At 45.3% G+C, this 71387-nt stretch overlaps 1 protein-coding gene across 1 annotated transcript; it reads left to right on the forward strand.

Moving 5' to 3' along the window:
- The first annotated feature begins 478 nt into the window (after positions 1–478).
- On the forward strand, positions 479–44364 carry IFT43 (intraflagellar transport 43). Its single transcript, XM_058026718.1, has 9 exons — positions 479–541; positions 898–987; positions 17060–17127; positions 29479–29511; positions 30003–30049; positions 41380–41452; positions 42871–42946; positions 43288–43350; positions 44120–44364. Exons 1-9 carry the CDS (start codon positions 488–490, stop codon positions 44228–44230), a joined length of 615 nt encoding a protein of 204 aa, XP_057882701.1. The 5' UTR covers positions 479–487; the 3' UTR covers positions 44231–44364.
- The last annotated feature ends 27023 nt before the right edge of the window (positions 44365–71387 follow it).

Raw genomic sequence — 71387 nt, forward strand, 5'->3', positions numbered from 1 at the left:
GCACCGCCTCCACCGTGGGCTCTGGGGACCGGCTGCCCCATCTGGAAAGCTGTGTTAGAGAGCCAGGGAGAATTGGGAAGAGCATCAGAAGCCATCAGGAGACTTTGGCTAAAGCCTCTATCATGAGACAGATGTGTAAGGCTAGGATTTATCTGCCTTAGTGGGAACTTAAAAAGTGTCTTCGGCAACAAGCTGGAGAAGGCAGAGCGTCAGACTGTTCCTGGCCTGCCGCACCGCAAGTGGAACTAGAAAGGGCTGGCAGAGTACCCGCATGAGGTGCTGCAGCACAGGTGTGCCCCTCAGTCAGGCCAAGGTGTTAAGAGTGCGCGGGGGTGGATGTCTCGGTGGCTGCCAGGTGCCGGGTGCTCGGCCCAGCTCGCGGGGCTCGGTGGCCGGGCGGCGCGGGGCAGCCGGCGGGGCCGTGCCCGCGGTTGCCGGGGCGGCGGGGCGGGCTGTCCGCCGGAAGCACCGGCGGCCGCGGCGGCGGATGGAGGCTGAGCCGGAGCGAGTGGAGGCGCCGCGGAGAGGCGGCGTCGCCGGGGTGAGCGGGGCCGGGGCGGGCCCAGCCTCTACGAGCGGGGCCCCGGGGCCTCGGACCGCGGCCTGGAGGGGGCGCGGGGCCGGCGGCACGGCTGCCGTGGGGCACCATGCAGCGGAAGAGCCGGGCCGGGCCGAGCGGCCGGCGGTGGGGCCGAGCAGCGCGGCTGGCGGGCTGGGAGGGGCGGGAGGGCTCACACCTGCGGCGGGCGAAGCCTCTGCGTTGGGAGGGCACCGCGCTTCGCTGCGGGGCGGGGCGTGGCGGCAGGGCCGTGCCTGGCGTTCCGCTCCCTTCCCTCAAACAGCTCTTGTCAGTAACTGTGTATCCTCTGCTCCTTCGTGTTTCCCCCTGCACTACAGGTACTAAAGATGGGCCGTCGAGCCCGCCAGGACCTCTTTTCAGGTGAAAAACTCAGCACGAAGAATTCCCCGTCTGCTTCTCTTGGAGAGGTGGGTGTCCTGTCAGAAGGGCTTATCTGTTGTCCTGCTGTTGTCTCCAATGGAGAATTATTAATTTCTTCTGAATTTCCTTCCTGCATGGTGTGCTTTGCCCTTTGAATTTTGTCCTTAATTTGGGACTCATGTCACTGCCCTGTCCCTTTCCTGGTGTTGCCCTTTGTATAATAGTTTCCACACAGGAAACTATTGGACTATGGTTTCTTACATGTCAACTACAGAGAGTAGTATCATACAGGACTTGGGGCCCCTCCGTTCTGTGCATACATATCTTCCTGATATTTTAATTTCTAGATTTAAAATGTGGGCAGGCACATACTTTTGTGACCAGTTTTGCCACCACCTACAGTAGCAAGGCAGATAAATAGATGCCTTACTTTTGTGCTTTGTTTGCTAGAGCCAGAGTACATCTGACATGGTCTCTATCAAGTTTGTGTAGTAATGCTCTTTTTCATTTTCTCTGTGCACGGCTACAAAGGTCGTGCTAGGAGCCAGCTTTGCAGCATCTGAGACTTTTCCTTGGGTAATAATGTGCAAACTCAGCTCCCACTTGTCTTTGGAGGAAAACTTTGGTTCAGAGACTGTTCTATTAGTACATCTTCAAATGGTAGAAGGGGGTCAGGAACTCCTCTTTCTCAGGAGAGTGAGGCAACATCCTCAAGTATTCAGAAATAGATCTGAACTGTTTCAATTGATTTTTTTGCTTAGTGTTGCAGAATGCTGAAATCCTTCCTGGAAGCTTGCTGTTGGATGTTAGCACAGCACCTCCACAGACATCTCCTGCTAGAAGGTGCAGCTTTCAAGAAATGACATACCAGTTTTGCTCCCTGACACATACCAGATGGAAAAAATGTCATCTGACTTCCACCTTGTTGACAGTGATATTTGTTTAAATGAGGTGATGCTTACTGTTTTGCAATGCCAGTCAATGGTCTCCAGCATACCATATTCCTGGCTTCTTTAAACTGGAAATCATTTTGCGTTGCTGGCCACCCTGGCACCACCTCTGCTTCAGGCTACTCTGCTCAGAGCCTTAGGACCTTCTGTCTTGGAGTGACTACTCCCTGATTCCCTGTGCAGTGACAAAACTTTCCTATTACACTGAGTAGCTGTGTTCCAGACATCTGTGCCAAAATGATTGTGGAGGGGGGATTTTTCCTTTGAGACCCTATGATGCTGTTGAAAATAGCACTATTACAGCTTAGTTTACAGTAACACCTCATAGAGCAGACTTTTTTTCCTGGAGAAAGTATGCTCTTTTCTTTTGGTAGGCATAATGGAGATTCATCTTCCACCTAGGGAATCTCCCCTTGGATATGCTGTAGGCATTCAGGATGGATTCTTTGAGGGAATGTGCAGAAGATGCAATTTAAGAAAGAGATGTAACCATCGACCTCATAGGTAAAGAAAGTCTTAGAGGAAACAACTGATGGTTTAAGGGGGTGTAATCATTAGCTGGCCTCCACATTAGGGTGGCTCACTGTCAGATTGTTCTCTTGGGGTTCTCTTGCTGGAACTGGCCATCCTAGTTCATGATCTGATTCTCTGGTTTTAGAGAGACCAGGGCACTATGTAGAGGTACAGCTGATGGACTGTAACTTACTGCAGTTTGCTTGGGCTTACTGCTCACATCACAACCATTTCAATAGCTGGGAAGAGGTCATAGGGGCTCCAGGACTTGGGCCAGTCCTGAGGAAGACTAAGAAATATTTACAGTGTTCTGTTTGAGAGTAGTGAGCTTTTCAGCGGCAGAAGGGTGAGGACTTACATGTCTTACAACATTCAAATATGTTAGTACTGGATCTTAACCACCAGGAAGGATAGTTTGTGTCAGTAGTCTCCTTCAGACAGGTCTTTGTTGCTAAATGTTTGTGTTAATCAAGAACCTCGGAGGTACTGGAAGAAAGACAAAATCCACTGTAAATAATCCTCAGCCTTTTCCCTTGCTCCAAAATTGGAGGCTTTTTATATGTGACCACGTTTGTTACCAAAGTGAGTATTTAACAGAACTAATATTGTTTTTTCCTTCACCCTAGATTGGCAATCCCCTTTTACTTTTCTGGAAGCTTGGCCTTGGCTTGCTTTTAAGTGGTGGGGTTACAATGGATGTCTCATTCAGCCCATTTTGAAACCTCTATAAGAAATCTTCTCAAAAGAAATGCAAGATTAAAAAAAAACAAACACAGTCCTTTTAGTTTTTTTCTGGAACTGGCAGTAGTGGATTAGGCACTATGTAATTAATTTTAGCATAGAAGGTTTTATTCTTATTACTGATTTTGAAGGCAAAGGGGTTTGTCTTAAACCTTTGCCATATTCATACCCTCATATGCATTTCACATTCAGGTTAGTGATTTTGCCTTCAGAGCTTTCTCAGAGTTTTAAAACTGATTTAATTCACCTTGACTCTTTTTAAATTTTTTTTTCTCAATTCCTTGCCAATCCAACCAGTTTCCACCCATCTCAAATTTCTGGTATGAACATACCAATTGTGCTATTGTTTGGTCTTTTCATGACACTGAGAATCATCCAGGAAGTGTTTTCCAGTCACAGCAGCTTGCTTGAAGGAAGCAAAAGGTACCTGTCTATCCATGTTTCAACATCTGGGCTTATTACAAGGAAATTCACTTAGAGGGTGGACAATTATTGTAATTAAAAAGATCTTTGTTTTGAAGTCAATAGGCAAATCATCTGACTTGGAGCATAGATCTTATCAGGTTACTGCTGATCTCTGCTTGGCCTGGGCTCTCTCTCCCAAAAGACAGTGCAAATTGTGTGTTGTTCTATACAACAAATGTGTGTTAAAACCTCCTTCCCCAGGGTGCAGCTGCAATCTCTTATGCCTTGTAGCCTGATCTACTTCCCCCAAGCTCTATGAAAACACTATGATATCTTAGTATTTTTTCAGAACCTGCTGTGTGTATGTCTCTCCCACAAGAATATTCTTAACTACAGCAGCAAATCTCTAATTCCTCTGCCCAAATCTCTACTTCATAATTCCCATTCTGTGTGGAAGTACCTGCATTATCATCAAACGTAGACCTCCTCAAGGGGCTCATGAAAGGTCACAAAGCTCACACTCTGCCCATGTGACATGCAGAGCATTCCTGCCTTTTCAGAAGTACAAGTACTAACAAACAACACTGCAGCTATGTGTTATTTCACCAGGCAAGATGGAACATGATTATTTGCTGTAATTGGTGCAGTTGGCAGCCTCCTGCAGCAAAGGCTGTGTGCGTTCCTGCCCTCAGAGCTCCTTGGCAATTCAGCAGGCACTTCTTGGGCACCCAGGGGAATATGCTGTAAGTGGGAATTCCTAGAGATAAATCTGCTTGCTGCATGCCAGAACACCACATTTCAAACATTCATTTCAGAGGGGTAATGTATCTCTTTTTCCATTAAGAGGCCTTTCCCATCCCCTGGCTTTATGTAGTACATTTACTCATCTTGATGCTATCAGGTTTCTGACAGTATGGGAGAAAGTCAAGCTAGTTGTTTTATTTGTATAATGAGACGGACAGATCATGCAATGAGATCTGTTGAAGATCTTTGCTATCCCATCCTAACAGGACTTCTGGACACTTTTACAGAATTAAAGTCAAACCTTTTTCCTGGCTCTAATATCACTGCATCCAACAGCCTGAATGCTGGCTTGATGACATCCATCAGAAGTTTTTTGGCCAGGTTTGGAGCTCTTGATGAGATTGATTTGGAAAGCTGAGTGGAAAAGCCTTTTAAAAAATGTATCAGCAGATTTTTCCTTTCCTGTTTCTTCTCTCAACAAGAGTGAGCTATTTGTTGTCCTGTAAGAAATCTGTACGGAAAAATATTTTAATGTTATCCTACTTCCATGGTCTATTTTTCTTTATCCTACAGTGATGTGATTCCCATGGGACCTTGTTCAAGAGTTCCCTGGTTTCTGCCTCTTGCAGTCTCAGTATGATTTTGCCAGCATGTCTCTGGCAGCACTCTGTAGATCCTTTGAATGGAGACTGCTTTACTAGGCAATGGTCAGCCTAAAGGATGAAGGTTTTCCCTATTTTCAAAATATTTCCACACAGGTAGGACAAAATTACTTTATATCAGAGTTTGCCCAATAATCAAGTTCCCTGCTGGTTGTCTCTGTCACATTTCACCACAGCCTGGGGAAAGGCTCTGTACTTTCTCTTCTGAAAATATGTTCTTTTGTTGTCCTAGCTGGTATTTGTAAGCTTGCTTATTTAGTTGTGGTCCTTGGGTGGTAGTAAGAAAGCAAATAAGAATTCCTGAAGGTGAAACACACGTGAAAAATTGCTCCAAGAAGAGATTATTTAAATACTTTTCCAACATGTGTTGCGCAGCTGGATTTTCTTCCATGCTAGTGCAAGTCTTGTGCCACTTGGGCTCTGTACATCCGGAGAAGCTTAGGTCATGTTGGACCCCACAGAAGCCTTTCTGCTTTTGGCTGTGGGAAGAAGCAGGCTGACAGATACATGCTTCCAACAGATTTTTACCAGTTGGGCAAACCTGATTTCACTTGTGCTGCTTATTGGTAAGGACACCTTTGTACCCCAGCTGCTCTAACCTGCATGTAGCCCCCCTCTGCTCTTACTGCAGTAAGATGATAAGACCAGATGACAGCAAAGACACAAAATGAACTCAGATACCAAACCACTTCCATGAGAGATATATGCAATTTATTAATCACATGGATTCCATGTTCCACAGGAGAGATGTTTTAATCCAGAACAAAAGTCAGGTGGGTTAGTGGAGTGTTTCCAGCTATCCTATGCATACTCCTGGTGGAGGGTCATAGATCAATTTAGGATATTGTAAATTCTCCTCCTGAGTGCTTCTGAACACTGTGATTTCTAGAATAAAAGTGGATTCTTAATTACCTCCTTGCATTTGGTGCCTAATAGCTCTGGTTTCTGCAACTGCTGGTGCTGAGTCTGCACATCTAAAAGGTTCTCAACCAGTTTGCTACTTTCAGAGTGATTAACAGGCTGATTTTTTTGAGTTCCTTATCTATATAACCAAGCTACTCCCTTACAGTGTTAGCTTTAGATCATCTGGTGAAGCTAACACATGTAGGGGGACAGAATATAAGAAAATAAAGGCAGTATAGAAAGTAATCTTACCCCTAAGGAGTTGCAGCTGAGCCAATTACTAGTGATTAGGAGCAGGCCTGACTTTAACAGGCCACAGCTGTAGCCAATGAGAAGAAGAGTGCTATAAAAGAATGGGTAAAGAGGGGAACTGGAGTCAGTTGGCTGCTGTGAGAAGGGAGAGTCGGTGCTTAGAGGAGTTGACTACGAGAAATATCAAGGAGGTGTGAAACTCTTGCAATAAGGAGACAACAATATGGAACCTTTGCAATATAATGATAACAAATGGTGACCCCAACGCGATTTAGGAAAAAGGACTTAAGTATCAACCAACATGATCCCGTGGTGATTTAGGAAAGAAGAATTAAACATTAAGCAATGTGATTCCATGGTGATGTGGGTAGAGAACTGTATGAGGAAAAGCAACAAAACTGAGAGAGGAGTGGGAGGATTTACTAAAGTAACTGTAAGAACTGGAAAAAGAATAGTTCTATTATTCAGTACAATGTGTTTATTGATTGGTGAAATATATCAATTGCAGCTATTAATGTTTGTTAAACAGGAGTATAAAAGATTTTGAAGATAAGTACTTTGTAAACTGAGAAAAGCTGCAAAATGGAACCAACACTCAGAAATATATACATATTTGTACTATAATATGTTGTCTGAACATTTGTATAACTATTAGTTCTGAATGAAATATATGAATGTGTGATAATGTTAATTTATTTGAACATGTCCTTCTATAAATGCTGCAACTCTGTAATTAAAAGAAAAAAGGGGAATTGTAGGGGGATAGAATATAAGAAAATAAAGGTAGTATAAAAAGTAGTCTTAGCCCTAAGGAGTTGTAGCTGAGCCAATTATTAGTGATTAGAAACAGGCCTGACTTTAACAGGCCACAGCTGTAGCCAATGAGAAGAGTGTTATAAAAGAGTAGGTTGGTTGGTTGAAAGGGAAACTGGAGTCAGCTGGCTACTATGAGAAGAAGGAAAAGTCAGTGCTTAGAGGAGCTGCCCATGAGGAACATTGAGGAGGTATGAAACTCTTGCAATGAGGAGACAACAATATGGGACACTTGTAATGTAATGACAACAAACATGGATGGTAGCTATGCCTATTTTACACTAATTGCTGCAGCCTGTGCTCTCAGGGGAGAATCTGAGGTTGCCTTGAGAAACAGTAGCTTCTGAAAAAAGGGCTGTAGCCTGCTACAGTGTATAGCTCCTAGTATGACTGGTCCACCATCAATACTGGTTCCTGGCATGGCTGCAGTGACTCTCCATATGAGTCTTTCTAGGATCTTACACAACTGAATAATTTGAGTTTTATCATGCTATAGGGCGAATGAACTAAGTCTGTTCTCTTCTTGCTCATGTTTGGAATTTGGTTTTTTTTCTTTAAGTATCACAGTTGGCATCTGCATAAATGGCTAGATATAAAATGTTATAATGTAGGATCAACTTTGTGGTTTGCTCAAGTGAATAAGGTTGCAAAGCACATGCTGCAGGACAGTCATAAATGTCAATCTTCAAGCTGTTTTGTGCAGGCTTCCATAGTGCTTCCTTTTAACTTCTTTCTCTCTTTTTCCCTTCTGACCCTTCAAGGATGAAGATCATCAGGAAAAGGTTGACCACGTAAGACTAGAGGCTTTCTAGGTAGATGCTGGCTCCTCTGAAGGGGACTAGTAGGATTAACCTATTATCTGTCTGGAGGCTACCTTAAGAGGGTACTCTAGTACTGGAGAATAATATAAAGTTTGCTTTGGATGCAGTGCCTTTCCTGCATCCTCTGTTTCTGTTGCTGACAGATTTTTAATTATCTTTGAAACAGCTGCTCTTATCAGCTGCTGCATCTTGTTTTGAGGTTACAGATGTATATGTGGCCACTGAAAAGATACTCTGTTTTCATTTAAAAGTCAGGACAGCAATTAGCTAATAGAGTACAAAGCCTGACTTAACCTAGATTGCTGTCCAGTATGGTTAGTTTGCTCTTATAGCATGAAAACTTCTCCTTATGGATGATGAAGTCTTGCTAGTGCCCCAGAGGAGAGGGCCAGGCAGGAGTAACAAGGACATGTGCCTTTAGATTTTCTATGTGTCTTTTCTTTTTATTTCACCAGCACTGAATGCCAGAATCAATAATAATGTCATAGTGCTTCTTCCCAGGCTCCTGTTACACACAGAGAAGGAATACACATATCCTTTTTTTATCCTGCACTAAAGATAAAATACACCTTAGCATTAATTTAGCATTAGGAGCCAGGATAATGCCATTCAGAACAACCTGAGAAGTTCTACCTGTTTCTGTTGAAGTCTTTGGGGTAATTGCCTTGCACTCTTCCTAACCATGGAATTGGTGTTGCCCAATTTTTCCTGTCTAGAGTTGCTCTGTTAGATAATTAAAACACCCTCTCCTGTGCTCTTAATTCCTTCTGCTGAAGGACCACTCCAGTACTGGTAGCACAGTAGATTCATCTGTGAAATTTAAAGCCCAGAAAAGAAACCCCTATCACCCATCTCATTAATTCTGGCTCAGAAGGGTATGCTCATCACAAGGAGTCAAGACTATTCAGATTAGCTCAGTTTTCTCTTGGTAGTGCAAGAGATGATATTGTAAAAAAGATCCACTGGGTTTATTTGGCAGTGATGGATGGTTCAGGACTATGCCCAGAGCACTTTTCCATTTATCAGGCAAAGAGACCTCCCACTGATGAGTATAGTTTTGGGGACTGGTTGCCTAATAGAAATTTTTACTGATAATTGATCTAATCTTCCCCCCCACCCCAGCCCCCCCGAAACCAGTCCTTACAGTCATTTCACTGGAACTAATTCCACCTCCATACAGTGCCCTAAATCATTGATTCCCAAGGTCTGCTGTTGAGTGCTGACTGGTCACATGCCACAGGCGCCTTCTTGCTTCTGGCTGCTAAATTTCATTAAAATAACTTTACTGATGTGACTCTTCCACATGAGCAATTGTTGCTTCAGGGATGTTATGCAATGGTGCCTGGCAAGGAGATTTTACTTAGTATGAGGGGTCCCTGCTTTGAAAACCATTTTGTTTGGCTAATTCCCGTGTCCTTTATTCAAGCTTGTGCTCTTAAGTATGACAGTCACACTTTATAGTATTTTTCCATTTGTAAAAGGTATAAAGTGGTTAACTGAGTTCAGAAATCTGACTGATCAGTAAGCTGCTTGTAACTTATACTGCAGTATGCTTACAAACTTCTGTTAATTGTATCATAAGTCTCTTCCAAATCAACTGCTAGTGGAACTTTGTTATAAAGTGTGATTCAAATCTTGTTGCAGTATATCCCTCCCTTAGTCATTGCCTGGCCAATCTGAAATACTTGGCTTCTTGAATCATTTGTCCGAAGTTGGCTCCTTCGTCCCCCGGATGGCTCATATAACCCTTCTCTGAACTCCCTTTGGGCTTTGCTGAGTGTTACAATCTGAACTCTTCCTGGATTTGGTCCCTCTCCTCTTGCTGTGCTGAAGATAACTTTGTAGCTGCTTGAATACTAACAAGCAACCTCTTCGGGGTTGTGGATGTGAACATACCTGCTGAAGTCCTGCCCTCCAGACATCTGCCTGCTCTGAAACTTGTTTTGCATCCTTTGGCAAACCACTCGTCTTGCATCTGAATTTTTGCCAGTTGAATCACTCATTTGGCATCACCTTCCAAGACTGCCTGGGATATTTAGCCAAAGGCTGTGAGGCTAATCAATGGTATAATAAAGGGTGTATCCTAATATTTCAGTTAATTTGCAGAGGCAGAATAAGCAGGAGTACGAATGTGGTTGTTAGCCAAGATTTTGCTGGTTTCTTTTTGTGGCTTTGCCATAGGTTTTCTTTGGGACCTTGAAGAAGTCCTTCCACTAGTTTTCTTTAGTCCCTATCTAAAAGCAAAGCTAGAGCTTTATGCAAAAGCACTGTGACTATTCCCTGAATAGACCCACAGGGGGATTTAAATGCCTTATCCTCATAACAAAATCTATATCCTGCTCTGGATGCCTGCATAGTATGTAGATAATCTCAGGATAGACTGGTGGATCTGTTGGGATGATAAAGAGTAGCTGGGAATGGCAGTGTGTCTGAAACACTGTCCTTCTGTGGAGTTCTGGCCCCATTCTGTGAGCTCTGGGGGTGCATGTCCTTGCACTATCAGTGGGGGACCCTGATCCCCATCCTGTGTTTTCTAGTCTTCAGAAGTAGAGCAGGGCATTTCCTTGCCTTCAGGGACCTCCAATTCCTGATAAGCAGATGTTCATTTCAGTGTTGGAACCTCATGCTTTAGATGTAGAGATTAAACTGGCCATCTCCTTTCTAAGCTGGAAAACACTGATTTTATTGTCCTCTTTCTTCTCTGAGAAAGATGTAGCAAGTAATGTTTACCACCTCCATAGGGAATATTATATGTCATGACAAGTCTATGAGCTGTTCTGTGTCTGAGAAGGCTCTCAGTCCTTTCTCCTGAAGCTGCTCTGCTTTGCAAATGGAATCAAAAGAATTTTGGTACCATAGGGAAAGACTTTCTAACTGAAGGCAACAACATTTGAGTGGGAAGACATCAGTTCCAATGGGTCCCTTGGGGACCTCATCCTCTAGTTGTGCTTTGGTAGACGTGCCATAGGTAGTCTCAACGTCCTTCACAGACTAAAAACAGGGACAGCACCTGATTTCTGACCCTTATGCAGGTGAATGCTGGCCTCTGTGGCTCTATATCACTCAGTGTTTGAGTGACAGCATGCTTTAAGGTGACAACTGGAAAGAGGATTTGAAGATCTGACCTTTCCAGAGGGGGCATCAAAGTCCTTTTGTAGTTCTAGTTGCCAATGCTTCTGAAACATTTGGGTGGAAAAATAGGCTGTTGCTTTTTAGGTTAAGTCAACATGCCAGCAGCAATTGTTTTCATTAAATGTTTGTTGGGAGAACAACTATAAAAAGAAGGTAAGTACCTGAAATATAAAGCCAGTTATGTTCTTAAATTGCTAGGTCACCCAATTGGGTGAGGTCGAGTGAGTGTATTTGCATTCTAAAATACAGTGCAGAATGATGTGGAGATCCCCTGGTGAGAAGCAACCTGCACTCTACTTGGGGAGGTACTAGCTTTGTTACCAGAAGTACCTAAAACAAGACAATTTCCAGACTTGGGCTGACTCATGAGGATCCTTGTGGATGCTTGCAGGTGTGTCTGCACCTGTGGTGTAGACATGGCCTGGGGCTTGATATGATCAGGGCCTTTAATCAGAGAAGTATTTTCCTGACCCAGTTCTTACCCTTGCACAGTGGTTGGCACCCAGTTCCAAACTCTCATTCCATTGTCTGGTCTGGATCTGTGCAGCAGCCACCCCCCAAGTGCTCTCCCCTACATTCCCTGAAACTAAAACATCCAAGTGAGGAACCCAGCACCAGCTGTACTCAGCTGAGTGTTGATCAGGGGACCTTATTTGTGTAAAAATAATCACAATGGTTTGGGCACTGTCCTTCCACTCTGGTTTAGAGAGTTCATGACCTAGGAAGTCATAATTGTAAAGCAGTCGCTTACAGTCATTTCTATATCTACAATTTGCACTGCAATAAATCTAGAGAGTGTTGGTATATGGCTGGAACAAAAATTTCCTATTCCCAAAGACCTTACAGTCTTACTGCCATGTTTTTCTCTAGCATCCTGTTCTCCCCTGTTATCCTCAGCTTGCAGAGGAGCCTTTAGCAGGGGTAGCAGCATTTTGTATACGGCATGTTGCCAGGGTTTTGCTTTCTTAGGCATGCAGTTGGGAGTAGGGTGAACTGGCAGTAGATAGCTCTTGGAGCAATTGGCATTTCTGAGAACCTGGGAGGGTTCTCTGAGGCAGAATTTCCCATAGCTATTGCACGCTGTGAATGCCCTCCCATTTACGTGGCCATCCTGGGCTGAGCTGCATTTGTCCCTCCATGTCTCAGAGTTTGTCATGTGTTTTGATTTTTGCATTATTCTAGTAAATACCCTCCACTGAAAGGATCCAGCATCCAAGGAAGCACTGGGTTTTTTACCTGCTTCCATTTTACAGGATTTGCATCTTTTTTTTTTTTTTTCCCAGAGGTTTTCTGGTTGCTTGTAGAAATGCTGGACTCCCAGACTGTTCCTGGGGACCTCTCGTCTGGAAGTTGGCCAGATTCTCCAGGAGGAATCTCAAAAATGCAGCTGAACTTTTGTTCCCTAATTAGGCCAACTTCCCCAGTGTGAGCCCTTGCACTGCACGGCCTGGAGCTCCCCAAGGCCTTGTGCAGCCTCTGTCCCGTGCACCCCGACTGGCTGACCGGCAGGGCAGTTATTTTCAGCTTTCTGAGCTTATCTCCTTGCCTTTTGATGACATCTTCTGAAATAGCATTTCTAGTCAGCCATGTTTCCCAGCCTTTCCAGTAGGACCCTGCCTGCTTGTCTGCCTTGAAGTGGATTAGGGACAATCTCATTGAAAATAATTTTATTAGAAGCTTTTCCTTTTCCACACATTTATTTCATACTTTGAGTGCTTCTGGACCTACATCAAGGCAACAAAAGAACTGTAGGAGGTGGGAAGGTGGATGGGAAAATGTCTGACCATAAGTAGCATAAAGTGATAGCAAACTGAGAAATGTTCATGCTTAGGAAGACTGGAGAGGCACTTCCCTATGACTATGGATTGTGAGAGGATTCTACCTGGTGACCCCTTGTTCAGAGAATCAGATTGTTGTGTGCTGATTCACTGTTTTCCTGCAGGGGAGAGCAGTAATTCCTTAGACAGGTTAAGGTGCCAAATGCTGCAAAGGTGACAGCTTTCCTCATGGGTGCGTGTCAGCTGACAAATAGCTGGCCACTGTTTTGGGAAGGCAATTCCTGATAGTTGGTAAACAATATGAACTGCTCCTTTACCTGCGATAGGTGGCAGAGAATATTTGAAGGCCCTCAAGAGCTTCTGTTTCAGTAACACTTTCCCTAGTACAGGAAAGCCAGTGACTGTGAAAAGGGCAGTTTGTGGATGAAATCCAGCAAATCCAGTATTTTCTGCCCAGTATTTAAGACATGCAGAAGTTATTGGAGGGTATTCATTAAAATCAGAGGCACTATTTGAACCATCCATGGACATGATAAACAGAGCCAGCAGAGATGGGTTGTTCTTTGCAAAAAAGCCCAGGCTTGCATGGATCTTGGAATTGATGTGGTTTTGATATCATACATGCTCTGAGATCAGTATAGATGATTTTATGTGGCTGTTTAGGAGCAGTGGGGCTATTTGACTTATAGCTCCTTAAATGGCAGCAATCAAAACTAATTCATCAGGCCTGGTTGTGTAGACTTGCTTTTCTTCAGTCAAGGGAGCCTCTGGCATCTTGCTGGAGAGGAGAATCCTTGAGACTGCCTGTACTCGTTTCTTTCCACTTCTCGGTCAATGTTGGATAAAAACAAGACACCTACGTACTGTTTAAAAATCTCACAGTGTTTGTATATTGGAAAAACATAGATCTACATATTTTAGGGGAAATATGACATAATAGAAGAATTGTGTCCTCTGTTGCTTGCTCTCAATGTCATTTGAGTCCCTGCATCCCTGCACAGAGTGCTCAGTGTTCCAAAGGAGTTGTCATGTTGATGAAGGTAAATTAATCCATATTTCCAGACCCACCTGAGAATCTGAGGGACTGAACATGCCCATAGTCTGCCTCTGTTGTGGTTGGTCCTAAAATAAACTTTGTTGGACCTTCAGGATTCAGAGACACACAGGATAGTTTCTTCCATGAGGGAAGCAGCATCCAACTGGCACCTTCAGAACTGTAGACGTGATCTGACAAGTAGCCTGGAAATTTCTGCTTTAATGGGGAAGTCAGATTAGAATTCTGCATCTGTCTGATAAGAAAGGGCCTGAAAAACAATAAAAAAGAAGGTAGAGTTTCTACTTTGATGCAGGAGAGATGGAATTCAGGCCAGTCAGTTTTTCCAAGGGAGAGATAAAATACTGATTATGGATGTATCAAAGTATCAAAGTGTTGGTATGGAAGGTGGCCTAAGAAATACTGGAAAAATGCCTGAGCTGAATTTCTGAGGAAAAAAAAAAACAAACCACAAACAACAAAACAAAAAACCATGGCAGTTTTACTTGGGAAAGGGACAATCTGCAGAAACTCGAGTAGAGGAGATCCTCTGGAGATAAATAATGGACAAAACTGAAGTGGAAAGGAAAATTCCAGCAAGTAAGTGATTAGCTGATGCTGTGAAAGAGACTGCGCAGCAAGGGCTGAGAGACAACACCGTTGTCAGGAGCTGGTGGAATCTGTTTTGAGCGCTAGATTGTTTGGATGTATGTATGGCTTTGCATTTGGGAACATACATATAAATCTTGCCTAAGATATAACAGTAGGTACCAACAAGTTCTGATCATTTAAATCCCCCAGTCTTTTTCACCAAAAAGGTATGTTTAAAAGCACATTTGCTGCATTATAGAAGGACAGTGTACTCTATTTCTGCTCTCGTCCCTCTGGGGTTGACATTTGTCCCACTTTCTGTCTCAAGCTCTTGCTTGCAGCTGCAAAATCCCTACCTGTCACCATATTATGGTAAAGCACAGCATTGCATTCTCAATTGTAAATCATGCTAAGATTTTGGAACTGTGAAAGTATATGAAGGTAAGTTTATTTACTTACAGAAGTGTAAGTGTGGCATTTGACCTTATTGCAGCACTTTCCAGGCAGCTAACAAAGAAAAGCTATTTCTCCTCAGCTGACGGTTACATTGCCTTTCCTGTTGCTAGTGTTCCTGTAGGCAATTCAGAAAGAATTACCTGATTTTTTGCAAGAGGAATAAATGACCTGTAGGTGTATGTGAGGTGTTTTTCAGGATCTGACAGACATTCAGCCTTGCCTGGTGTGTATGATCAATGAGAACATGGTATAACATTGGTAAGACATTGGAATCAAACCCCTAGATGCCCTGGAGTCATGCCTTGTGCAAAGACTGGGCCAGACATTGTCATCACCCTCTGATGTGGTGTGCCCCACTTGAGTTATCTTTGATCTGAAGGCTAGTTTTGATGATGACTAAATTAAATTGCAGGGACATTGATATGCCCTGGACATGCTGCATTTTCCCTCAGCCTTATGGCCCAAGTTCTTTGGTGTCATTTTTGTATCCCCATGCACCTTTGTGAGGAGTTGTGAGGCTGTCTGTTGGAAAGAGGCTTGCTGGCTATCAGAGGGATAGTGTAAGGGGAAAGGGGGTTATTGCATGGGAAGCATCTGTGTGGGAATGAGTGTGGTTTTGGGTTAGGGGTGTATGTAATGGGAATAAGGATGTTTATGTGGGCATGCACGCCCATATGTGGTGTGTGTTCCCACTTTTTCTTGGGCTCTGGGTGTGTCCAGATCAACTGAATTCAAAATGCTCCTTTTTTGGCACTGTAGCCTCTTCTCTGGTTTGGCATCTTAAGAATCTGGGGGAATCATTTAAAGATCAGAAAACTCCATTCACTTGGGCCCCTGAAGGCTTCACATTCTGTGACATGGTCATTCCAGTCGGCTGAGCTCTGTCCCCCACGGATGAGCCCATATAAGGAGGCTGTTTCCTGCGTTTCACGCTCCCTGCCTGTCCCTCTGCCCTCCTGTGCTCCCTTTGCCGAAGAAAGTTGGTATTTTGGGACTGCAGCTCCTGCCTCATTCCTGCTCCCTGTTTATTTTTGGAGGATGACTATTTTTGCTCCTATCAGAGAGCTATGCAGGGTCATACCCCCTCTCTGCAGCAGGCAGAGGCTGCCCCTGGCAGGGTCTCTTCCCACACTCACAAACAATGCTTCTACTTCAAGAAATAAACATGTGAGACCCCTACCATCAGGGGTCAGCGCGGCCCTGTCCTCATCTGTGGCAAGAGGCGATTTGGCTTTGGCTCAGGGTTGACCCCACTACACATGCAAGGTCCTCTCTGAAGTCAAAACTCCTCAGGAGTCATCCCACTCATTCACTTCCTTAATAAAAGCTGTGGGAGCCACCTGTGCCCCCACCATTCCTTTGCACTGAGCAGTTTTTCTCTGTTTTGGGATGTGTTTCATGCAATCACTCTTTCCCACAGTGGTCCATTCACGGGTCCCTGTAGTCCATCTTCCCTCACTGGGCACCATCAGTTGGGAGCTATGGAAGCTGGGTTCACCTTGCCTCTGCCATCATCATTGCCTGCCATGTAGAACACTGAAGGCAGTGTGTACAGAGTGCCTCAGGCTGGGGGAACCAAGCCCAAATCTGTAAATGGCAATGGGCAGCTTCCAGATGGTGGGGATTCATGGCCCCATTTGACAATTCCATCATAAGCCCCAAGCTGAATTCCCATTTTCTCTTGCCATATGGCAGAGTGCCACACAAGACAATGCAAGAAAATAGTAGGGAATGTCTTTAGCTCCAGATGATCTTCCCCTTTGGATTTCAGTGGTGGCAGTGGTGGGATTCATCCCAACTAACTTTGGAAGAGTTTGGGTATGGATCACTGTGTCTGAATTTGCCATCTATCCTCCTATTCTAAGCAGTGGACAAAACCAGACTTTTTAGGAACAATTCCTCATCTAAAACAAGATGTCTAAAACATGCTGTCTTGTACCCTAGGAAAGGCATAATGTGATACCTCCCACTGCTAGGTGGGCAACAGTGATGAGCAAGTTCCCAGTGAACCCTATTTTGCCAGGAGAGCACACCCTGTGTGGATCAGTCAGCTACTGTATTGTTTGTCCTCAAAATGTCAAAGGCACACACACCTGAAACTTAACAAGATACTGATTAGGGTGATGCATCTTTTGTTTACAGACAAGCTTAAAACCCTGTCCTGTAGTTTGTCTTCCTTTTATTTTATGATTAAAGAGCATTTTAAATGCTACCTCTCCATTATTTGGTAAAGCATTACATTAGTAATTACATTAGTGTGTGTGGAGCTGGTGTCTCAATTGGCTTGACCAGAGCTGTCTGTAACATCTCTTCTCTTTATTGAAGGTTCCACCACCTAAACCCCCACGCCGGCAAGGAGGCTGGGCAGATGATCCTGTGCAGGCATCTACCAAGTGAGTCCTCATCTCTTTCCTTATTGAGAGGGATTTAGATGTGGAATAAAGGAACATCACTAGTTGGACCTTCCTCTCACAGATATTGGAACAGTTTTCCTGGGTTTTTCAGGTGGTCTTTCTTTCCAAAATCAATGTAACTTGTTCAAGCCATTTGAAGTATTGCTTTTGCTTGGTTCCATTGGCTAATTGGCTTGGCAAGGTTTAGAACAGTGTACGTGTCCCTGTTTGCCAGAGGCAGCATATTCCTTACCTGGTACAGTGCCTGGAAGGAGTCAAGAGCATAATAAGCATGCTAAATGCAGGAGCTGGGATGGGGGATTTGACTGGTTCTGTCCTTTCTGGGAGAGTGACACATGACAGCACCACACTGACAAGAGTGCAATGAATACATCAGGATTTAGTGATCAGCCTCGACAGTAAAGGTGAAATTTGTCAATGTTTATGTGTGTATGGGGTTATGGTATAATGGAGATGGATGGAGATGGTCAGCAAGAAGAGATGGGAGGAAAAAGTATACAAATTGTAGAATGTGTGTTGAGAAGCCCAATGCTTACATGAAGGACACATAAGACAAAGTATCTGGACATGGTATTAGAATAGGTATGAAAACTAGAGGACAGTTCAGACTGGGAGGAGATTACTTGCTTTAAAATAGTTGTGGTTTTCTAAGCTTAGAAGTTATGCTGGTGTTGTATTTCGTATTCAGAGAGCTGAAGGGCTGAGCTGGGAAGTGATGTGAGATTGTTTGTGTACTTAAAGGCCTATAGTAAAAGTCTTAGTATATACTTCGGAGGCACTCTGAGTTATGAAAAGTTATGTATTTTCTTGTCTGAAACTGAGAATGGATGAGGACATCCAGAAACCTGTTATACAGTCAGTGTTTTTTGGGAGGGGAGAAAGATGGTCTGTATTCTGGGGTAGCCTTTCCAAAAAACCGTACTTTTCTGGGAAAATTATCACTCCATTTGTCTCTGAAAAATAAATAGTCTGGAAATCTGGAGACTAGAATAAAGCAAGGGAATAAAGATCTCAGCCTGAACTCCTGTTGCTCTCCAGTTTAACCCTGATAATGGTTATTTTTCATAGGCTGGCTGCACCTAGAAGTTGCCATTGCAAAGATGTATCCACCTCAGGGTATTAAAAAAGTGCCATCAAAGATCCTGGATCTTTGTAGGACCAAGCAGAAGCTTTATGGAAATGTGACAGCAGACAAAAAGGTTCAATTTCATTGTTTAGTTAAGTAAGTTATGCAATTGTTGGTTAGGTGAGGGACTGGGTTGGAGGTAATACATATGCAATATATCTGTGCCTAATGTGCCCTGAAGGACAGTGAACAGGTTCCTAATGTAACAGCACTGTGCCATGTGCTATTTTACCATGTTTTCCATTGTTTGACATTACCCTATAGATTTGCAGCAGCTGTAGGTGGTGCTCCCCCAGCGTCTCAGCTGCGTGGGTTACAATGCATTGAAGGCGTCTGGAGTAAAGGCTTCTGTGACACTGGATGTGGGTGAGCTGGAGAAGCAGAACAGGACACAGGGTTGCAGACCCTTCTGTCTCTGAGAATCTGCACACTGGGACGTGAGACCAAGATGTGTCCCTTGCTCAGTCGTGCATGTGAAATGTCATATCTGACAGTGTTCATTTGTAGTAAGGGTTTTTATTGAGTAAATTTTAGGAAGAAGTTTGTTCTGACTTTCTCCAGTCATATGAGGTACAAGGGTTTTGTACAACTAATTCCCCTGTCTTTCCTTTCCTCTGTATTATCCCCAAGCTGATTTCTCTTCTTCTCTCCCTTAAAAAAGTCTGAGCTGCTGGCCTGTAGGGCTTGCTTTCTGACATATCCCAGGGTAAAGCCTTCATGTGAAAAGTCTGAGTCATCGGCTGATGTCATACCCATGTTGCTGTAGCTTTGTTGTTTCTGTTTTCTCAGGCTCTATCTCCCCACAGCTTTTCTACCAATTTGACTCAGTTTGGAAGCCCATCAAGTTAACTTGCTCTAAGTTCACTAGTGTAGATGTAGTTATAATAACATGCTTCTGTTGTTATATCTGATTTAGGTTTAAGCCCTTTTTTGACAGTGTAACTGAACCTACACTTGGGAATCGTTCTGTTAGAAGTAATTTGATTTTCAGAACTGACAATGCTAAAATCTGATTTTTTTTTTTCTTTCACTTAGAAAGGAAGGATGAGCAGAGTGGATACAGTTAGATTTTCTGTGTTGTGTAAATATATTGTGGGTCAGATGGAATACTGCGGCCACTTGTGCAACGATCTTGTAGCTATTTATGTTATTCTTTCTCCATTTGAAGTCTTATATTTTAGCTCTGTTTCTGACAGATTCAGTCAGTTATGACTGTATATGTATTGCTTTTCCTGCAAGGATGCTTTTCTGCTATATTTCTAGTTCAGAGTCTTATCAGTATGAAACAATCACTTGAAATTGTTCTTTTAATTTCCATTTGGCACATGTTAGAGTAGAATTTAGTTTGTGACCTGTTTTTCTACCTTTGTGCTCTCTTTTAGTCCCTTAACTACCCAGCTCATGTCATGCTTATGTAGATTTGTAAATATTTTCACCATCTTGCTGATTATTTCCATCAGACTGCTGCTCTCCCAGATTGTTGCAAGATAGAAAGAGGAGGAGGATTCTTAAAGTTTTCCCACCTAAATTATTTTTTAAATTGATTGGCACAGATGATGTGTGAAACATAGTGTTTTATCATGAGTTCCCATAGCATTTGCAAGTGTCAGATTTTTAAATTGCTGAGAACTATCAAAATGATATATTTTACTCATGTTTTCAAATGCCAAATGTGGGAAGATTACTTTGCACTCCCAGTACTCTTATAGAACAGTTGTCATTGCTGGGAGTCCCATTTTGTAAATCTGGGGAATGATGAGGACCGCTGGTAAGTGTCTGAGCAAACCCCCAGGTCCTTTGCAAACAGCAATGAAATGGTTCAAAGTAGTGTCAGAAAATTAATTCTTCCATGCTGCCTGGGCCATCTGTACCTGAATCTGCTGTATCTAGTTAAATCTGTACTGAGAAGAATCATTCTCTATGAGAAGAGGTGCTCTCATTGCCGCCCCAATAATGTTCTAGCCCCAGTACTAGCAGAAAGGGTACCAGCCAAGAACCTGGGCAGCCACTTGGGGCCTAGTAACCTGCTGAGACAAATAACAGTAATTACAGCTGGGTTTTCCTACAGAAGCAGCTCTCCAGCCACTGGATGGAGCCCAAGTGCCATTCTGAAAGCTGTGCTGATGTTCCTAATGACATCAGTGCTGACACTTGTGACAAGCAAAGCAAGCTCTATTGTCAGGTTATCTCATGCATCAAAAGGAAGAAACACAAAGTGCCTGCCAGTGGGGGAAGGAAAAGGGAACTCAGTTTTGCATACTGGTGAGGATTTGATAAAGGAGAGGCACTTCCATGATTCATTTAATTCCAGCTTCTTTTGATCTTGTCTCTCTGACTTTCCTCATAGAATTTCTTCCATTTTTTTCTTTAGCAGTACTGTAATTTCTTTGCTTCTTGGGTCTCTTTCAGTTTACTCAGGTGCTTGATCCCTTTGGTCTTGCAATGAGCCCCCTAAAATTCCTACAGCTCTGCAGGCAGCAGCTAGGGCTGTTAAGGAAATAAACACAGCTTGGTTCAGGTAGCCCTGCAAGCAAACACAAGTGCTGCTTTCAGTAGGAAGTCCCTTCCAGTGCCTGCACGTGTACCTCATTTCTTTTACGTGGTTGATGGCAGGTTAGCAACAGGTGCTTCAGCTACAAGTGAAATTTCCCCTTTCTCACTGACAGGCCACACAGAGTTGGAATAATCAAGGCTTATTTAGGAAAATGACCGTGCTGAAGTTTTTTGGAACAGAAGTGGTACAGTGTCCAGCAATGTATTTGTCAAGAAGGTGAATTTTAAGTGCCTGTAGGAAGGAAGAGGATGCAGTTGGGGTGACCTTTAGAGGAGGGTAACCCAGCCCCTCTAATAGCATAGATATCATTTAAGGCTCTGAACGGTGGGCAGTGGTGAGATTGCACCCTGGAGCTAGTGGAAAGTTATTTAAGAGATTAAGGGGTTTTATGATTCAAGGTCTCTAGAGATAAGTAAAGTTAAAAACCTCCTGTTTCAAGAATATGGGCTTAAACTATCCTGTATTCTCTCTATAAGAAATGACCCCTGAGAGTGCCTGGTTTTAGAACCTCTAGCAATCCCTGTCTTGCAGATGGGAGTAGTAAAGTGCTCATGAATTTCTTGGTCTGGGACAGTGGGGGAAAGATGTCATTGCTTCTGTTCTCTACTCCCAATCCAGCAGTGTTGTGGTGAGTCTCAGTCTGGACTTCTCTGTGACACTGCCACATTAGGAGCAGAGCCAGACTCCTGGCTGCATGGGAGATATCAGCCTTGCTCTGCAGCTTGCAGCCATCTGTGGATGTCCTCAGTGAAGTGAGGAGGATAGGCAGAGAGGATCAAGGCTGCCAAGTGAGGAGGCACAACTTAGAAGGAGAAGAAAGAAAAGGAAGTCTGATTAAGTTTTGTCTTGAAGTGTCTGTTTTTGGGTTTGTCCCTGCATTGATCTGCAAGGGAATGAGGCAAGTAATGGCCCCTTGGGGACCTTCAGGACTTTCCTCTCAATGTCAGCCGTCATTTTCAATCACCCTCTCCCTCCCAGCCATTAATTTTGGCCCAGGATCATGGGGACTTGTCCATCTATCACTCCTAATTGACACTAAATGATCTGTCAGTTTATTGATGAACGGCAGGAGTGGAATTGTCACAATATATTTTACTTTCTAACAACTCCTCCTGACAATTTTACCTTGTCCATCTCACTCTCCTCACATAAATCTCCATTGGCCTCTCATTCCTTCTCTTGGGCTGATGTGGTGCCAGCCACCTCCATGCCATCGGCACGCATCAAGGACATCAAGATGGCGGTAAGCTGCACTGTGCAGGCCCAGGGGTGGGTTTTTTCCTCTCTCTCTCCCTGCCCCCTCCTTTTTTTTTTTTTTTTAATAGGCTGGATGTTCCAGGAATGCTAACAAGCTCCTGTCCTCTTGTCCCTTCATGTCATTGCTGGGGTGAGCTCTCCTTGGTGTTTCTGTTTAGACTCAGTAAAGATAACTGGCAGAAAAAGAAAAGTCCCTAAAAGACAGAAGAGTCACCTGAGAATATCTCAGTGCCCTGGCTGTCACAGGGGATTTTTATTCCTTTTAAACCTGCTTAGTGTTACTTGCAAGAATTTCCTGCAAGGGGAAAGTGTTAGACTCATGTCCATTTATGTCTTTGCAGTGCTCATAGCAGCATGGAAAAAGAGTTTTGCTTATTCTTTTTCCTTTTTTCTCCCTTTTTTTTTCTTTCAAGGTTTTTTTTTACCATTTTATCTTTTTTCCTTTTCCTTTTTCTCTCTCTTATTTTAACCTAGATTTGTTAAATTTTTCCCAGTTAGTGATGTTTTCTTTTTTCTGGAAAGGTACTGGGCAATGGAGGGTCTAGTAGGATTGCAGCCTCTTGCTCTCCTAGAAATGAAACTTGAACAACAAAAACAGAACAGAAGTGTGGCATTTTTGGTAATGGTCCATGTAAGCTGCTGAAGTGGCAGAGTATTCTCAGGGTGAAGTCTCTTTGACTTTTTTTTTTATGATTGAGGACAAAGCATCTTCCTTCCTTATTTCTCTTCTTATCCAAGAAATTTCCCAGCAAATTTAGGGGATGCTATTATTGCCGTTCCAAATATTTCTATTTTAAAATAGCAAAACCTTCTTGAAGAACACATGCAACTTCCAACCCTTTTGTATCTGTCATGGCCAAGGCTAAAAGCTTGTCTGGCCATTGTAGGTCACCTGTATGTTGGCTGTGGAGTCTAGCTTAGTGCACTTTACCTGTTGAAAGGGACCTGAGATGACTTGATGTATTTGCTTGGCCCTATTTCCCCCTCTCCCAGACCCCTTCCCCATAAAACCCCTCTACTATTCTCAAATTCTTAATCCAAGTTCTTAAATTATCTTCATCCAGAAGCTGTTGCTCTCAGGTGACAGAACAAGATACCATTCAGTTATAAACACCTAATTCTTCCTACTGTTTCTCATATAAATGTTTTCACTGAGGCCAGTCATAAGTGAAAGGTCTTTGAACCTGATAATCATGGGTTTGTTCTCTAATGTGAGATTTTGAAAAAACTCAAACAATCTTAAATACATTTTCTGTCTCTTTTAGCAGTCAGTTCTTTCCTATAACCATGAGGATCCAGAAGTGTGCTTTTTTCCTTTAAAAGGAAGCTAAAATGCTCCTGTAACCTCAAGAGTAATTTTTTGTGCAAGTTGGGCTTTGTGCTTACTGGAGGCCAAGAACATGATCACTTGGATAGGAGCCCCTGTTCTCAGGGACCAAAGATATGTGGTGAATACCTCTAGAAACTGCAGCACTGCTTTCTGTTTTCCCACACAGCAGGAATTTGTATTGAGTGTTGTTGTTTTTTCTGTTGCTCAGTGGGAGCTCTGAACAGCTCTGCTGGTCAATTCTCTACCTGAGAGCGAGAGGGGGAACCCTGGGAACATCTGCTTCAGGGATGATGCAGTCAGTGGGCTGAGGTTCAGGGATCCTTGGGAGCACTCTCTGGCAGCTTGTTCTTCTGTGCCAGTTCCTAAAGTCCTGCTTGCCAGTGCCTTCCTCCTTTGTTGTTTCTGTTAAGCTCACATATTAGGACATGAGGAGAAACAAAAACACTTCATCTGGAGATTAAGCACCTCACAAGTCCATTTCAGCTGGAGCTGACTAGCAGCAGTGTCAGATCCCATCTCACAGAGCATGCCTGCTCATTGCTGCAACCATCCTCTTCCAGAGCCATGCTCTGGGGCAGTGTGTTCAGCATGCACTCTGGCCTGCACAGGCAGCTTGGGAGGGGCCAGGAGGTGGATGGTAGGGCCATGACAGCTTTAAAATATGTGTCTGCCCAAAACCCCGTTACAGTGATACAGATAGCCGTGCATTCCAGGCCTAGGAAGGAGGTGGAGGGCTGTGAGGTGACATCCTATGATGAAAATAAAGGCTCATAAGCATGCTGAAATCAATGGCAAAACTTGCCTCGATTGTAGAGGATGTGAAGATTAAACTCCTTACTTTTGTAAAGGAAAACTTGGCTTTTCCAGGCTGCCACAGGCCAGGAAGAGAGGGTGGAAACTTAACAGATCAGAGCTCCAGAGAAGGCGCAGTGGAATAGCTGAGAAGGCACCTCTGGTGCTTTCCAGCACCGGCAGCAGTTCTAATTTACAGACAGCCTTGGTGAATGTGTCTTTTCCTGTGCCACAGCAAACAAGCATTGACTGAGACCCACCCTTGGAGGGCCCGGAGAACTATCAGTTAGCACTTGTGTGTCATATTGGATGTGGAACTTAGTTGTGCCTTAGGCTATTGAACAAGCTGCAACTCCTAGCTCACCACCCACTCACTGTGGTGATGGGCAGTTAAGGAACATTTGAGCAAGAAAATACAACGTCTTTTTAAAAATATTTTTCCCCTCCTCCCTCAGGCCTAGACCTGAATTAGAGTCTTTGCCCGAGAGGCAAAAGGCTTTATGCCTCCCTGTGGGCTGAGCCAAGCCTTCGGTGTTGAGGTGGGTCATGGTTTTGGATGGAAGGCAGAACGCCGGCTGCTGCCTTGCTTCCAGGGCACCCAGCCTGTCTCTGCCCACCCTTTGATTACCCTAATGTCTCCAAACAAAATGCATTTCTGAACATCACGACCTTCTCCCTTCCCCCCCCCCCCCCCTTCCCGTTTCATTCTTTTAGCAAGAGGGATGCTTGGAGCGGCTTTCTGGTTCCACATGATTCGTAGCAGTGGTTGAGGCATGCCAGGAAACAGGCCAGCACACACACAGAGATGAGTTTCTCCCCGTTGCCCTGTAAGATGGGAGCAGCCCTCGGTGCGCGCTGCCGGCGGGGCCCGGGCCAGCCGCGCTGGGTTACAGGCCGGCCCGGGCCCGCAGCGCCGCGCTTGCCCGGCAGGGGGCGGCCGCGGCCCGGCGATGCTGCGGCTGTGGCGGCGGCGCGGCCCGGAGCGGGGCGGGCACTGCGGCCGGCCCGGCCGGGACAGGCTGCCCGCGCTCCCGGCCCTTTCTCCTCCTCCGCCGCGCCATACTGGGCGTTCCCGTCCCGCCGCCTCCCAATGCGTTTTAGCAAGCTGCGGTAATTCCTTCCCTTCTCCTTAGCTGTGTTGCCCGCCCTCACACCTCCCCGGGCCGCATGAGAGAACCTCGGCTCCTGCACAGAGAACTCCTCGGAGCCTGGCTGTGGCACGGTGCAGGACGCAAGTGTGTCTGGAGCTCTCATGAGCTGTGGACATTAAAAGGTTTCAAGGACGTTTTTCTCCATTCATCCCAGTTATGTCCTCTGCTAAAATAGGTTAACGGTGTCTAATTAGCCACTGCACATTGTCATGCTGCATAAAGATAGCATCCTGGCTGTTCTCTGAGCCCTGCCACTTTATCTCCATTTAGATCTCCGTGGTGGTCCATTTAATGAGAAAGAAACAGTTTTAACAGAGATGATGTCTACATTGGAACTGCCTTTCACCCTTTCAGCACAGAAGTTGCAGGCAGCTCAGCTGTACATCAGGGCACTGTAAGAGTGGGAGTAAGGTCTCGGGTTTAACCCGTTCTCATTGATGTGGACGAAGGATTCGTTGTGGGCAGAACCGAGCAAAGACAACACTCACGAGGGAGATCAGATCTATATCCTCTGCCGCAGGGCAGAGCTAGGAGACAATAGGTATTCTGTACTGGGAGTGACATACCATGGGGTTACACAAGGACTGTCACGGTCTTTCACCCAGTTTCACAGCTATTCAATACTCTGAAATAGAGAGGGGATAAGCAGCTGTCCAAAGCCAGAGGGAATACTCTGAGCTTATGATTATGTTTAGGAGTGCTGATGGCCTCTCAGGGAAAGGGAGTTTAAAGGGAACTGTCCAGCGGATGGAGTGAGTCCATGTTCTTTGCCCCTCCAGATGTAATGGACTTGGGAACGTAAGTGAAAAAACCAGATGTATCCCTGTCTCACAAAAATGGGGAGTGGCTGGTGTATAATACAGCAGATTGAGTGTATTTCTGAGCTCTGCTCCTGGGATGGTATTCCTTTGTTTATCCTTACTTTAGTGACTGTATCTGTAGTTCATATTCAATTGCTCATTTTATAGGTCCTTGTTGCTGCCCTCCCTGGGCTGTGCCTGCTGCTGCAGCAGACAAAGCAGGGCAGTGCACTTCGTGTTGCTGAGAACATGAAGAAGGGGTAGGAAAGCTGTGTGTGCTGGCTTGTCAGCTTCGTTCCATGCCTGCTTTCACTCACCACTAGAAAGCTCATGAGATAAATGAAGAGGGTGCTATTTACCTAGACCTGATATTCCTGAAGGAGGAAACATTGGTCTCAATGTGTAGCAATTGGCATTGGTAAGATGAGACTATTCTTAGGAAAGGATACTCCACAATCCTTAAAGCAATGTGATAACATCATGAAGAAATGCTGTATGCTGCCCATAGTACTTGGAGAGCAAAGAGACAAGCAGTTGATTGTTTCTGCAGGAATACTATCTCTGTGCAGCCTTCAGCTGAGTTTATGGAATGGACAGTATTGAAGGGGGGCACCTTTTGAAGATCTATTAATGATTTCTCTTGCTGCCTTGGAGGTTTTTAACCTTAGTACACAAGACAGAGCTTGTCTTTCCTCTGAGTCAGTTTGTTATGTAGATTTAGGTACTGCAGTTTTGCCAAAAAAGCAAAAGACTAGTTAAACCAAAAGTGTTTTGTGATTTTTTTTTCCCCCCAATCTGAAACAAGAACTCAAAAAGTAATTTGGCACCAAACAAAATGAAAGGAAGACTTAATAAAAAAAAAATAGAGGAAATAGCAGGTTGTGTGATATCTTCTTTGCTCGATCGTTAGGGCCACGGAGAGAGTAAAACATACAATTCCTTCCTGTGCTACAGAAGCTTCATACTATATTTTTGGGATAGTTTCTACATGTGAGTTCATGAGCTGACTTGAAATGCTAGTTTCATCAAATATAATGCTGTGCCAAATCATATATTAACAAAGATATGCAGTACAGGTGACTGGAAGCAGATTTATCTCTCCTAAACAGAAGAGCAGTCATTTCTAGCTCCTGCTCCAGTGCTGTTAGTATATGAATGCTCTGTATAAACTGCTGTACTGTCAGCGTGACAGACTTGCCTCACCCAGTGCCACCATTGGCACTGGTGGCACAGGGACCAAGGTGTTCTGGGGGCACTGACCATGGGGCTGTAACTTGCCCTGGGAAGAGGAAGGAATGGTCTTGTTTGATGTGGGAGTTCTAACACTTGGGCCAGTACTATTCCTCCCTCCCTGCTGATGAGTTTGTTCCCCAGATTACTTTGTTTTCCAATATATAGTGCAGCTGTTTCATAATGAGGTATTTGCTTATTGTCCTGAATAAGTCCTTTCCTAACAACACAGAAAAGTTGAGAAAGCCTAAGTCTCACAACATAAGCAAAGCAGTCTCTGCCTCTAAGATTAACATGACTGCCTTCCCTGTGAGCCACCTGGATATCAGTCATGACAGGGAGCTTAGGAAGAAGAAACAGAAATTGCTTACAGGGATAGTACTAGTGACCTTTTCTCCTGGGAAGTATGAACATGTGGAGTGTCTCATTCCTGCCTGGAGACAGGAGCAAAGATGTAAGGAGTGTGAGTACTGAGGAAGAGAGTGTTACTTGGGGTTGGCCAATCATCAAGAGTAACGGGATTATGCCAAGAAGATGGTAAATTGAACCCCCAGGAAATCATCTGTGTGTGGCTGTGCAATGCCATCATTTGGGATGTTTCAGCATGGAAAAGGCAAGGCTATATGGAAACCAGTTCTGTGAAGGCATCAAGGAGGAATAAAATAGGAGAAATCTTGCATCATCTTTCTATCTCTATCTTCTCAGAGACTAAATGGCACTGGGTGCTGGTGGAGGGCTCTCTGAAGCCATCTATTTCTTTCTCCATAGTATCAGGAGGTTCACAAAAAGTGCTTTGTACTACCACTGGGAGAAGGATGGAGCTGGACAGTTCATCCTCACTGGAAGAGCTCTTTTCCCAATTATGCTCCATTTTTGCCTTTGAACAGAGGGTGCAGATATAGCTGAAAGCCCAGGTGCAGATGTCACCACACAGCTGCAGTTCTGATTACAGCAGTTGATATTACTGGGCTCAAATCACTGATTCAGACTGCAAGCTCCAGTGAGAGCAGTAGAGATAAAGGGCTTTCTTCTCCTTATACCTCTTCTCTGTATAGCTAGTCATCCTCTCTGCCCCACTCCTTGCTCTTAGAAGAGTAGATTATTCTCAAATGAGGACTGTGACTTGCTAGAACAGAAAGCAGATGAGGAGAGGCCTCTGCCATGTAATGAAGTGCTTTGAAAAGAGCAATGCAAGGCAGTGAAGCAAGTTCTCTTACATCTTGGTGCGTCCTGGGACAATGCATGTGACAGGGGAGAGCCCCATGTATTCTTTGTCATGGCACCCTGGCTTAGGGGATGGGAGAATATTTATTCCCAACACATAGACATGAAACTTCACTCTGCAAAATGGCCAAAGCAATCAGCGAGTGATGGAGTATCTGCTAAAAAGAAACCTGGCATTTAATTAACTTTTCAAAGTGCTGGTTCAGCAATCTCCATGTTTTACATTTTGAATATTGAACAAGCGTCCCTAATCGGGACTGAATTACTTCTGGGCTCACTGGGGTGGAGAGCAAGGGAGCTGCCAGTGCCTCCCCACCATGTTATTGTTATGAACTCCTGTTAACTCAGCCTGATCAACCCTGGTTTTTTGCCACAACTGCATGTCTGACCTGAGCTTGGCCAGCTCATGTGGACTCCTAACTTGAAAGGCAACGAGAAAGTCTTTATGCTCAACCATGGGGAGGAGGAAACTGTTGATCTCTCAGGAGTAGGTAGACAAAGTATAGCACCTTCTTCACTCCTTAATGCACCAACCTCTCTACCCAGGTACGGCCAGCTTTACCTGCAGCTAATGGCAAAGGGGATAAAAAAGTATCTGAGAAACTAAAGAACCAGCAAGTATGGTTCTTGCCATATCTGGGCATGGCCCCATGTCTTTTGGGCCCCAAGTGGTTTTGTTTCAGTCTGTTGCACTCAGGGACTTTTTGATACACTGGTTTAATAGTCACTCAGAACTCTTTAAGGTGTGATGTGTTGTATTAGACCTGATGCAGGAACTGTTTTGCACAATAGAAATCATATGGGGAAAGGTGAAGTTTTTCATTTTCTCTAGCCTTTTCTAAACATAAGCCATCCTTGTCTTGCAGGTCAGGAAGAAAGCATGCAGAAGAAGTAGAAGAGTAAGTTCCCATTGTTGCTGAGACTTCTTCCACAACTTTCACATCTGATCTGATCATCTAACAAGTACACCAAGATCTGAAAGTTGGGAAGGATGCAGAGCCTGTCAGGAATTCATATCATGTGCCCTAGAATGGAGCAGGGCTGGTCATTCTATAGTTCCCTGGATATGGAGTAGATGATGGCTTTGTCACTCCCTAAACAGAAAGAAGGAAAATGAGAAAGCCACAGCTTTCCTCCCACCCCAGGCCCTACTGTCTTCAGCCTAGGGGTTTGTCTTAGGTACATCTTGCTTAAGCTGAGATTTTTGCTGAGCCCAGCATTGAAGGGTATAGAAGATCAGTCTTCCATGCAGGCTAAACATACTTGGAAACTCCCTCTTTGACAGCATACTTGGAAACTCTTCTCCTTTGAAGTTTGTGGGGAGGAAGGGGGCACAAGAAGATGTTTTTCTGGGCTTGCAATTGAAATTCTTTCTTGTGCTTTGCTGCAGCCATCGTCTCAGACAGCAGAGCCTGGAGGCATCAGATGATGGAGGAGGTAAGGTACTGGACCACAAAAAGTGCCCTCATGCATGTCTAGGGGGTCTCCAGTAAAGTGAGCAGAGGCATCTTGTAAGAAATTGCAAGGAAATTAACCACTCTGGGGACAAACAGATGTAAGAGCTGCTTAGGTCTCCCCAGATGAATGAGGGAAAAAGGGTAAAGGAGAGGGAGGATGAGGAAGTGAACTTGTAGTCTAACTCTGGCTCTTCATGAACATAGAATTATAGAGGACCTTGGAAAGCAGGAAAGTGGCAAGGATGCACTTTTCTCTGTAATTACCTCCATGGAGAATATTGGAGTGGGCAAAATGAGAGCTAAAAGCACAATAAAAGTTTAAGAATGGAGAAAGAGGTCCCTGCTCTGCTCTGACTTAGGTGGTAGTAGGCTCTGCTAGAAGCATCTGTTTTCTTTTGTAACAATATCCTTGTTGCCTGGGGTTTCTGTCATGATGGAATTCTTAATTTAAAAAATCTGTTTGCCCTAATCCAAGATCATAAATCATAAATTAAACATAAACACTGGTGGGTAATCCCATTTCATCCCTTTACAGGCTGCTATGAAATCTATTGGACTCCTGACTTAGCACTAGTTTTCTTTATAGTGTATATTACCTGCTCTTGTAGGACTGGATGAGTCAAGAGAAATCTCAGGAAAAATCCAGAGGATTAATTTCAAGACAAGCACTAGACAACTGTGGGGAGCACAGAAATTCATTAAAACCTCTAGGAGGTACCTCAGTTTTCAAGGACTAAGAATTTTATACAGTGTATAAAAATCTGCATCTGTAAAATACCACCAAGCATCAGAAGAATTATCTGGAGTCACAAAGGATCAGACATCAGTATGGTTAATGAGATTAAATGAAGACTTATTTGGGTCTTCCAGACAGATTAAGCATTGCAACATATGACTGCCACAAGTGGCACCTTTATAGCATTGGCATCTTCAGAACAGACTAAATTTTCCCCCTGGGAAGTTCATTGGGCTTCTTAAATTTCAGTGTATGTCACTGAGGCTGGTAGTCTGTTCTGAACAGCTCTGTTTGCATATGTGCTGTCCTTTTTGTTGAACCTTGGTCATGCACTTGGAGGATGCCTATCTTTGCTAACCAGGCATAAAAATGCTTGCCACATGTTTGTTTGCAGCATGTGACTTTCAGCACTCCAAGACCTTGGGTAATAAATATAGAATAGAATTGATGCAGAGTGTGGTATGAGGACATATTGAATCCTAATAGACTTCACTTATTTATCTGTGTCTAACCTGTGGTTAGCAGCTGAATTTGGATTGTTTGCAAACTGGCATTTGGCTTTGGATTAAATGTATGCATTACAAGAAAGATATAGTATGGTTCCTAGCCAGGCAGCCTCTGGTACAAATATGCTGGGTTGTGGATCTACTTTGTATATAGAAAAATCTCTAAATGGATGGTGCATTGCATTGTTGTGTTGCTATTTTGACAGGGAGATTAGGCAGACTGTTCTGGGAGAGGAATTTTCCATGTGGGCTCAGCAATTGGAGTGAAGAAAAGTGACATATAAACAAACTCCAGAACATGAATAAAATTACTTTTTGGAATAAGCAGAGAGATACAAATAACTGCCTAGTGTAGAAGGCAGGGCATGCTGTGGCTGTGCAGTAAATTGAGCTGCTTCAACCTCCCCTTTGCATAGAACTGTACTTGAGTTTGTGTCCTTAACTGGAACAGTAAAGCTCAGATTCTAAACAAACAAAAACCAAGACATTGGTGTATGGATCCCCAAGGATGGGTCACGGTTATTTTGTGCTGCATAATGTCTTAGCTTGTACACCTTAATATGAACAGGCGCGGTTGCGTAATGATTGCTGCTGTCAACCAATACATTTGGATCGCCTTCCTTTAACCTATTAAAAAGCTGAGCTGTACCATTCCATTAACATTGTTTGTCCCCCATCCAACCTTTTCATTAGAAGAATGAAGGACAAAACTATATGCCCTTAAAAAGGTGTTCTTGTGAATTTGAAATGTGCTTGTTTGTTGTGATTGTTTATACATCACTAACAGCCAAGGGCTCTGAGTTTGGAGTCCATTTGAGAATGTGTTAAAAAAGTACAGGGGCTGTAGAGAACCCAGTTTGGCAGGTGGAAGGTGGAGGGAAGTTTGCACAGCCAAGTAGAGACTTCTGGGCTTGACAGGCCTTGTAGTTTCAGAAATAAAAGTAGAATTCTTTCACTGCTCCTGGTCTGTGTATTAAATAGCATCTGATTCCTTATCTCTGTGGGAGTTAGGGGGAGAAGGACGGCCACTTCTCAGGCTGTATGGAATGAGTGAAACCATATGGGAGGTGGTAAGTGGGTGGACCAGACAGGGACACGCATAGAATGATCTGCAGTTTCAGCCATTTGTTATGGTTGCACAGGGAAACCCAGAAGGTGGAAGACAGTTTTGAAAAAGTGCAGTGTCTCTCCAAAAGTAGCTCTGGATTATCTAGTTGATAGCTAGGTTGATTTCCTACAGCAGCCACCGTGCTCTTAGTGCCAACTCTCCTGAGCACATGCTGGTACTCGCGAGAACTGGGACACAGCAAAGGGATAATGCCTCTGTTCGTGGGTGTGTGCCCACTGGACCTTGTCATGGGGGACCAGGTCCTCTGCGTGGTGAGAAACCTGCTTTAGCAGGATTTAATGCATCACACTTGAGGAATAATAAACCTTCACAAGCAACACAAAAGTGTTTAATTCCTAAAGGACAGGCCTAGTTAAGTCACTTTTGGCCAGGGGCAATTGGGGGCTTAATGCTTTGTATGTAGCAATCTGTGCAATCTGAGAGAGAGGAGTTTGAGGGTAATTGCTCAATTTTCTGTCCATGTCAACAGGGAAAATAAGCAGCAGTGACTGAGCTCTGTATGGCAGGGAAACTGCTTGAGATGGGACATGTGAGACCCTCTGTGGAATGTAAAAGGTGCTATCTGCAGCACACTGCTTCCTTTTCTGTAGCAGCTAAGAGCTTGTGCCACGTGCAGACTATCCTTTGTCATGAGGTGGGAGGGAAGATGGGACAACCAAGCTAAAGTTGAAGGGCTTTATCCTCCCTTTCCTCCTTTTCCCCAGCAGGGCATAGAGGGCTTTGCTCATGTGTGTCTTTCTGGCACAGAACTAGATAGGGCTATTTCCTGTCAGGGAGAGAAATGCTGACATTGCTCCCCCACCTCAGCAATCTGATTTGTCCTTTGGTTAGAAGTTTCTTTGTTTTTCCTTTCTTGCCCACCAGCTCGGCACTGCTGTGTTGTATTCCGTCTGATGTCTTTCTCCTTACTACTTTGCCCTTGGATTTTTCTCCTCAGCACTTTATGAGAACTTATTAGCTAAGGTTGTTATCCCTCTCCCAGGTATTCCCACATTGCCCCACCATCAGAAGTCCCTGTCTTCTTTCTCTCTGTTACTCTTGGGATGCATAGCTCCTAGAAAATGGCTTTTCTTGGAAGACTGGGATGTAATGTGTGATTTTCTGTCTGCAGGAACAACAGCTTGTTATTTTAAAGCAGATAGTGTGTGTGAATGAGACAGCTGATTGAAATGAAAGCCTGACTATGCTACACAGACAACTGGAACCTGACCTGCAGGTGAGGAAAGCTGCCAGGAGACAGTCACTAGATCTGTGCCCTCAAGGCAAAACCCTTTCCTGCCTGCTGGGAAGCCTTCTCAAGGAAGCAGAGCTGATGATTAGACCTTTCTATGCAATGTCAAACCTCTAGGAGGACTTACCTTTCTGGCGTGTGCCAGCAGCTCCTTTGCATTTGAACAGGATGAGAGTCCAGACTTTGAGTAACAGAGGGGAAGTGCGCGGATGCCATGGTCCCCAATCCTTCTGGGTAGTGATATCTGTCAGGTGGGAGGTCTAGAATTCACAGCCATAAAATATCCAACACTTCTTGACCTGCATGCAGATATACACCAATGATGATTTTGTTCCAAAGAGCTGAGAATAGAGCACAGTGAGGGTTATTGTTGGCTCTGTCATTCCTGATCAGTTTTGCCAGTTGCTTCCCTGGTGAGCTGCTGTTTCTACAGGGCACACCAAGTGCTGGTGGACTCCAGAGGCCATGAGCTGCAAGGACAGCTGCAGTGGCTGAGCATGAGGGTAACAGAGGGCAGAATCTGCAGGAACAGTCAGGGATATGGCAAGCCTTCATAGGCTCAGAAAGCTATGTTGGAGTGATTTGGGGAGAGCTAAATGGGTGAAAACAGTGAAATGGAGACAGAGTGAAAGACGTGCTGTTTTGGAAGTGGTTTGAATGGGCTGAATAGAAGGTTTTGAGGCAGAGAGTGTCAGTGGTTATTGGATCTCTGTGACTCAACATTTTGACTTCATGTATGGCTCTGTCAGCACACCACAGCTCTCCCCTTTGCTGCTCCCCCACCCAATGCACTACTCTGAGTCTCAGTGCAAGGTCACTGAAGGGCAGACTCGGCCCAGCCTGATGGTTTCCGCTGAGCTGTTGGTCCAGGCCAGTTTGAACTCCTCCAATAATTGCTGGCATAGTGATCTAGAGCCCGTGGTGCTGGAGGAAAGCTCCCTCCTGAGAGCCACAGTGGGCAGGGGAGAGCAGAGAGTATGTCCTGAGAGACTGTCTGAGATTCTATTTGAAGCAGCAGACCACTGGCCAAGGGTCAGTGGGCTCCTTAATTACAAGGAGCACACTCAGCTTGTTGAGGGCTGAAAATGACAGTCTGGGGAAGCATCTTCTGTTGCTAAATTCTGTGATATGGTGGATACACAATCATATTGGGTCTGTGATTGGTGAGTCCATAAATGTATTTGACGGACTAGGTTTACCTAAAATACCCTTTAAGAAAAAGCTCTTGAAAGATGATTACAGAATTGAGACACCATCATTTAAAACTGCCTGAGGCAAACTCCTTTGAAAATTGCAGCAGTGGAGGGACAGAGAGAGAACCGCGTAGCCCTTGATTGTAGTGTTGTTCCCTCAGGAGCCGTCCCCCCTCCTCCTCAGTTTCTCATCTGATATGAGAGAAAGCAGCAGTAAGATTCCTCATCTGTCTTATGAAAATCCGATTCTGAGTGGCTCTGATCAAACCTAGCTGGCTGTCAGCAGCGGTGGCCTTGTGTGGAGGCAGGGAGGCTTCTGAGGAGTTGCTGGATGTGGAGGTGTCATGGGTGCTGCCGATCAAAGAGGCATTTTTAAATAAATATATATAAGAAAAATAAAAAACCTAAGAATTTAGCATAAAAGAAATGTAGTTTGTCTTGTTTTTCCAGTGTAACATGAAGAGGATGAAATAGAATCAGGCATGCCTGCTCCTGAACATACTTCCACAGGAGCATCCTGAGAAGCTGCTTTCCCTGCCCCAATAATGCTCTAATGCAAAGTCCCTTATCTCCAGCGTTGTTGAAGAGGGTTTTGTGTTTCTGAGTTCACTAGACCCTCTCAGGACACCACATACCTTCTCATCTGATGCCCCACTACCTTCTGAGTATGTTTTAGCAGGGGAATAGTGCAAAGGAACAGGGAACAGCCTTTGAAAAGAGGAAAACACATGTTACTGGGAAGGAGGGCAGGCGTAGTGCTCTGTCAGGGGGCTGTTGGTAAGACTGGGAGCTGTGTTACGACTCTAAATGCTGATAACCTCAGGAGCATGGTGGACTCCAAGTCCTGGGCCTGGCCTCCAGTCTCTCCTGTCTTCTGCTGCTGCTGAAGAAACCTATGCATTAAGGGATTCCTCACCTTTAAAGCTGTCAGGGTCTGCCTCTACTTCTTGCATAAGTACAAGCCATGCTCTACTGCTTGTGAAGCCCTGCCCTGAGCCCAGCGACTCATCTGACAGGGCTGTTCTGTGCCTCTCCTCACACTTCAAATGACTGAAACTGGGCCGGACCTTTGTGTCAGCAGCAGCCTTGGGAAGCAGCAGAAATGCCTGATGCCTGTCCCCTGCAATCTGAACACACCACACTATTGAGGCAAGTAGAATGTCACCCCCTAGCCAGCCATGCATCTAGCTGAGATGCAATATTATGCAAGGCAAATGTATAACCTTTAAACACAAGGCTGTAGGGTCAGTACTGAATCTGCTGTATGACCTTCCCTGCATCCTGTGGCTCCTCTGGCACCCACACACAGGTGACTTTTCCCATCAGCTTGGTCAGGTTGTGCTGTTACCATCCACTTCTCAGAAGGAGGCTTTGGGACATGGGACTCTCTGGTTATCTTCTGCTTTTGAGACAGTGCCCTGGTAGCTGTGCTACTATCTGCTTTTCACTCTACTGTTTTCATCTCCCTGCTGGTTGATCAGGCAGGTATGCTGCTCCATGTTGGCCCGCTAGTAGGGCAATTTCAGTCAGGGACAGACATCCCTATGAAATTTATGTCCGAGCATCCAAAGAAGCATTCTTTATTCTCTCCATTTGCCTGCTGCTCTCCTGAGAAAGCTTCCAAGAGGCTTCAAGCTTGTTTGTGTGTTCAGCAGAAGCTGTGTCCCTTGTTCTTTGTTTTTTTGATGATTTTTTTTGCCTGTTGCTTTCCACTTTTTACTTTTTTTTCTTTTTAATTCTCCATTTTTCCACTTAGAAAAATTATTTATTGCATTGAGATGCACTAATTAAAGCCATTTTCTGGTATTTGGTTACTGAAGTGTTTGATGTCTCTCTGACAAGACCATGAAATGCACAGAGTGTCCACAGGGACAGAATTTGCTGAACACGGTGCTTTGTAAATGAGGGGACACAGTGTCGCAGCAGCTCATGAATATGAAACGCCCATGATGCTACCTCAGTGGACTTGGGAACACAGATGAATCCTGTCATGTGCTAAATGAGACCAATTTCTTTCACTTAACTTCATCTTCAATCAGACCTTCCATTTGCCTGTTTAAAATTCCCCAAACGTGATGCAGAAGGTAACAGCATTCAGTAAAACAAAGTTTTGCAGCAGCAGAGATATTGTAATTATTTCAGTTTTACATTTTATGAGCAAGCAATGTAAAATAGTTTCATTTTTATACCTGCTTGGTGGTAGGAGACTGCCAGCTCCAGAAGCCACTGCCCTCTTTGTGTTCTCTGGATATGGTGGTGTGTGCACGAGGAGGGCAGCACAGTACCCACCACAAGAGTGTCCATTCTGAATGGGCTTTGAAACACTGATCCAGCTGGGGAATTGGATCAGACTGTGTGAGATGGAGTCTTCTTTGTTACTGGGTGCCAGGGTGGGGGCTGAGGGTACTCTTAGAGCAGCTTAGGGAGTAAGCAGCACACTCTGACTAACTGCAGCCTGAACTGGAGCATGGAAGAGGTTCTGTCTGTCCCTATTTATGTGCCATCTTGTATCTAGCAGACAACTTAGTTCTTTGGGACAAGAACAAGATCTTACTGGGAGTTTACAGAATTTTAACAGACCTAGCCTGCAGGTGTTGCTACTAAACCAAAAATCAGCCCTGCTTGGGAGGGGAGGTGCAATTTACCAACTTTCAAGAGCAGCCGGGTATTGGATTGGTACAGATTCTCCCATCTCCTGCTTGTTGCTTTCTGTGGTTGTCTTCTTTGCCTGTCAGTAAGTTATTTGCTAAGAGGTAAAAAAGGTGATGTTTAGTACATGTACTTTAATATGAACACATAAAGCCCTCCTTTCTGTATGACTTGAAAAGCTGCTGTTCCTTGCTTGTTGTTTGACTGTCTGCATGTAGCATGGGTTGCCTTCACTCTTTCTTCTCCATCTTCTCCTCCTCCCATTCACACACTTCTGTCTTATGGCATTGGTGCCTTGCCATAACTTAGTCATGAAGGTCTTTTTGTGTAAGACCTTGCTAAGTTCAGCTGTTCAAATAAAATATTATTCTTAATTATATGCTGGGACTTAGATGTTCTGGGACAGTCGGTTTTGTGCAGTGACTTAACTCCCCAGTCAGCCAGCATTTGGTACTGGTATCTCCTGCCCCACCATAACTTCCATATGAGTAAGTTCATTTTGATTTCATTCTTTGTTCACTTGTTCATAACCATCTGGGAGGTGGAGGGGAGTTTGCATTTGTCATCTAGCATGTGGTGCTCCCTCATCTTCCACAAGCCATTTGTTCACATCATTGTTCAGTACTTTGAGCTGCTATCTGTGAGGGTGTGTCCTTTTTTGTAGTAATTTCTGAGGTTTGCCTACATGGGCATGAGAGCCTAGCCAGTAAAGTATGAGTAAAGGTTCTGCACCAGAAGCACAGGTTTGTGGCAAATTATCTGAAACTCCCACACTGAACAGGAGAGGAAAAATGTGGGTCACAGAGCAAAGCACACAGAGTGGGGGTTTGTAATACAACTGTGTTGTTGGAAAAAGATGCAGTGTGAGATTGGGAGGACATGGTCCTGTGAACATTTCTGCATGTACTAATGTTATATGTAAAGCCTCCCTGCAGCTAGTGGGAGTATTAAATGTAGAGCATATGCCTACTGCCCTGCAGCACAACAGCCCGTGCTGTGCTATTCCCCCTGCTGCTGACACTGTGCCACAACTTAGCTGTGTTACCAGAGCTTATAGGAGAAAAAGATGTGAGTCTCAAGAAGAGCAACAAAAACAATTAAGAGGCTGGAGAATCCGTGGGGGTAAGGTTGGGTTCTCGGTGATAAGTGAGAGCTGAGACACTTTGCAAACTGTGCAGAGAGAAGGGAGAGGGATTGTGCTGAAGTGGCACCATGGGAATTGGCAGAGGGAAGAGCTAGTTATGAGTAACAAGTGAAATAAGGACCCAAATATTTCAGGAATTATTTGTCTCTGATAGCAGTTAGCCCAGGGACCCAATATTTTCTTAAAATGTGAGACATTTCTGTACTGTTTCCTGTCAGTCTCCCAGTCCTAAAGGGTATTGCTTCTGCCTAGAAATGGGCAAGGCATCTGCACTTTGCAGTAGGAACAAGCGTGCACTGACCTTTGTTGGAGAGACTGGCAGGGGCCTCCAGAGCTTTTCCAGCTCTTCTGTCTGAAATGTTTTCAAAGTATCTCTAAAATCTTGGAGCCTTGAATTTCTTTTGGAAAGAATTTCTAAGCAATTGCCTGAATTTTGCTAATTCAGAGTGGAGGTCGCGCTCTGCGAGGGGTTTAGAAATTTCTCAATGGAATTCACTGGCAGTGAGATAAAATCAGCACTAGAGAACCCAGGAGTCTTTGTGAACCTGCAAAATGGAAGGAACATCACTGAGCAGGGCCCTAAGTTTACAGCTTTTTCTAGTGTAAAAAGAGATCAACAAAACCAAAAGAGAACTGGGAAGAGTAGACTCATGAAATAGCTGCCAAAATGAGCACTGAGTGAAGAAATTAGTTTCCTGCAAACACCTTTTACATTTCTGCTGTCAAAAATGGATAAGGATCTGACCTTCTCCTGCTCTGTGGATGAAGACAGCTCTGTTCCCAGGTAGTTTTTAATTTACTTGTGCTTGCTGAGAAACATTCACGGTCTTGTCATAAAAGGATAAATTAGTTCAGGAGAAGTTAAACAGTTTCTCATTCCCATGCTCATTTTCCTGGACTTAACAGGGCACCTCTGCACAGAGTTTCATTCCCTGCCTTGGACCAGTCTGTTCCTTCCTTGCTCCTTCTTGCTTATATACAGGGACTTTCTCCCACATTATCCCTGAGCAGATTTTACCAGCTGCCTCCACATGCTGGTCAGTCTGTCCCTGGAGATGCTTTTGTCCCATAAGTGCATTTTGCTACACGTTTTACCAAGAGCTGGGAGCCTCTGCAGGGAAGAGCCAGCGGGATAGCAGCTTCTACCAGGTATTGTCCTCACAAGCACAGGTGGGGAGATCTGCCCAGCGATGCACAGGTGAGACATTCCTTGCACTTGCCTCCTCTGCCTTAGGGACAGCCTAGGGGCTGTTGCTGCAGTTTCCCTTTAAATGTCTTTGGGAAGTTTGCTGTAGTTGGAGAACCTCTTCGCAGGCACCTGCTCCTTAGGAGCTAGAAGGCACAGCTCTGCTGAGGCCGGCCAAGCTGTCACCCCTCTCGCCGCGGCCATGCTCGTGACAGCCCCTGTCCCAGCCTTCCTCCAGGCAACCAATTAGCGAGAAATCCCACTGTGTGCCAGCTCCCGAGGCCGCTGTGCCGGGGCCCCGCTGACCCGTGCCCGGCTGCAGCTGGGCGGGGGCACACGGCGGCCCTGCAGCCTGACAGGACTGGGGGCTTCTCGGGAAGAGCTGCCCACGGCCCCGGCACCGTGGGTGGGAATGGCTCTCCAGCTCCTGAATATTCATCTCAGCCTGGGCTGAAAAAACGGGCCGAAGCCAGGCTCAGCTGCCTGCTGCCATCCAGCAGGAGTGTTACTGTACTGCCGGCAGAGCTGGGAGCAGGCTGCTCGTTCCAGTGCTGAAGGGGCCAGCTCTGCCTGCTTACTGGGCAAGTGAAACCTTTTCCCTGAGCCAAACCAGCTTCTCTATGCTGTGAGGGCTTGGGGTCTCTGGAGAGACTTTGTGGTCTTGAGTCTTTAAAGGAGCTCTGTATTGGCGTACTCTGTTCTTGCTTTGTGCCTCCAGTTACTTTGCCTTCTCTTTCTCCTTTGTTTTTTGCACAAACTTTTTGCAGCACTTTATCAAATGACAGACTGTGTAATGCTTTCAGGGCCTTGCTTCTTTAGTAGGATACAAAGCACACTCAGTTCTTCCTCCTGTCCTCAGTTCTTCTGTTTCTAGCATCCTTTTTAGTTGGAGTAGCCATTGTCCTTGTGCTGGGAATACCCAGTGACCTTCAGCCATTCCAGTATGACACTGGAAGTCATGGAAAAGTTTTGTGACACTAAAACAAGACCTGTGTTCCCTAGTGTTTGTATCTGCTGGACCACCAGCACTTCCTTCCTGAGGAAGGTCACAGGCCTCTGCACAGCCTGAGACTCCAACAGCAGATCCTTCAACGTGCAGTTTTATGTGGATTCTCTTAGTTTCTGCCCCATGTTTCATTTTTAACAGAGTCTAGCTGACTGGTGTCTGAATAAATGATAACACATAACAAGCAGATTCTTGTAAGTACATGATGGCAACATAGACAGCAAGGTTTGGTACAGGTGGCTTCTTTCAGCTTTAAGGTTGTGTTCAGAAGCATAGTCCATGGCCTTTAGAGCCATACCTGGATTAATCTATTCCTCTTGCAAGATTTCTTGTGACTTCAGACTTCAAAATTTTATTGCCTTGTTTAAATATTAAACAATATATTTTTAATTATTGCTAAATAACCATTTTGTGTTTCCCTCTAATAAGAAACAGGGTGCTTCAAATCTGTGAAGCAAGGGATCCTTTTTCTTCAGTGAGAGGAGAGCCCAACACTCCCCACTTACTGCTGCTGCTTTCTCTTGTTGCAGACATTCCTGTGATCCCTGACTTGGAGGAAGTCCAGGAGGAAGATCTGGCCATGCAAGTGGCAGCTCCCCCCAGGTAAGAGCACTGCCAGGTGCTCTTGAGGCTCTCATCAGCAGTGCAAACTGGCTAGTGAAATTAAACCCTTCTTACTCATGCTCTTTGCATGTCAGCAGCAGTGCTGTTCAGCAGGATTTGCCATGGTCTTTTGTGACAGTAGTGCTGCAAGCTGAACAGTGAAAAATTCTTGTTTCCTATTACACAGAGAAAGCAATTACTGCATATTCTCTCTCTATATAAAAACCCCTACATTAGAATAACATATTTGATGTTGCAAAATCAAACTCTCAAAAGCAGGGAATTTCTTGATTTAACGTTGCCTGCATAACCCCAAATGTCTCCAATGCACATGCATTATCCCACAGACTTTAATTTTGATGGTTGTAGGCTGCTTTGCCCTCCACAGGATATCCTTCTTCCTCAAGTGTGTAGTTAATTTACAAAGTACAGTTGTTTGAAGGGGCTGTTGCAGTAGCCTTGGAGTCAGCTCAAGGGAGACCAGAAAGTTTTAAGAAATGAAAGGTTTTGGAGTTTTGTCTTAAACTATACCAGGAAAGTCTTCTGTCCTCTAATGGGCCAAGGTCACAGACTGGGATTTCTGTTGATTCTTATTTGGAGGGGTGGGATATCTTACTCCTGGCCACAGATGCTTCTCTCACAGGTGAGAAGTAGTTATTGTAATTACTGTAATTATATTGTAATTATATCACTGTTAACAAAAATAATTGACAGTTTATGTAGTAAATTTAAAATTACTGTGTCTCTCACTGGAATGAATTTCTTTTTCTCTCTCTTAATTTTTTAATAAAATTATCTGATCCTCCTATGTTCATCGTTTTCTTGCAGTAGAAAAGACAAAGGATTTTCATGGACAAACACAATAAAATTCAATTAATAGAAGCCTTTTCTATAGTGTTGGACCACTTGTGAAGGCAGGTGGTACAACAATGTATCACCCCCCTACACCATGTTTTTCTTGGAAGGCTACATTTTAGGAAGTCATGTTTAATAGCTCTGCTGCAGCTCAGACATAAAAAGCCAAAAATCCCTACTATTCTCTAGCTTGTATGGTGTTGCTCTCAGAGGATCCTTTGCTAAGGCACTGGAGCTGTTTTAATGCTCACTATGGTCTTCTTTTCTTTCTAGCCCTTACAACTAGTCTGTGGATCTTCTTTTTGCATGCTGGTTTCTCTGAGGGAGTCCATGATTGTTCCACATGCTGTTTTTATGCATGTGCACACCCTGGTACATGGATTTGTCAATGACTGTTCATTTGCTGACTGAGCTGTGCTTCTGTCTGGGTACATCCATGCTAAGAGTCTTCATGGGGGATGTGGGCACTCGAGATGTCACCAGATGACTGTTCATGCCCCCCTTCTCCTCACATGTGCTTCCACACTGACACAGGCTTGTTCTCTGACCCTTTCTGGCTGCAGTGTGCAGGTGAACCGAGTGCTGACCTACCATGACCTGGACAAAGATCTAATGAAATTTGCTGCCTTCCAGACTCTGGTAAGTGGATTTTGCTATGGGCCTGGCCCATGTGAATCCTTCTTCTTCTAAGCTCATGTCATCCTCCACAGTGATACTCAGCTGCGCAAAATATACAGCCTTATCATCCAGAGAACTTGCAGTGTCCCTGTAAGTCTGTTCCTTTCTGGAACATGGCTTTTGTACTTGTGTCTGTAAATGATGTGGATATGGTATCTGTTTCTCAAATGAGGTTCTTGCTGTTGTCCTGGAAAGAGTGACCCTTATGAGGCAAATGTGGTGATGTCTAACAAATGTATCTGGTGAAATGATAGTGTTCATTTTCCCAGTGTCTGTGAGACTGTGACTCTGTATGTTCATAGGATGGGGAGGTAGACCTGAAGCTCCTCACCAAAGTTTTGGCTCCAGAGCATGAGCTACGAGAGGTAAGTCTTTGTTTTGTGGAAACACCACCAAGGTAAAAGTTTCTTGTGTGTCTCAGACTGTACTAGGAAAGGAAGTCTTGTCAGTGGGAGGGAGAAGAGATGTGAGGAGGAGCTTGTCCAAGCTTATTGGAGGTTTGATTTCCCCAGCAGGTGATTTTTAAGATAGATAGTGCTTTCTTGGTGTGAGTTGGTGGCATCACTATGATTGGCCAGTATGAAGGAGCTGGTCAGGAGAATGTGCAAGGCTTAGTACGGTCAGGGATCCCTGCAGAAACTGTGCTTTGTCCTTTGGTGGCCACCATGATCTACAGGTGGTTCCACAGGAAAGCACAGAGGGACAAAGGCAGAAAGCAATTTGGGTTTGGGCAGGGGGTTTTTAAAGCAGGACGGAACAACCTCAAAACAACTGGGTGGGCAGGAGCTCAAGACTTGTAGCAAAGGATTTTTGCAGCTTTGAACTGCACATGCTTCAGCAAAAGTGCAGAAGAGTAGTGAAAGGGCTTCTTTCTATGCCCTGCCTGGGAGTATCTAATATTAACATTATCATCAAATATGTCCTTTTTGGGATTTTAGAACATGAATAATTTTGTCCACATTTTAAAATTGTAGCAGATATTCACATAGCATTCTGCTCTAGACAGCTAAATCTGAGACTTCCCTGGTCAGGGCAGTTGCCTTTTGGTTTCTCTCTTTGCTATTCTGGCATTGTTCAGAGAACTTTAGGGGCACAGTAACATTTCAGCATGTTTGTCTTTTTTCCTCTTGGTAGGATGATGTCAGCTGGGATTGGGACCATCTCTTCACAGAGGTGTCATCAGAACTGGTGACTGAGTGGGACCTGGGACAGTCGGAGAGGGAGGACCACCTCAATCTCCCATAGAGCTCTGACACACCAGATGTCTCATACGTCCATCTCCTGTAAATAGTTAAGCACCTACATTTTCTATTCACTTGTTTGTATTTGAGAATTTATTTCAGACATGAAAATAAATAGAACCTTGCTTCATAGAAAAATTGTCTTGGGAGAAGTTTGGGTTATTTTTTAATAAGAATTTTTGTTCTCAAAAGAAATTAAGAATTCTAAACACAATAAAATATTTACTTATAAAGAGTCATTACACCTCAATAGCACCTCTGCAGATAACTGCAATGGTTGATCTTTTCTCTATGGAAACGCTGCCTCTCTGGAGTGGACTGTCATACAATGGAGTGTGGTTTGCACTGATGGCTATCAGAGAAGCTTGGGCTGATATGACTTGATTTCATAGGACATCCAGGTTACCATCTTCCTCACAACAGACACCTCAAGCTGTCAGGATATCTGATTTATATTTCATCCAGCAGCCTTCAGCCTTTCCTTGTTAGTTTAACCTCTCTCTTGGAACATTACCTCTGTATTGACTCAGGATGCAGCACCACCTATTAAACTGCCACTTCTTACAGCCCCTCTTTGTACCTTGAGGTTTCCCAGCTAAATTCTGACCAGGCTTAACCTCACTTAGCTTTTGCAATCACATGAAACCACAGTCTGAATGGAGATTGCTTCAGGCCATAGGTACTTTGCAAGGAAAATGTTTATTCCATGTATGTGAAAGAATGGAGCCTGATGCTCTCAAATAAGATAACTCCCTGGTGGGTGTCTCCTTGGAACCAAGTAACTCGCTCTTATTGTCATCTAGCTAAAGAAAAACTCACTTTGCTGTTAATACCTTGTCCCTGTAGAACCATGGTCATTATTTGCAGGAAACAGTAACATTACTTCTAAACCAATGTCCTTCAAAGCTTTGCCCTGTTGGAGAGTCCTGCTGTATACTTCTGGGGAGTGCAGGTGCTGGGAGGAAGCTTGCTGTGCTACTTTTCTTTGCTTGTTTGGTTGGTCTAACAGAGCACTGCATTCCCACTTTTGTGACAGCAGAACAAGTCAAATAGCTCTCTGTGAATTCACTACTCTGCAGAATTTTAGGTGAGAGCTGACATGCCAAACAACTTTACCAACAAAAAAGAATGAGTTGGGCCCCACTCTGGGGCCACAAAAATAATGGGAGACTATCTGTCTTAAGGAAACTCTAAGCTTTTTACAACCAAGACATCTCTCCTGTAACTAGAAAACTCAGTGAGGCATTAGCTTGGCAGGCCATTGTACAGAAGATAATCTGAAAGTCTTTCTCTGAGCAGAAAAACCTGTTTTGGTAGGAGCAGAAACTTCACAGCTGAGCTAGCATCTACTTTGCTGTGACACTTATGATTGCTGGCCAAAGAGAATTTAGAATGTTTTGTACATCCAGGAAAAAAAAATTAATTCAGGAAACTAAAATAGGTTAGTAAATCAGACAACAAACTAGTCTGAGAGGAAAAAAAATGGGTGCTTTGGGCAGCTGGGGACCCTGGGCAGGAATACTCTGGAGTGGGAAGCGGGTGTGTGTGGGCCAGGCTTGTGCCCAGTCTGTGACTTTGGTAACCCAGCAAACACCTGAGTAGAGCTGGAGAGAAGAGCTTGAAAAAAAAAATGCCAGCCTCATCTGTTTTATGTCAGGAAGAGGTATCTTTGCTGTCTTTGGTATCTTTGATTATTTGGTCTGACCTGTTATAATGTATGCCATGGCAGAGTCCTGTGAGAGGGGGCTGAGCTTTGCCTGTCTTTTAGAAAGGCAGACAACATACTTCAAACTCTTTCCTTGTTACTTTTTAATAGATGATTGCCCTTATGGTTTAAAATCCGCTTTATTTCTAGACTCAGTTTTTGAGTTTCATCTTTTGTTTCTCGAGTCTGCTTGATTTCACCTTTCCACAGCCATGCTGTCAGGTCTTTTCTCCTTGCTTCACTATTTATGTGCACTGGGATCAAGTTGTCTCTTTAATTTCCTTCAATAAACTTAATAGACTGAGACTTGTTTCCATGTCTCTCCCATTCCTTGCACAGCTGGAGGAGGGGAGGTGGGTGTTAGGCTCCTGGCCCTTCTCCACTAAGCTGTTCCCACCCACTTCCACAGTTGTGTTTTAGTTGCAGTGATGGGAAGATGAATAAGACCTGTTGCTTCTTCTTTCTCAGGTCCTGGTGCTGTCACACATGTTACTGTCCTTACTGAAGAGGAGCAGTGAGCTGCTCTTTCGTGCCCAGGCTTTCATGCACCAGTGTGTATTGGCTGTGGCAAAGCTGCCTCAGGAACCCACATTTCTGACAAGTCCTGTGGAAAGAGCATGCAGGAGAGGAAATGGCAGGTGTAGCTTCTCCTTGTAGACTGCAAAGCAGTTGCTCTGGTTGATCCTCAGGTGAGGTAAGAAGAGGGAGCTGTTGTCAGAACAGTGTCCCCAGTTCCTAGGAGCTCAGATCAGCCCTCTGGGCTGTGCGTATAGAGTAGTATTCCCTTGCTGGTCTCCACAGACCTTGCATTGCAGAGGGGTAATGCAAGGTACAATCGTCTGCTTAGGGCCACACAACAAATCTTTGGCAGAATCAGGGTTAGAAATTAAGAACTTCAAGTTCCCAATTCAAACATGGCTTTCATATACCTGGCAATCATTTTCCATCTTCAGTTCAAACATAGCAATTCAATGTAGAGCAGTCTTGCTTAGTCTTTGTTCTGCTGTGTACTTACATTGCTGAGGATGAGCTGCAAACCCATCAAGGTGTGTGTGTCAACAGCTTGTTTGGCTCAGTGAGCTGGCATTAGGTGTCTGCCCAGGGACTCACTGGCATTCTGGATGGCTGTAAATATCTACCTGCAGATAGCTTCTGGCAGACTCAAAGTTCAATAGAGCAATACTGGGCAAATGGTGAGTCTCATCACAGATAAAGTAAAAGAAGTGCATAAATGAAAAAATATATCTAGGTTCTATTGGTTTTAGAAATCTCTGGTTTTGCTTGTAATAATATATATGATATCTATAGGCTTTCTTGGTGGAGATGCCTTACTAGAATGCAGTTTGACAGGGGAATATTGGGGCTGAGATAGCCTAGGAAACACCGAGAAAAACGGAGTAAATGAAAGCTGAAAAAATGCCAGGCCCAGCAACTTTCCATTAAAGAACCTCTTAGAGGGACTCTGGCTGGCTGTTTTATTGTGTGATAAAGTGAGTGGAGGTGGGGGGGAGCTCCTATGTTAATAAGTTGGAAAGGCACTGCTGTTCCTCTCTGCAAAGCATCTCAGGGAAAGTGGAATTAATTCATGGCATATGCTCCCAACATCTGCCGCGGTGACCCGGAGTGGCGGGAGCCGAGTGCCAGGCAGTGCAAGCCAGGGCCTGCATCCCCTGCTGCTCTGCTGGGCCTCGTGCAGGGCTGCTGCTGCTGCCTGTGGCTGCTCCTGTGAGCTCACCCAGCTGCCAGCCTGCTGGCTGGCCTGGGACTGTCACAGCCTGGGCCACAGTATTTCTGCCTTTGGAGAAGGAGAGATGTTCTAGCTTGGGGTGGGAGAAGGGGATGTTTGGATATGAAAGAGACCAGAAAGCTAATCCAGTTTGTCTGAAACAGCCTAAATTCCTCCCACAGCATTCCCTGACCAAGACCTCCCTTCTCCAGCCATATGACTTGTTCTGTCTTGCCATGAGTTTTCCTCTTCATTCTTTTCCACCATATCTTTACAGATGATTTCATCCTCTCCTTGAGAGAGTGAGCAGACATATTTGGTGTTAGATGGGATTTCATTCTCTGTTTAATGGCTTCTGGGAAATAACTTTTCACACCTTATTTCCCCTTGACTGACTCAGACCACTAGTACAGAGTGCTGTAGTAATCTTTGCCTGTGCTTCATGATCTGCCCATGAGCTTTCCCTCAGGAAAGGGCATCTAGAGCCAACCCTCCAGGCTGCTCTTTCTGCAAGCCACATCCTTCCACCTTTTTGGACAGCTGCCTGAGATGTTGGACAATTTCATGGCCTGGAGAGCTGACAGAGCCAGTAGGAACTGGAGTGGTTGGGTGATCCCCAGGCAGGGCAGAGATGCCCCATGCTGCCCACGTGCTCTTCCAGCAACTGCTCCTTGCAGTTTCCCCACTTGTGCTCCCTTTTGAAATGTGGTGCCCCGGTCCTGGGCTGTGCAGGGATGGGTCTGTGCTGAGTGAGGGCCAAGGCAGGGCAACATAGGGGATCCACAACTGAGTGCCCTGGTGAGACCAGTCCTCTCTGGGCTGAGCTTTATCCAGGGGGGAACCTGCACTCCTGGCTGTCACAGCCTAGGAAGAACCCTGAATGATTCCGTCATGAATGCTGTGTGGCATGGATGTCCAGAGTTCCTGAGCCCACTAATCCCTCTGCCATGATCCCTGGGGAGATGAAACATTTCCTCCTAGTGCCCTGTTACTTGCATCTGCCCCAGAAGGCTGCTCTGCATAGACCTCACTGGGGCCACAACAGCTCCATGCCATGGGCTCTCTTATCACACTCCATCTCCTGTCACTTTCAGGACCACTTCATTATACTTTTATTAGCCCTCTTCTCCTGCTTATCATTATTAATAATCACACTGGATCAGCTGGAGTGCTGACAGCTGCCCCTTGTCTATTCTTTCTGTCTATTTTAATCCTGCCTGCTTATCTGAAATAAACCTGATCCTTTTTCTTTTAATTAAAGAAATTTGGTGAGCCAGCCCCTCCTCCATGCAGAGATAGGACTGATCACACCAGTGATATGGAGGGAGCAGGAAAAGGGGCAGATTACTGGGTGACAGTGTTTTCCACAGCCCAGAGATATGGGATGTCAGAATAGAGGCTGGAAGAGATTGAGGCACATGTGCTGTGAGAAGAAACACAGCACTGGGTCATTGTGAGGTACTTATTTTGGGGTCTCTGTGTCTGATCCAATGTATTGATGCAGGGCTGTGTGATTACACTGCACTAGTGCAACACAAACAAGGGAGGTCTGTTCACTTCTCTCTCTTTAGCGTGGGTGGCAATAGCAATGCCAGGCTCAGAGCCAGTGTGAGTGGCCAGGGCTGTTGGGATCACTGCAGTTCCTACAGGGGTAGAGGAATTTGTTTTTCAGTGCTTTATAGTGCTGCCAGAAGATGCAAGTGCTGGTCTTCACAGTGATGCTCCTGCTTTGTGCTCCCACAGGCATTGCTTCCTGGGGCCACCAATCTCATTCTAGTCTCTTAAAAATGCCTCACTGGGCAGTTTGCTTGAGTTGAAATATTTGTGATGTCTGTAGAGACAGGTCACTCAAGGAAGGGCTGTGCAAATAGGCTGGGAGAAAATTGTTGTGCTAATTCACACTTTTATGAACCCATAAACTCAAATCTGCATTCATTGCAATCTGCAATGTGACTGGAGTGTGGGCTGAAATGCTTAGAAAGTGTTAATCAGGGGTCCGTAACAAAGCAAAACGCTCTGAAGTGCAGCAGCAGGAGCTTGGCCATAAGCAGCAGGAGTATTCAACCTTAGTGCTAACCAGGCCAATTCCTTGGCTCTCAAACGCTTCGTTTCAGATGCTCACGTTGCAGGCTGACTGAATGCGTATGTACCTCTGTACAGAATATGGCAGCTGGCTCAGATTTGTAGGGCTGTTTCACCTGACAGGCTGTGGGCCCAGGAAGGGTACAGGGCAGAACTTCCTGATGCTCAAGTGAGAGTGTAGCTTTGAAATCCTGTCAAGCAGAGCCATGCTGGCTTCTGTCCTTGTGCTTCTGTTGCTTGTGAGTATTGCAGCTGGCTGGGATGAATGTTAACCTGCAGTTCAGATGTTGGTGATGGAGCTGCCCCAGTACAAACGCATGTATGTGGCTTTGCAGATCATTTAAAAATATGTGGTTCTCTAGCAGTCACAGGCAAGAATTGTGTATGGTGATATTTATGCTGTTGCTTCTATGTGAAATGTCCTGCTGCTTACAGAAAATCTCTTCATTATTACTTAATGTTGAACAAAATGGTTGGAAGATGAGAACATGCAGGAAGATGAGAACATGCAGGATTCACTTTCCTAAACTGATATACTGTTAATTGATCAGCTTTTATTATCTAACCCTGCTCCTTCAGCAAAAATCACTCATGTTATGGACCCAAGTAAGGAAAATTCTCAGGATGGTTTTTGGCCCTGAAATGATGAGGGACACTATATTTGGTGTTGTGGAACATTTTCAATCAGCCAAAAGAGATGGACTTGCTGTCCATGTGATAGACTGAAGTCTTACTCTGATCATTATCCTGATCAGCAGAACTACTCACAAAGCCAGGAAAATGCCTTGGGAAATTGCCAAAGAATTTGATCCAGTTCAGGTAACCTTCTGAGTGCCTGGAATTCCAAAGCCAAGTTGGAGCTAAGCCCATGGCTCCCTGTGGCCTGCAAGGTTGTATGTGAGGATGGCTGTTGGCTTGGTGAATCAACCTCATGGGCAATAAATGGGCAATAATAGTTCAGGCTATGGTAGCTGTACCTGAGCTCATGCACAGCTAGTCCAGATAGCAAGCCCCATCTAGCCCAGAGGGACAAGAAACAGCCTGAACTTGCCCTACTGAGTGCTGTAAGTTCTCTTCTCTAGGACCTGAGCTAGTTCCTTTAAAGCCTCTCTAGTGCTGGCCTCTGTATTGCTCTATGCCCCACAGAGATACTCTTACTCACTTCCATGGCTTTCAAACCATAGTCCCCGAGACTTAGGATCCTGCGTGTCTCTGTGCATAGGGGATTGGATGCTCTTCATTTCATACAGAGGGACCAGAACTGTAGGCTGATCATTCAAGATCTCCAGGGTCCCACAGTGGGACTGTGACACAGCTAAGAACCGAATCAGCACCTCTGAGCATCTGTCCGGATTCACAGTCACATTTCTTTGCTAGCTGAAATTATGCACAATGATGATATATTTGTTTATTTTGATTTTCAGCCAAGAGCTGGTTTCAGGCTATGGATCTCCTTCCAGACGTTTATAAACACAAAGTAAATCAATGTAGTCTCTGTACAAAACATCTTCCCCAGGAACAGCACCAGAACACTGCCCGCCTGGTAGTATGCCCACTAAGATAGGAAACTGTAATCATGTCCTGCAAAAACTGCTTTCTACCTTAAGGCTGCTCTGCTTATCCCAGAAATAGCCAGGGAAAGGGATGAGTTGTGAATGAGCCTGACTATTTTCCAGGGCAAACTCTGGAAGTCTGAAGCCATTAGGGCTCTTCAGCCTCCTGATCTCTCTCTCTACAGAGAGAGTTCTTCTGCTAAGTTCAGCAGAAGATGACCATAAAGTAGGGATGGAAAATCTCCATGCTGAGAGATGCATAGGCCATCAGTAAGGCTTTGGTAAGTTATACAGTATCACACTACCTTAAGGTTAACCAAGAAAATGCAGTGGGTTTTTTGTTTGGTTGTTTGGTCGGTTTCTTAAGTCACATGGTGGTCAGGAGCCTTTAACAAAACGATGGGCCCTGCCTGTTCCGGGGCCTGTATGCTCTTGTCAGAGGGTGTCCCAGCCCTAGCATAGTTGTTAATCAAGTGAGACTGGTTGTGGCACTGTCTGTGACTCTTCTTGTGACATAAAACAGGCAAAGAGAGAGCTCTGTAAGATGTCTATGCATGACATGCAATTGAGTGTGGAGTTTGGAGAATATTTGTTCAGTAAAGGCAATGTCATGTTACTCAAATGTACCTGGAATAATTGTGGGGGTCTAAAACATCCATCCTTAACTTGTCAGATAAACAGGTTTTTTGTTTACATAAAGTGGACTTATATCTGTGTCATACTGCATACAGGCCTTTCCTTGGGTGGAGGGTGTCCCTGTGCCATATAGAGCATACCTATATCTCACCAGCTGAGCAGGTTCTGTTTTGTTGGGCCCAGGGATCTGTTTGTCTATCAGTATAACGTGCACATGCACCAGTGATGGCTGGGGTTGGAAGTATTTATGGCAATTAAAATGTTTTGCCTGGAAGCTGTTTTGGGGCTTTTTTGAAGTGAGGATTTTCAGACTTCAAGGTGTTAACAGCCCCTCTAAACGGTTTTGTTTTTTAATTGCAGCAAATGACTGTGGAGCCATTAAACATTCGCCTCTCTGCAGTTGTTTCTAAGCCCTTTCAGTCCTTCTTCTATTTATTCTGTTTAATTCAGTCAGGTAGCTTCGGGGCAGTGAAGATCAATACTTTACTTTGATAGAAAAGAGTCAGGTTTGAAACATAGAGATAAAACTGACACATTTTGTATAAATTTAATTAAAAATGCACCTTTTGTGGGTTGTTGCAAGCACAAAGCCGGCCCTCCATCTAGCTATCGCTCTGTCTCACTCTCTGTCTCTCTCTTCCCTTTCTTGTTCCTAACAGGAAGATCTCTAAATCTCCCTCACCAACAAAGCACCTCGTTTTATGATTTTTGTCTTGAAAGTTTAGCACTGAGGGAGCAGGATAGAAGAGATGTGAAATTCTAAACAGACCTTCTGCTCTCTCTCTGGTCCTATTCCTTTTGGTGGTGGTGGCTGGGGGAACAGGGAAGGAGCCAGCTCCCCAGTGGAGAAAGGAGGGGGAAGAGGCAATTTTTTAATTTTTTTTTTTTTTTTAACCCAGCAGATTGGATACCCTGGGGCACTTTCTGTTTGGATCTGTAGCTTTCCTCCATTCCCGCCCCCTCTTCTTGCTTTGTTAAACTGAGAATTATTTTTCTGACTACATGTGCATCCCTGATCCCACTAGGACAGTGCTGGCTACACGTCGGTGTCTTTATTCTCTCTTTTTCCTGCCCTGCTCCCCCTCATTTCTTCCCTCTTCCTCTCTCCCTAACCCTGCTGCCAGTGGGCACATTTGTCTTGTGTTTTATAATATGGCCCCTTTCACCCCCTTCCCCTGCATCTCTCTCAATCCTGTTTGGCTCAGTTCATTTTTCACTTGAGTGCCTTTCCTCCCAGACTTCCCTCTGCTCCAGCCTCCCTCTGCTCAACACCAATAAAACACACACAACACAGGTAGAACAAGGTGCCAGGGCTCAGTGTGACAAACGACTCACACACCACTCAATAAGCAGGGCTGTAAATTGCCCTCTCTTCACCCTCTGCCGCCTTCTGGGGACAGCAGCTTGGCTGGGCCCTTGCAAAATGGGCTGTCCTGATACAGCGTGGGATCGGGAAGTCCAGTGGGAATTGGACACTGCCACCACCATGGCAGAGACTTTTCCAGTGCTGTCTTTTGGGGTTGTGGGATTTAGTGTCTTTTATTCACTCCCCATGGGGCCATGCAGCCCAAGGGGCTCCAGGGACTGGTTGGAAAATGGGGGTTGTGCCACTAAGGGGTGCGAATGACCTGCCTGGCCTACACACCACCTCTTTAAGTCATATTTTGTGGCCAACAGTTTCAAGGTTTGTTCCATCCATACAAGCTTTGGGAGGGTTTTAAAGGGAAGGATGATTCCTGAGGGTCTCTGTTCCTGAGCTGGCAGCTCTGACTGAACACTTTCACCTCTGAGAGCAGGGCCGCCATGGCTGGTGTTCCCTGTGTCTGCACCAACCCAGCTTAAGCACCTCAGACACCCACTCCCTACTTTTGAGCCATGGCCTGGCCTTTCCTGGGAAACAGCACTGCCCTGGCTGCACACTCGCCTTGCACACTGTGCTGCTGCAGTGCTCACAGCTTGGAGCTGTGCACTCGTGTTCAAACAAACTTACAGGAGAGAGAAGTAAACCACCAACTGAGAAAAAGAGACCACCTGTCAAGGAACAGGCAAGGGCAAACAAAAGGTAACAATAAATGTGAACAGCACCTCTCAGAAGCCATCAGCCCCTGCAATTGGTTCTTCCTGTGTCTTTGAAAGCCCCATATGCTTGGTACATTATGGATGGTGTGGAGAAAGGGAGCGAGGGGACGCTAAGCAGATGTCATTGGGAGAGACTGGACAGAAAGAAAGGAAAGGATCTAGAAGATAAGTATCTTGACCCTCATACACAGGCCAGGTGAGCTTCTGAAGAAAGCTGAAGGACAAAGAGGCACAGCTGCATTTACTGAAGCAGCAGCAAAAATTAACCTGCGTGAAGGGGCAAAGGAGAGGTGGTGTCTGCTTGCCTTTCCATGACCCAAGTGATCTGAGTGTGTGTGCCTGTCTGTGGGTCAGCATGCAGGCAGTGCCCAGCTTGAGGCAGAGCAGGGGCTTTAAGGTCCAGCAGCAGAGAGTGATGTGCAGCTACTGCACAGAAATTTACTCTTTGAATTCCATTGTGTCTGACTTTAGCTGTGAAACTACAGTTGCTGTAAATTTTACCTGAGAATCAGAAGATGCTCTTCAGGTGGTGCTGAGTTGCAGAGTAGGGTCCAAGCCCAATGGATTTCAGGTGCCAACCCTCTTGTCTTAAATAGTTGCCAACTCAGACAGGTGTGCATGTTTCCTGCTACTGGTTTCATTTGGTTCTGGGATACCTCACCATCTCTCTCTGAGTTAATTTGTGGCAGTAATATATGTAGAACATCTCACCTTCTACTTGCAGGAGGCTACATTTCAGCTGTGAGTGAGGAGTGTATTTTGTAGGCTTTTTACTAGTGCTTAGCTCATCAGTGTAAAAGGAAAATACTCATCTTTGTGTTGCCCTGTGCCTCAGCCTGTACTGGTGTCTCTGCCCTGCAGCTCAGGCTGCTCAGCTTTACCAGCAGTAAAGGCAGAGAATTTCCTTGCTGAGCTAAAGCGTGGTGAGTTAACTCAGTCAGTTTGTCTACATAATACCAGTTCAAGTTCTCCTGAGCGATTCGTGGAGGTGAGTGCTGAGGGCTGGTGTCCCGGGGAATGCGCCGGGAAGGAGCGCGCCGCTCAGTGCGCGTCTGCAGACCGACAACTCTCGCGTCTGCTGCCTTTAATCATGGCAAATGAAAGTTTCTAAACAGCGGAAGGTGCCAGGCTTTGTGTTCTGCCACCGGAGCTGCCTCTGCGCCGCCGTCAGTGCCGGTAATTGCAGACAGAAGCCGCTTTGTGTTAAAGTGGCATCGATAATTGAAACGGAATTCAGAATCAGGACCCTGCAGGCACCGCTCGGTGAAAGAAGAAATAAAGATCGTTTGGGTCACATCTTTTGTAATTTGCGTTTAATAATCGTACCAGGAGGTACATACAAAGGGAGAGGAGAGATAAGACACAGCCCGCTCCCCCTCCTCGCTCTGCCTCGCAGCCTTCCCACGGAACGGAGGAGCCTGGTGGGAACGCCGCGCTTCCCCCGCCCGGGCCGGGCGCTGGGCGAGCTGCCGGCTCCCTCCCGCGGCTCGGGGCTGCTTGGGGAGGCCAAGCCACAAGGAGAGAACGGCTCCTTGCGTTCCTGTTAAGCTGGATGCTCAGGTTCTGGTCTTATGGTTAGGCTGAGGATTTATGGCCCCAGGTGCTGGCTCTTGCCCAGTGGGTCTGGTTCAGCTCTGAGCATCAGAGGGTACTCCACTGGTTTGCAGTTTCTGAGTTTCCCACTGCAATGGGATCCTTTTTGTATCCTTTGATGGGCTTCTGCAATTATGCCTATACAAGTATATTCAAGAAAATGCAAACTGTAGGATGTGGCTTATGCTGAAATGTCCCAAATTTCCCTCACCACAGCACAACAAGGCCTTCTCTGTTCTTCTGCTTCTAGGAAATGGAATATTGCCTGTGTTTTCCATAAATTTCAGTCAGGCTGTCCGTGAGAAAGCACAAGGCTGTGCACCAGCACTGGTGGGCACCAGCACTGTGCCAGGAGCCTGCTTATGCTGAAAAAGCCCCAGTACTAGAGCCTGTGCCCTCGAAAATTCATTTGTGTGGATGCAGCCTTGTGGTTTCCTTCTTGACCTGTTTGGTGTGTGACTTTTGATGTCAGGATATTGGAGTTACCAGGGAAAAGCCGTGTAGTAATAAAAATATTGCAGAGGTGCTCAGGAGAGGACTGTGGTAGAAGACACAAAGATCCTGTCAAAGATTGTGAGGAAAATGTAGGTGCATGCTGAGTGCAGGTAACTTCTGTTCTTTTTGGCTTCATGCAGTGCTTAGCTGATGCTTGTTTGGCCCTAAAAGAAGACAGATGCAGTCTCTCTTTCCTTCATATCAAAGTGCACAACAGTGCTTCTGCTGTGGCCAGTGCTGTTCTCTGTCTGCCTTTTAGAGCAGGATAGTGGGTTGGGTGGCCCTTCGGACTAAGCAGGTACAGCCTATTTCTCTCATGTTCCTGGCAGCTTGTCATGGTGTGCTTCTGCTGTGCTTACCAGGCAGGCTGGGCTGGAGGCCCCAAAGAAACCACAGCCGGGTGGTGATATGGACCTTCACTTTCAGCCTCATGCTGATCAGAGACATTCAGCTGTTCTGACAGTGCCCAAAGTGTGCACTCATAAGTTTCTGCTCTGAAGAAGAATCTTCATCATCCAGTACAGGGTTCCCCTTAACCTAAGGCCCTGTTCCTGAAGGAGCGAAACCTGTCAGATACCTCCACCATAACCTCTGGGGTGGTCGAGGTGACATGTCATCTAGAATATGAGAACCAAGAGAATCTGGTTCTATGATCATATGGTCTATTGATCTGCCTATGATTTCCCTTAGCTTTGGCTCTGTTGAGCCTTGCTGTAGTGTGAATATAACCCAAATTTCTTCTTCAGTAAAAAAACGCAGCAACACTTTTATTTCTTGTGCCAAGTCCAACCACAGGAAATGCATACATAAGAAATGGCAGTTTCCATTCACATATATTCCATTTTGTTCATTTTAAAACCCAGTGACAACCTGGGAACTACTCTAAATCCAGATGAGATGAAAGCAGATGCAAGCAGAAACAGTCCATTCCACCCTTGAATAGTTGACCTCTTTACCGGAGATTTCTAGTCCATTATGGGGAGCAAACTACTGCCTGGGCTTATTTCATGCAGTGTACGTTTTCTCTACCATTAGACTTGGCTCATGGGTAGGCTTCATTGTCACTTTTGAGGATGTAAAGGAGACATCTCCAATGTCCAGCAACTCCCCTATGCTCTGTATTGGTGCTGTAACCTCATGGTTTCCCTTGTACACAAACTCTGCATTTCTTCCTTAAGCTGCTTCTGGCAGCTCACCATTTCACAGTTCTTGCCTATGGGCCAGGAAGGGCATCATCTGTCAGCTACATCTGGAGCTGCCATCCTGCCTTCTCCCAGGGAGCCCAAGGGGTCCTTTTCAGAGGGCCAGAACAGCAGTTGTGACAGGATAAATTTAGGTTGGGGAGAGGTACCTTGACTTCTGCTAGTTGTAATTGCAAGGAAGAATCTTGTTAAATTTTAAGCCAATATCCTGACTTTTGTTTAGCCTACAGAAGGCTAAACATGACTTGGTGCCCTCCTGCTCAAATGTTGTTAGTAAGTACTCAGAAGTAAATACCCAGACACCTGGAGTCAGATGAGGGAGAGTATCTGAAAGAGGTAAAGGAAAAAACTTTCTTATCATGGTGGAGTGTCCAAGCTCTGTGTAACTACATGCAGACACCCAACCTTTCCTTATGCCTGAGAAACTAAGGCTGAATTAGCCTTTGGGTGCACAGCAGAACTGCTGGGGATGTCCCTAATTGGCTGAGGCAATCCATACATGGAACTGTGGATGCTTTGGCCTTTTCTCTCCAAGCCTTCCTCTCACTTAATGCATGGCAAGGATTTAGCAAGCATCTCCACATTAATACTGCTCCTTGCCAGCATTTCAGGAAATGACAGTGTCCCAGCCCTGCAAAGATACCCAGGTGAGCTGCACTGCTGCATATGCATGGCCTTCTGGCTGGGCATGTATGTCCTACAGTGTCATCAGCCATGGTGAGGTGCTGTGGCAATACTGCACTACTACTCTCTTTTCTCCTTGGTTCAGACTCAAATCCTCAGGTTTTGGCATCTCCACACTCTTCCTCAATGGAGAACTAGAGATCTGAGGTGGGTGGTCACACTTGGGTGATAGAGAGAAAACAGATATTGAAGAAGAAATGAGCCCTTCAGGCCTTGTCTTTCTTTAGTAATGCTTTTGGGAGGCAGTTTTCATGGACCTGCTGTTTGGCCCTCTGACAGCTGTGTCTCCTTTGTGCTGTTCTGTTAGATCTCCTTTTGTGTGTTGCAGAAGATGTCATTAGGAGGCAGAGGCCACAAAACATTTGAAAACATCTTTCCTGTACATCTTTCTCATACACCCCTTTCATCACTATCCATCCCCACACAGGGATTACATCTGCACTTCCCACACACTCACCTGGGAACCCCATACACCCACACCTACACACACTGACACAAATGCACCAGAGTCTTATTTTCTGTGTTCCCTGACCTTCCTTTCCTCTTCCCATCTGTTTGTTGAATAATTCCTGGCTAAATAACTTTCTCTGGGCAGCCCCTGGGCTGGGGCACAGGGACTTGCCCCCTCTCCTGCCTGGCTGTCCAGGGGGCCTTTGAACATGTGTTTCTGGGAGGCAGACACCAGCTGGCTGGGTGACATTTGCATAGTCAGCTAAAAGCCCATGAGCTGAGCTGGGAATGTCTGGAGGAGCCCGTGGCAGGATGGAGGGAAGAGGGAAGCGCTGGTCAGCTCGAGGTCAGCTGGAACAGATTTCTCAACAAACAGACAGATGGTGAAAGGAGATGAGGGGTGGGGGGAGCGTGCAAAGGCTCCTACATCAAATATGTTAGTCACTAAATGCAATATAGGTAACCAATGTGCCTATGGGCATGGCAGTCACTATGCTGCTTCCTTCCAATCCCATGGGGTGGATATATCAGGTGAGCACAGGCTCTCATTGCTCTTTGTGCAAGGAAGGGGAACAGGGTGTGCCATGGAGCAGGCAACGGGCAGGGAGAAGCATGGGCCCCTATGGGGTCCCAATGCTGTGAAGCAGGAGCAGGAGCTGGAGGCTCCATGCAGCCCCCTGCAGTGAGCCAAAGGGGCCCTGTTGCCCAAGCTCCATCCAGGCACCAGCAGGGCTGCATGATTGTGAGGACTGATCCCCAGTTTGTCAGGCCACACTGAGTTCACAAAGCATCACCCAGCTGGGCAGGTTTGGGGTTGGGGTTGGCACAGTCCCAACACAAGGTACCCGCATCCTGCAGATCCCCCCATCGCTGTTGTTCCTGCCTGCTGTTTGCTGCACTTCCCCCCCTACTCCAGCTAATTTCATTGGACTGAAAATAATAAAGCAATCTGTATGGTTTTGCTCCTACAAGGACATGTCTTTGCCATTCCAAAATAACAGCAAAACATATTTACGAGCCCCTGTGCTGCCTTTGCCCTCTCTGCTGATCACTGTTCCCGGCTGCCTGCCTGCTTTCATGCTCTTTTCCCTCTGCACAGCCCATTCCTCAGGACAGAAAATGCACTTTATTTTTTCATCCCACAGCACCTTTTGGAGCACTGGAGAAAAAAGCACTCCCTTAGCATGGGAATTACTCAGGCAGAGAGAACTGACTTTTGTCCCCAGTGCTTAGAGTGGCCACAATTGAATACTTCAGGATAAAAAGGCCAGGAAACACTATAATGGACAGTTAGGGGCTAAGCTGCCCAGGGATTGCTGTTTTCCTCCTTCCAAGGTGTTGAGCAGTTGCCACATGTCCTTGACCAGAAAGGTTCACAAATTACTTGTTCTCTTTAAAATCCTGGGCTTATATCCTCCATGTACCACTGGTAACTGCTAGAGGCTAGTTATGTGCTGTATTATGAGGTATTCCCATTGCATACCCCATTTTTTTTTTTTTATTTTTTAGGAGAAATGGAAATGCAATGCATTTATGTAATTTTTAATGCACTTTGAGTTTTACTTTTTTTCCCTAATGCTGTTGCCTAGATGGTGCTAAATCCTCTCCTGAGGTATGCAAACACGTTACACCTGTTCCCCATGATGACTGCAGGCAGACAGATGTTACAGGAATGTGTAAGGAAGTCTGTCACTCAGGCCAGCTAGAGCAGGGAAATTGCACATAAACTCCTTGTGTGTATGATCCCATCCCATGTAAGGTGGGTCTGCATGTTAAGCAAAATTGACAAGGTTCTGATGGCACCAATAAGCCTTAATTGCCCTGGTCTCACCTGGGACCCACACCCAGGAGCTTCATTTAAGCTCAGCTTGGGCCACTCATCACCCTCCTGAGCTGTGCTATAGTTCTGCCTCGCTCTAGCTTGGCCTCATTTCCTGACCTCAGCCCTAGGCTGCAGCAGTGTCTTCATCCCCAGCTCTTGCTGGTCCTGATGGGACTCCCTGCATGAAGCCTGGGCCTGGTTCCTCACTTTGCCGTGCTAGGGCCATGGGTGGGCCCTGTAACCAGCACTCAGCTTTGCCTCCAAGCACCTGCTCCAGTTCTGCTGAACTATGCCTTGATTGGTGAGGACACTGTCTGTTCTGGGATCATCCTTGGCTATTATCTCATGCCAGAATTTAATTGTCACTTTTACTTTGTCCTGGCTTAGCTTCTCAGCAGCCTCTTTATGGTGATGGGGTTTTTTTGAAGTCCAAGTAATGGTAAGTAATCTCTTTTCTCACAATTATATTCAGATTTCTGGCAGGCTAAGGATGGCTGATTTTCTTTTAGAAAAGCATTTCTGACTTTTCCAGTTTGGTTTTTTTCCCTGTAGTCTGGAGATACTGATGGGCAGAAGCCCCTAGAACAATCTAGACTGTTGTGGGTATTGGTCAATGGTATAATCCTCTGCACTCTGAGCAGTGAACACAGAAATTCCCCGACTGCTCAGATCCTGCCTTCAACTTCCCCAGTTAACTGTAGACCTTTTTAATGTAAGAACACCTATCTGGAAGAAATGGATCTTATCTTTCAACACTGCCTGAATTTCTAACCTATTGAGTCCTTTTTTTAACCCATAGTTTCTTAAATAATTGACTCCACTGAAGTACCAGGTCATCTTAACTGACCCCAGCTCCCTTTGCATTTGATCTAGACCTCTTGTTCTGATACACTGGGAATGAGCAAGAGAGATGTCCTTTGCAGTCAGAAAGTGTCCTGCATGCCTGTTACAAGATAGAAATAGTAATTGTTATTAGAGCTCACTATATATGAAGCAAAAGGAAATGTACTGCCATTGTTTTTCTCCAAAAGTCTTGAATTTGGTCTTCAGTGCCTTATTTATCACTTGGAAGTATTCACACGCCTGTTAGAATTTCATCAGAACATTTGCAAATCCCCCAAGTTTTCTGAATTCTCACAGAGGAGGCTCTTCTGTCTTAGGTGTAAGTTATTCTGTTGTTCTGTGCCTCATGTTTGCCCTCTAAAGAGGGAAGAGAAGTGTTCAGTGCAAGTGTCCCATGCAACCATCAGAAAGTTGCATTTGTACTGTGTGGTGGGTTGCAGCAGGGCAGAGAGGGGGCTCACCACACAGGCTGTTCTCACCTGCCACTTGTTCTTGTTTGGGTCAGATGTGCTCCTCAGTCTGAATGTACCTCTGCACTCCACTGCACTGTCTGAATTACCACCAATGAAGTGTGCAGGGAAAGAGAAAGTGAGGTTGTGCCAGCTCTCTGCATACACACGTGCACACCTTATCCCAAACCCTGCCAACTCCTGGAAATCTGAGTGCTTTTGTACCTCAGAACTTAAATGTGTGCTTCCCACTCTATGGGCAGCTGCTGCCAAATGCCCAGCTCATGTTTTGTTTTATGAATCCCTTGCTTCTATGAGGCTTTATTATTATTATTATTCGTTGAGCTAAAATGGATCTATGACCTTGTGGGACAAGGACATTGGCCTGGCTGGCAGTGTACATGCTTTCTTGTGCTTGCACTCTCCCTCCCCTCCACAATTACTCTTCATGCAGCACAGAAAATAAAGCATTCCAGCAAAATATGACTGCCCCTCTCAACGGGAGGTCACCAAGGCTTGGGCTAGCACAAGAAAAAGAAAGCCCAGGGAAAGAGCTGCTGCTTTTTGATTTACGTGCTGGCTGGGCAAAACGAGAGACTGCTGAGTGCAAGGAAGGTACTACAGCAGCTGCTAATTGAGTAATCACAGCTCAGAGCTGTGGAGAAGGTGGCAGGAGCAGGCAGAGAGACCTTCTCTCCTGCCTGGCAGGAGCCCTTGATTTCTATTCTTGCCATGGGTTTGAGAGCAACAGGACAGGTCTATGTATCTGGTTTGTGACATTGCATAGCACAGTTGCTGTGCCTCTGCCATAGCCAAGTCTACCCCTGCATTTTCCTCTTTTCCTCATGTTTCCCTTAAAGCCTTTCTCATACCTGGAAACTTTTATGCACTAGTTGTATACCTGAATAAACAAACCCTTTTCTGGGCTCTCTGTCCAGCCCTTGGTGCAAAGAGTTGAGAAGTTGAATAGCTTGCCTTCTCCCTGTGCTGGACATGGGATGCTCATCATGAGCATGCCCTTATGCACACTCCACCATCTTTTCTGTTCACATCTGGACACTGGGGTTTTTGAGGCTGAATTTGGCAAAAACTAAAATCACGCCTTCCTGCAGCTGAGTGCAAGATGCTGCAGTTGCCGGGGTTGTGCAAGGGGGATATGACATCTCCTGGTATGACTGGGCTCAGACAGGGACCTGCTGTTCCTTGCTCCTGCCTCTGTCCACACTGAGCTGGCAGCCACTGAAGTTCCTGCCTGAATGTGAATTTCCAGGCACACATTCCACATTGCCACTGAGGTGAACATCATTTCCCAGCCCTGGTAATAATCCATTCCCCCCATGCTGAATCATATCTCTGATCCCAGGACCATGCTGGAGCTCAGATAGCTGCAACTGGAGAGGCAGGGTGTGGGCAAGAACTGAGCCCATGCCTATGTCAGTTTTTCTGAACTCCACAAGTCTGGCATAATCATTCCCCTGAATCTGAATACCACTCCTCCACCTCCTCCATGGATGAGCAGATATTTTTGTGATAAGCCTGTATTTATCTCATACTCTGGAGGAAGGCTATTACTGCACTAGTCAGAGCAACCAAGATATTTGTTTCTGGCTGTGAGGGATGCTCAGAGAGGGAGGAGAGGCAGAATCCCTCCAGCATCACTAGAGGTCTCTCTTTATCTTTATGTGCTTGTCTGCCGGCCAATGGGAGAAAAATACACTTGCTCAGAATAATTTCTTTATCTGCTTCTTGACATGTCACAGCCCTGTAGAGCATGCAAGCCCAGGAAGTTATAGGACTGAGTTCTCCTTGGCTCAGTTTCTCTGGACAGTGTTTCTGTCTGTGATCAGTCTTCTGCTGATCTTCTTTCCCAAGCCCTTCTCAGCTCTTCAGCTGGATGGCATCAATAGCCCTTTACCCTTGGTCAGCCCATCCAGGCTCCAGAAGTGATTTTCCAAAACCATGGTCTGAGTTTTCTAGGATCTAGTGAAGAGCTGGTCCTCTCCTGACTCCTCACCCTCTGGACCAGCTGTCAGCAGTGTCTCAGCTTGCCCTTCTGTTCCCATGCCTCTGTAACTCCTCTGTGTGCTTGATGGGTGCTGCAAAGTCCTCCAGCATCCCAGCAAAAAGCACCAGCAGCAAAATATTGATGTTTGGAGTTGACAGCAGTGGAAGGAGGGAAACTGTGTGACTGGTGCTAAGATTTTTGGGTCATTGTTGTCTGCTTTCCAATGTCTCGCTTCATTGCAACACTGGTGAGCCACATTCTCAAACAAAAATTTGCTTTGCAGCCTACTTGGAGCACAAGGCCTTCTCAAGAAGCTAGAGTATCCACTTTTATGAGAAGCACTTTGGTCTGAGCATTGTGGCTTGTCTTCCAGGAACTGTTCAGTGGCAGGCAATGAGCCATAGGGTGATGACTTCAGGCACAAGCACTTCCCTTTGATGTGAAGGCCTGGGCCCAGCACTGTGATGAATGAAGCATCAACTGCTTTTCCAACATAGGAGGGAAGTTTGCTTCTATGTAGTTTTCTTTTCCATATGGAGAGATATGGAGCAGCCATCACTATGGTGCAGGCAATGCCACAGCATGAGGACCCCTGCAGCAGTTCTGCAGGGTGATTTTGTCAAGGGCAAGAGTTACCCAGCCTGTAACCAGACTCCTAGCAGGCAGTAGCTAGGCACTGGACATACCAAAAGCAGCCTTTGGAGTGTGCAAGTAGACTTCATGTGGCTTCCACCTTTACCCTGCTGCATGCTTTTTGTCCCCTAAATAAAATCACTAATAGCAGGGGTGAAGGATGTGCTGCAACTTTTCCTAGCTCTGCCCAGCTCTTGGGCTCAGCTTGTTATGCAAGGTTCTCCTTTATTTTCTTCCTTCTATTTTTCTTTTTATTTTTTAAGGTGAGAAATGGATGAAATGTTTGGGCTTAAATAAGACATATAAGCATGAGGTAGACTGTAAAGCCAGACTTCTTCTCAGGGCTCTGTCAGTGTTCCCACAGTCTCTTCTGAGCTTACTGCTGGTTTAGCCCTCTTCACTGACACAGGCTTGCAGCTCTGGAAGCCCAGACTAGCAGCCTTGCTGCCAGCCCCCAACATAACCTGTAGCCCTTGGTGGCAGTGATTCAGCAAGATAAGCCATGTGGATCTGGAAATCTAGCCCTGGTGGTGGGAAGTGAACTTAGAGAATCCCTGCCATGGCCTAGAAAGGTGAAAGTACTGTAGACACAGGTGGTGCAGTCCGCTTGCATGTAGCTAAAGATACTAATTTTGGGATACTACTGGCCCTTTGGAAGCCTTTTAGATTAGATCTTTGTCTTGTTTTGTATTCATCAACTGCTCCCACGATATATCCTTGCTAAACTTCCACTGGGCAGAAAGATGGACAATTCATGACATGGCATATGAGAGACTTGGGAAACATGAAGAAATAGAATGTCTGCAGCTTTCTTGTGATGCAATTTAACTTCTGAGCCCAGCAAGACAATGGTTGAGATGACTGATTCATTCATCAATTGTTTCATTTTTTTACTATCTGCTCCTTTGCTCTCGTGCTGTGCTAAATGCCAGCAAAACCAGTGAGAATCTAATATTCCATGCCAGGAATATTTTCTAAGAGGAGCTAACAAGTGCCTGTCTCTCATAGGTAATAAAGGTAGACATACTGGAGTCCTGTTCCTCATGGTGAGGTCCTGCCATCTGCTTCTCCTAGCTGCATGTGAATTGATTATTTTTATTCTATCCCTCGGGTAAATTTGAAAAGTTGTTCACTGCTAACTTTGCATCCTGCTGTGGGTTCTTCTGTGAGAAGCACTGCAAGGTGAGATGGAGCGAGGTGTTCTGAATGCTGTAATGCTGTAAGTGTGTGAGGCCTGATGGTGACAGTGACACAGAAGCCTGCCTCAATGCACTGAAGAGGGAGAGAAATGATGCAATAACTGTGCACTGCTTCTCTGTGCTTGTTCCTGGAAGGTTGAGGTGCAGTGGACCAGATTTGGTCTTGCTGGGTCTCTGCAGCTCAGAGAACTGCTCTGAATTAGGAGCGGAGTGGATGTTGAGATGTGCTACTGTCATTTGTCTTTCTGATAGATTTTTCCCTTGGATAATCTCTGTTTGAGAGCACTCAAAAGGAGAAAAATTATTCCTAGGGCAGCTTTTCTTCTGCATACATGTAGCTTCACTCAGGTCAACATTGGACATGTTTGCAGAATCAGCCAGCTTAGTAAAGGCTAAGAACATAAACTAGATTTGCAAAGGAGTTGGGTGCTTTGGTTTCCCAGGCAAGAATTCACAGAGGCCACTGTGTAATAGCCAGTCCAAACATACCTCGAAAAGAACCTCTGGCAAAACATTGTCAGATGGTATCCTTCACTGTCCTGTGGATTCCAAATTTGGTGGTTTTTCCTACAGTATGCATGGTGAAAGAGAGTCAGTGCTTGAAATACAAAGATATCTGAGTTTGTTGCTTGGGAAATGGACAGCTTCCCCAAGAGGGAGAAACCAGTACATTAACTGAGATCCAAGACCCAGAAAGGGTGGACACAAGGGATTTGCCACATCAGTCCTTTTTAACATGGTGCACTGCTACATAAAACCCAGATATATTTATCCTGTGATCTCTCATCCACCGGGGAACTGGAAAAATTACCAGATATATTGTGAGCTGGGGAGAGGATTGTCACCCACAGAGCAGACACTTGCCTTTCTTTACCTGCTTTCAGTGCAGTGTGGTTTATGCACAGGTGTATTAATATACCTGTTATGTATGAGAGAAGCAGAAAGAGTGACACCAGCTGCTGCTGCTGGTTTCAGTGGGATTTAGGAGGCCTAAAAGCCTGGCTGTAGATATATTTAACCCTACTCTGCTGTGTCCTTGCATCTCAGAGATTGCTGTACATGTTTGCAGGCACACAGGCAATTATTGGCCTGCATTTCACTGTGTGCTCATGTGTTGGTGGCATCTCCACGCACCCGAGTCTCTGCCTGGGGGTACAGTACAGTGCTGTAACCAGGAATGTCCTGGAGCCAAAGCTGCTGTAGTAATTACAGCAGATAAACTGCTCTGCTTGAGGGTTGCTGTCCACACCAGACTGCAAGGCAGGCAGCCTGGCTTTACCACTGAAGTCTATTCATTTTAATAAGAGGGACACCCTGTGTTATTAAGAAGAGTGTTTATTACTGTCGCAGCATGCTGACAGCAGCTTCCATCATCGTTAAAAGGCAGATGTGGGGGAGGAGGGTAGGAAGCAATGTGCTCCCATCTCAGAGGGTAGGACCCAGCTGGTGAGGAGGCTGAGGGCTTCAGGGCTTTCCCCTTGGCCCAAAAGGAAGTTGCCAGTAGAGAAGAAGCCTTCAGGGAGGATGGAGAGGGAAGTGAGGGGCCCTGTTCAGTCTAATCCTCAGGTTCCAGACTAAATAAAGTCTGTTCTGTGTGGGAGAGAGCCTTACCTGACTCATGCTGTGCAGGGACTGGGAGGCTGCAGGTAGTGGTAGGGAAACTGAGGAGGGCAGCAGCACTGGGTACTTGTTGGGAGAGGAGGGTGTAGGATGTGTAGGATGCTGATGTGGCTGCTTGCTCCAGGAGAGAAGTCTCAGCACCTCTCTTGGCTCTCTTATTTAGTGGTGGCACCAGCACTGAGCTGTATGGTTTGTACAGCCCTGTCTGGGGCCCCTCACCTGTGACATGGGAGAGGATGTCTCAGTGTACAAAAGCAAGCTCAGGGAATGGCACAAGCAGACCTTCACCCATCACTGGTCTGGACACACCTCTCATTTTAGCAATCATCTTATAAATGAGATATCTGGCATAATGCTGGAGTTTGTAGGTTTCAGGGAAGAGTAGGAGTTGGTGAAGAGGTGGTGCTTATGCACAGAGTGAACAGCCAACATTAGTAGATGGCTTTGTTGTTGTTTTCAGTCTGCAAATGAAACATGAAGTTTAGAGGAGCCACTGCAGGACAGGATACATGGCACCAGTGTAAAAGATCTGCACACTACGTTCCCACTCTGCCCCCAATGCTTTCACGTTTCTGAGCATCCAAGACATGGTAGTTCTCAGATATAGATGTTTATGGAGCCAAATCCCTCCTGGTTACTGGGACTCACCTTTCTTATGTTCAGTTGGAAACAACTTCACCCAAAGCTGGAAAGGGGCTTCATTACTCTGTTCCATGATGCACAAAGGAAAGTCATCAAAGTTTTTTGCTTTCAGCTGATGAGCTATAATTTCAGATACTACTTTCAGTTTTCAAACAAAAGAAAGAAAATGTACTTCAAATTTCCCTCTATTCCTCCCACATGTTACCTCTTCCTAATTATTCTCCAGTATATTCAAAACTCCCCCAGTCCTTCTCTCTGGGCTTCCTTCTCATTTCTGCTCCTTCTGGGTTAGAATTCCTGACTTCTCTTCTAGTTTAAGAACCAGAAGAGTTACAGCACTACTGGGGACATCAGCTCTCCTGTGCCACTTTCCCTCCTGAGGGATGAGGGGAGAAGATGACCTCGGTAGTGACTGTCATAGGATGGAGTTGATGATCCGTATGGATCTTCCTGGTGTCCTTTGTCTGCTGCAGCACCTGTCATAGGTGTTAGTGGAAAAACACACTCCTTCCTATGCTCCCTATAGAAGTTAAAGGTCTCTGCAGCCCCAAGAGGAGCAATTCTGGCCCAGCAGAGGTGTGATGGAGGACCAATCCTTGGTGGAAACTCCAGATGTCCTGTAACTTCATAATGGAAGTAGCTGACTGAATGTACCAGTGATTTTATCCTAACAAATGACAGATGAGTGCGAGGGAGTAGATGGAAAAGAGATATATGGGAGGGCAGTCTGCAGGTGAGCAGAAGGCTGGTGGGAAGCTTGGAGGAATGTTCCAGTTAGGGAGAAGCCTGCATCCTGAGCCAATGGTGTGTGCTCTGATGTGCAAGTCCTGCTGCAACCGTGCTCAGTAGAGATGAAGAAGGGTCCTTGTTCTGTGTGACTTAGTGCCTTGCTGACTGCAGAAGATTTTGCTGGTCAGATGCCTCTGGTGGCTGGGGACAGCTCTGGCTGCTCCCCTGGCCCTCACCCACCTTATTGAGGCTCTCCAGCCATGTGTGACATTAAGGCTCCTCTAGGTCTCGGCAGGTTTTGCAAGGTTGATTGGGACCAGCGCGTGTCACTCTCGGCCACTTCCTCATCACCATAACTCTGGGCTGAATAACAAGAGGCCGAGAATCTGCTAACGCAGACCCCGGCAGAATGCCCCATCACTCTCTTTTATTCCTACTGGAGATTTATGCTGCCTATCTCCCTTCCCTTTGTCCACCAGCCGGGCCCTATAAGTCATGTTCCTGGGCTGACAGGTCACGTGTCCAGTGCTGCTGCCCTGTCACAGTGACTGATGCCAGGGGGTGATTAAAAGAGAGGAGGGGTGAGAGGTCAGCAGCAGGCAGCATGATGCGAGCGGGGGGATGTAATTATCACTCCTGTGACATACTGCTGAGGGCTTTCATGGATCGTCACCCGGGCTGGAGGTGGGGAGGGCGGTGCTGGAGAAGGGAGGGGGAGTGGATGGACACAAGGCAAGAGTGGGCAGTAGGGTTATGGGAGGCAGGGACTTTCTGCAACCAGAGAAACCAGAAAGTGTCAAGCCCTGGCTGTTCCCCAAACTGAAAACTTTTGCCCTGCAGAAAGGGCATTGGGAAAGCTGCTGGGATCAGGAAGCAGCCCTCTGTTTGGAGAAGGTTTTGACCACTTAAAAATGTTTTAAGTTCCTTCCATTGCTGCATCTCAACCCTGATAACAGACCATAGACAAAAGTGCCTTCGGACATGTGTGGTCTTCCCGGTATGATTTAATGGAGAAACTGGCAGCCTCAGTAACCCAGTGCCTTGTGCTGGCACTGCTAATTTCCTTCTGCAACTCCCTTGTCTGGAGCCTTTTATGGACAAGATGAGACTTTTTGGGTAAACCGTCTCCCAGATACACCGTGCAGTCTTTGGATGTCCCCTTGGAACCCCAAGGTAGAGATGGAATCTTCAGCAGAGCAAATAATGAGGAAAAAGTGGTTGAAAACAAACTGGAAGGTAAATATCTCTGTCCTGGAAAAGAGGAGTTTAGATGGAACAGGAGAAAATGATCATAAAGGCATATAAATGAGAGAAATAATTTAGATTCTGACAATGGGAAGATTAAGGATGCTGACTGGCAGATATGGGCTGGAGAGTCTTAAAATGGTGTTGAGAATTGTCTTAGCAGTGAGCAAAGTTTTGAGTATGGTTAGATTCCAACACTGCTGAGCTTTGGGGCAAGAGTGAGAAGAGAGTTCACTGTTTCTGTCTCTAGTCTGACTTAGGTAATTCCAGGGTACTAAAATTTTGCTATGGATTCTATTCGTGCTTTTGAAGGTTCCATTGCTTAAGCTTGAGTTTCTAGTTTGGTCTTGTAATGGGGAACCACTTCATCAAGGTGTTTCCTAAGCTTGGACTTAGATACTCTTAGCCTCCAAGAGTGTATATGACACCACTTCCAGTTCCTATGCTTTCAGTGACTCAAACTGTCATGGTGAGCCACAGGTTAGCACAGGTATCTCTCATTATAAGCCTGAAGTTTGGCATTAGGCTCTTGGACTGTGCCTGGGAAGGTGGTGAGGAGCATACGGTTCTGTCATGCCCTCAGAATTGCGAGAGGCAGGAATGCCCCTGTAGGATAGGCAAGTGTGGCTCAGGTAGGCCCACAGCCATCCTCTAACAGGAGCTGCCATCTGTGAGCCACAGCAAGTTTCATGAGACAGGCAGATATGCCCCATCACTAAGGTGTTCCCCTAAACTTCTGTAGTTGGATGATGGTGATGTGGACAGCTGTACCCGGTGCCATTTTGAGCCTTTGGTTACTGTTTTAGACAGTACAGGGAATGACATCTCTTTATACTCAGGAGTGAGTATGTACATCAGCACTGCTGTAGTTGTCTTTAAGAGGCAGAGATGGAACTTTTTGGTGAAATTCATTAGCCAGAAATAATTTATGTTTAGAGGAAAAATATCACTGAGTCAGCTAGGGTAAATATTATTCATGCAGTCTAAATTTAAAGATAAGTGTATTCTAAACATTGTCTTTCTTACTAGCTAATTCTTACAGAATTACTGTCACACCTCATTGAAGCTCAGAACTTAATTTATCATTAAATTACCTAAACTTAGAAAGAAACTCAGCAATATTTGCAGTAGGTAATATTCAGGGTCCAAGTTGCCAGGCATCTTTGCCTTTTATTCAGATAAATCAACATTTCCTTCAGACACATTTCCTCAGATTCTCAGCAGTATCATGGTACATGTATAGTGTCTCTTCTCTCATGCTGGGAGCCATAGACAGGGCTTTGTTAATGCCTCATATTACTATTATCATCATCATTCAGTGCTAGTGTGGCTTCACTGTAGGTTTTCAGATAGGTGTTCATTTCTGGAAGGGACTATGGTTATGGGTAGCCTCTGTCACATTAACAGAATGTTGTCAATGTATTTACAGATTCAGAGAAAATGTAGAAGGCAGAAATGGTAAGAATTAATCTAATCCAGCCAGAGTACACTTACATGATTCCTTCCAAATTCTTCCCTACCTTTGTCTTTAAGAAAAATTATACACTTTCTAACTAAATTATTTCTAAACTTTATTACATATACAACTAAAAAGGTATTTGAGCTTTCTGAATCTTCCTTGATGCAGTTTAAGGCTACAATTTTTTCCTACCTTCCAAAGACCCTGCCTCTTCAGCCTGATATGGATTTGAAGATTGCCATCATTCCTCCTCCACTCTTTTTCTCTAGACTAAACAAACCTGGCTACAGCCTTTTCTCTGCAGGCCAGG

The sequence above is a fragment of the Melospiza georgiana genome, chromosome 6 (genome assembly GCF_028018845.1).
Source record: "Melospiza georgiana isolate bMelGeo1 chromosome 6, bMelGeo1.pri, whole genome shotgun sequence".
Classification (NCBI taxonomy): Eukaryota; Metazoa; Chordata; class Aves; order Passeriformes; family Passerellidae; genus Melospiza; species Melospiza georgiana.

What these genes read in the sequence shown, in the direction of transcription:
- IFT43 (XM_058026718.1), top strand. Translation starts at nt 488, where the DNA reads ATGGAGGCTGAGCCGGAGCGAGTGGAGGCGCCGCGGAGAGGCGGCGTC. An exon ending in CGTCTGCTTCTCTTGGAGAG is followed by an intron (nt 988 to 17,059) that starts GTGGGTGTCCTG and finishes TCTTTATTGAAG; the next exon opens with GTTCCACCACCTAAACCCCC. An exon ending in CATGCAGAAGAAGTAGAAGA is followed by an intron (nt 29,512 to 30,002) that starts GTAAGTTCCCAT and finishes GCTTTGCTGCAG; the next exon opens with CCATCGTCTCAGACAGCAGA.